A 72089-nucleotide genomic window follows, 5' to 3' on the forward strand; every position below is an offset into this window, starting at 1 on the left:
CTCCCTTCCTGGCCACTGTTGTAGTTAGAAAGTGGCAAGTGGCTGTGTTAGGAAATGAGCTAAAATTTGATATGAAGGGAGAGTGTGATTTGGGAGCCCATTTGTGGACAAGAAGTTGTATTAGCATGAGTTGCTAGAGGATTGACATCAGTCCCTGAGTACTTGACTTGCATGCATGACAGAAGAGGCAATGGCTAGAAAGAACGCATCACATTACTCTTTCTCCACTTGACCTTTGGAATCAGGTCTGCCTTCCTGAGTTCCTGGGCAGTTTGGAGGAACATGCCCTCAGGAGTGAATTATTAGACTTTCCAACTTATGCCAGGGAGAAATTAGTAATTAATTTGGAAAATAAGAGTTAGGATTATATTTATTAATTCACTTATTCAACAATCACTTATTGAACTCCCATTATGTTGAAGGCACTATTATGGACACTTGGGGTATATAAGTGAACACAATAGCCAAAGACCCCTGTCCTCCTGGACCATGTTTGCCATATTTCTATAAGTATGTGGAGCAAATCACACAGTATATTTCCCCTTGCTTGCATTGCTCCTTTTAGGAAAATTCTCCAGAAATTGATTTACAGCATTTAGTATACGCTTTAAATTTTTTTCTTTCACAATTGAACATACTCTGTTTACAAAGGCCATTCAATTATGGTTAAGCATTTACATTTCTGACATGTGTATTTATTTCTAGCTTTGCATAGTTATCACTAGTATCTATATTTAAGTTTTTCTGTTTTCTACTCAATTGATAAAATAGGTAATTACATTGATCTGAATTGACTTGACCATTTTCTTTTTGCTTATTGTTCTACTTCTTGAACATACTTAATAATTACTTAATTATTTGGATATTTGATTAATAATTGTTGATTATTTCCTCAAGCTGTTCTAGGGGAAATGTGGGAAAGGACAGTGTGATGGTCTTCTTGGGCTTGGACAGTCCATAAGTGAGAATTTTTAAAGATTTTAAGTTGATCCTATCAACTTTGATTTCTAAGAAGACAATCAGGTCTGGATTTAAATATCCCAAAATATTATAATTATATGTGTTGTGGTGGCTTGCAAAGAGGATTTAGAGGCTTGAATTTATCTCCTGGACTCCTTACTGACTAGGCAACCTTCTACAAATAATTTAAACTTGCTGAGACTCTATTTCTAATTAACAAAGCAGGGCAATCATATCTTCACTGATTAAGACAATGAAAGGGGTCACATCTATGAAATAATATTAATAACTAATACTGCTGAATGGTCCCTATGTGTTGGTACTTTTCTAAGTGGTCTCATTTCTCACTCTACCCTTTTAGGTAGGTATCATCATTATCCCCATCTGACAGATAGTTGAACCACAGAGGTTAAATAACTTGCCCAAAGGTACGCAGCTAGTAAGTAGAAAAGTTGGGTTATGGCTCAGGCATTCTGGCTACAGCATTTGCTTGTAATCATTGCTCTACCACGGAGTTTCTCAGCAGTAGCACTATTGGCATTTTGAGCTGAATAATTGTCATGAAGGGCTGTCCTTGTGCATTGTGCAAAATTTAGTGATATCTCTGCCCTCTACCCACTAGATACGTATAGGATCCCCACCCCCAAATATGACGACCAAAAATGTCTCAGACTTTATCAAATGTGTCCAGAGGGTGAAATCATCCCTTGTTAAGAACCATTGCTCTGCTGTATATTGTCTAATAGGAATAAATAATATATAACCCCCAAATGTGAAATTAGCATTATTAAGAGAGTGCTTTTGAGAATGTTTTTTGGTTTTCCCTGCTTTGAACATCAGAACCCCAATCAAAATTCATGTTTATATGTCTGTGTATTAAAATACTTCATAGATATACTAAGAGGAACGCTAAAATTTTAATGAAGGATTTTTTTAAGAATGATTGAAGCTATGATAGAAAAATAATTTTACTTTACATATCTCTGTACATTGAACAACAGTTAAAAAGATAAATTTTTGGTCATATAAGAATAAAAATATTCATGATGATGATGATGATGATGATGATGATGATGATAGGATTTGCCAGGCTTTGTAAAAAGTAATTTCTATAGGTTATTACATTTAATCAGAGAGAGGTCTAATTACTATCACTGTTACCTGAGTTTAAAATATTATGAAACTGAGTTTCAGAAGGGTAAATTATCTTTCCCACAGATAACCAGCTAGTAAGTATGGTGGAGCTCATGTTTGAAATCAGGTCTGTCTAACTATGCTTTTCTTCTTCTTCTGCATCTGATTCTGTGTAGCTATAACTATCTCAGTTGTAACTCTGGTTCTGGGACTTAGAGCTTTCAGAGGAGTGAATTTTAAACCTCTTCTAGTGATAATATTTACTTCCTGCTTGTGTCCTGAATATACTCTGGGACCATTTCCTGTTTTTCACCACTGAATATTGTTTGGCCACTGTATGTTGGTGCATTATTTAATCTCTTTATGTTCCATATCATTGACACTGCATTGAATTTAGGAAAAAAGGGAAAGTAGAATTACATGGTAATTCATATTGGCTTCTTCTGAATAGCTTTAGCACACATGTAACTCCCTAACAGTTTTAAATAAAAATGAGAAATAAGCAAAACCACATAATTTTTGTATCTGTCAGGGCTCTTAAGTGTGGATGACAGAGAAAATTAGATCTAATATTAAAGGACATTAAATAGCTTACGGAATATTAAAATGGGCCAGGGAAATAAGCAGCTAGGGCCAATTAAGTCAAGCACAACACAGGCAGGAAAGCATGCAAGTACACAGTGGCACTATTTTTCCAAAAACACCATTGCAGACACTTCCAGCCCCTGTACACCTATGATGAGAGAATTAGATTTTAGGGCTCAGAAAACATCAGACTCCCCAGATATACCAAATGTCTTTCACTATTTGCTTGTCTAAAGGGCCTTACCATGACTACCAGCAAATACCAATTTACTCCTTTTGGTCATTTAAAATAAAATTTTAATGTCTATTACTTATTTTTGAGAGAGAGAGAGAGAGAGACAGACAGAATGCAAGTGGGGGAGGGGTAGAGAGAGAGGGAGATGCAGAATTGGAAGCAGGTTCCAGGCACTGTGCTGACAGCTCAGACCCACAAACCATGAGATCCTGACCTGAGCCGAATTGGAGGATTAACCCACTGAGCCACCCAGGCGGACCTCCTCTTGGTCATTTTTCATCCAAATCTTGGCAGTGTGTGTCTGGTTGGTAGAAACCAAGTCATGTGCTGTCCTGTAGCTACAACAAAGTCTTGGAAATGGAACTTTCTCATCTCCATGATGCAAGAGTGCAAGCTAGAAGTCGGTTGAAATGAGTGCAGACATAGCCAACTTTCAGAACTCAACTGCAACTTTTTATATATAATTCTAGAAATAGAAACATGTCATCTTTGTGTCAGTACAAAAATCTTGAAGGCATAGCAGTTTAATCCTTATAACATGAAAAGCACTGAATACATTGCCTTGCATTTAATAATGGTGAAATAAATACTTGTTAAATTAGGTTATATGTGCAACAAACTTTAGGGGACTTTAGAGGAGATTAAACTTATTTATTGAGCAATTAGTATGTGCTAGCAACTTTACGTACTAATTATATTTATTCTTCCCTAAAACTATATGAAGAAGTTATCCCCATGTTGTAGATAGGAGGTCAGTAGGTAAGTAATTTGGATAAGAACTCACAACTACTAAGGGGGAAAACTAATTTAATTCTTTGCTCTAAAAACACATGCTTTTTCATTTCAACTAGTTGGGCTACAAGACAAATTTTCCCCTACATATTTACATATTTATCTCTGTATGTACTTATTTCCTTCATTTTGTCTCTTGTTTAACTTGCTTTGTCTTAGAACATTCTGATTAGTAGGTTGCAAGTGCATATATAATGGAAGTGAGCTGTGAGGAGTCTTATTTTACCTTTTTATTCCTGGATTTCTGAAAGAAAATCTGTTCCTAAAAATGACACTCTCAAGGGAGAAACAGAACAAAAATATACTTCACTGTCTGAAGCCTCCTGGAAGAATTGGTAAAACTATTCAAATAAAATCCTTCCTAAGAGTTTGGATTTGGAAATGTAAAGGGAAGTGATGTGAATTACTTGGTAATGCCTCACAAATAACCATTATTTACTTCACTATTTACAGAGATTCTACTCTGGTCATGATAACTTTATTCACAGTGCATTTGCTGAATATTTTGCAAAAAGTATGCGCTTTCAGAGCCCTTGAAATATTAACTGTTTTTTTTAAAAAGGAGGATCATTATAGAAGTGACCTTACCTAAAAGAGTTAAAGGTTGACTATGTCATCAGTAGAGAAATTCAAGAATGCAACACATCGCAGGCCTAAGTCCTTGTAACTCCTGCAAGAAATGAAGTTTTTTTGAAAAGTAATGTGAATAAATGAATGAAAAGAAAGAAACAAGAGTTTTATAGGAGATTTAAAAGATATGACTAAAGATGAAGCTTTAAATATAGATAAGATTTCAAGTCTTACATTTAGGTCTTTAATCAATTTTGAATTTATTTCTGTGTTTGGTATAAGAAAGTGGTACAGTTTAATTATTTTGCATGTTGCTGGCCCGTCTTCCCAATACCACTTATTGAAGAGACTGTCTTTTTCCCATTGGATATTCTTTTCTGCTTTGTTCAAGATTAGTTGCTGATATAGTTGTGGGTTCATTTCTGGGTTTTCTATTCTGTTCTATTGATCTATATGCCTATTTCTGTGGCTGCACCATACTGTTTTGATCACTACAGGCTTGTCATATAACTTGAAGTGCAGAATTGTGATGCCTCCTGCTTTTCTTTTCTTTTTCAAGGTTGCGTGGGCTATTCAAGGTCTTTTGTGGTTCTCTATGAATTTTTGGGTTGTTTGTTCTAACTCTGAAAAATGCCGGTGGTATTTTGATAAGTGTATAAATTGCTTTGGGTAGTATAGACATTTTCATGATATTTGTTGTTCCAAGCCATGAGCATGGAATATTTTTCCATTTCTTGGTGTCCTCTTCAATTTCTTTCATCACTGTTTTATAGTTTTCAGAGTACAGGTCTTTCATATCTTTGGTTAGGCTTATTCCTAGGTATCTTACTGTTTGGGGGGCAGTTGTAAATGGGATTGATTCCTTAATTTCTCTAGCTGCTACTCCATTACTGGTGTATAGAAATGTAACCAATTTCTGTACATTGATTTTTGTATCCTGTGACTTTACTGAATTCATTTATCAGTTCTAACAGTGTGTGTGTGTGTGTGTGTGTGTGTGCGCGCGCGTGTGTGTTTGTGTGTAGTCTTTTAGGTTTTCTATATAGAGTATGATGTCATCTGCAAATAATGGAAGTTTTACCTCTTCCTTGCTGATTTGGATGTCTTTTACTTTGTTGTTGTTGTCTGATTGATGTGTCTAGGACTTCCAGTATTATGTTAAATAACAGTGGTGAGAGCCATCAAAATCCTAGAGGAGAACACACCTCTTTGACATCCACCATGGCAACTTCTTTCTAGATATGTCCCCTGAGGTGAAGGAAACAAAAGCAAAAATGAACTATTGGGACTTCATCAAGATAAAAAGCTTCTGCGTGGCAAAGGAAGCAATCAACAAAACTAAAACACAAGCTATGGAACGGGAGAGAATATTTACAAATTACATATCTGATAAAAGGTTAGAATCCAAAATACATAAAGAACTTATAAAACTCAATGCCCCAAAAAGAATAATCCAAGTAATAAATGGACAGAAGACATGAATAGACATCTTTCCAAAGAAGACATATAGAAGGTGAGGAGAATATGAAATCAGAATATGAAATACAAATCAAAACTACAATGAGATATCTCACACCTGTCAGAATGGCAAAAATCGACAAAACAAGAAACAACAGGTGTTGGCGAGGATATGGAGAAAGGGAAACACTTTTGCACTGTTCATAGTAATGCAAACTGGTGCAGCCACTCTGGAAAATAGTCTGAAGTTACCTCAAAAAGTTGAAAGTAGACCTACTCTATCATCTAGCAGTTGCACTACTAAGTATTCACCCAAAAGATACAAAGTACTGCATGTACCCCAATATTTGTAGTAGCATTATCAACAGTAGCCAAATTATGGAAAGGGCCCAAATGTCCAATGACTGATGAATGGATAACTGATGAATTGAAAACAGAATATGTATGTATTCATTCTATATATACAATAAAATAGTACTCAAGCATTAAAAAGAATGAAATTTTGCCATTTGCAATGACACGGATGGAGCCAGAGTATATTATGCTAAGGGAAATAAGTCAGTCAAGGCAAATACTATGTGATTGCAGTCCTATGTGAAATTTAAGAAACAAAACATGAATGAAGGGAAGAAAAGAAAGAGGGAAGCAAATCAAGAAACAGACTCTTAACTCTAGACAACAAACGGATAGTTACCAGAGGGGACGTAGGTGGATGGGGATGGGCAAAATACATGATGGGGTTTAAGGAGTGCATTTGCTATGAGGAGCACTGGGTGATGTATGGAAGTGTTGAATCACTATATTATACACTTGAAAGAAATATAACACTGTATGTTAACTAAATTTAAATAAAATCTAATTTAAATAAAAACTTAAAAAATATGTAGATAAAATACAAGGAAAAGAAAATTAAGTAAAATTTTGTTACCTTAAAAAATTCCCATGCTGGTTATTTACGTTCCCATACAAATTCAATGACGTTGACGTCCCATGTTGGCTGATAAAGTTCTTTTCACATGTTTCCAGGTTATTCCCTTTCTTCACTGGGCAGGTCAAATCTCCCTTCTCTCTGAAGGCTACCCTAACTGTATGTCTTTTCCCTTCTCTGGACTTCTGTAGGAGGAGTGGATAGAAGATGTCTTCAAAGAGACCGTTTAGGGAGATATTAGGTTTTTCACAGAGACAATTGAAGTCCCAAATTATTCTCAGCAAAATCATGCCAACAAGGAGAAAGAGTTGGCAGAACGTATGGTCACCAGGAGTTTGAAAAGGGGGTTTAACTTGACTGAGAAGTTCCCATGGAAGAAGCAGGTTCAAATAAAACAGAGAGGCTTCACTTCAAGCCAGAAATTCAGTTGGTTAACACAGCAGTGCAATTTCTTGGAACATTTCTTATTACATATTGATATTATAAATACAAGACTTATATAAACTTTTTAAAATTAAATTTTTATTTTGAAATAACTGTAGATTCATATGCAGTTGTATATAATAAGAGAGATCTCATGTGCTGTTTACCCATTTTCCTGTAGGAAAACATCTTGAAAAACTATGGTGTAATATCAGACCAGGATATTGGTATTAATACAGTCAAGATACACAAAATTTCTATCACCACAAAGATTTCTTAAGTTGTACTTTTATAATCATCCCCACGTCCCTGCCATTTCCATTTCCTCCAACCTCTGACAATGTGTAATCTGTTCTCTATTTGCATAATTTTGTCATTTCAAGAATTATATAAATAGTCATACAGTGTTTATAACTCTTTGGATTAAGTTGTTTCACTCCACATAATTCTCTGGGGATTCATTCAGGTTTTTGAATGTATCAATAGTTCATTATTTTTTTATTACTAAGTAGTATATAACTGTATAGATATGCCACAGTTTAACTTTTTACCTATAGAAAGGCATCTGGTTTATTCATAGTTTTTGACTGTTACAAATAAGGCTACAATAAAGATCTGTGTGCAGATATTTGTGATAAGACTTCATGTTCTGGAATAAAAGTCTAAGGGTGGAATCACTGGACTATATAGCAGTTGCATGTTCAGTTTTTAAATTGCCAAACTATTTTCCAAAGTGTTTGTATCATTTTATATTCCCACCATTTCTCCATTTCTTGCTAGCCTTTGGCATTGTCACTATTTTATATTTTACTATTCTGATAGATGGGTAGTGGTATGTCATTGTGGTTTTAATTTGTATTTTCTAAATGGCTAGTGATGTTGAAAATCTTGCACTTACTTACTATATCTATATTCCTTGGTAAAATGTCTGCCCATTTCTCGTGCTTAGATTTTCATTGGATTAGATTGCTTTCTTTCTTTTTCCTGTTTTGTTTTGAGCTTTCGTTTTTGTTTGGTTTTGTTTTGAGAGTTTTTTATACATTCTGGTTGCTAGTCCTTTGTTAGATAAGTGGATTGTAAATATTTTCCCCCAGTACTAGTTTGTCTTCCTCCTCCAAACGTAGTCTTTCACAGGGCAAAATATTTTAATTTTGATGAATTCCAGAATTTGCCTTTTATGCTTTCTAGTTTTGATGTCAACTATAAGGATTCTTTGTCTTTATATCTCAAAGATTTTCTCCTGTGATTTTAAAAAAATTTATATAGTTATATATTTTATACTTAAGCCCATGATCCACTTAAAACTATTGTTATATAATATATCATAGTCATGTCCCCCACCCCCAACTTTTCCCATAGATGTCTAATTGCTCTGGCCTCATTTGTTGAAAAAGCTACCTTTTCTTTATTGAATTATAAAAAATCATTTGTGCATATTTCTTTGGGTCTATTTGTGTTTCTTTGTTCTAGTCCATTGATATGTTTCTGTGCTTCTGTTAATACACACACCCTTGATATTATAGCTCTACAGTAAGTCTTGAAATCGAGTAATTCATTCCTCTTATTTTATCCTTTTTCAGAATTGTTTTACATATTCTAGTTTATACATATTTTCATATAACTTTTAGAATAATCTTTTCTATACTTACAAAAAATTGCTAGATTTTTGATAGCAATTGCATTAAGCCTGTATATCAATTTGGGGAAAAATTGACATTATGATTTTGTTGAGTCTTTCAATTGATGAACATACCTTTTCTTTGCATTTATTTAGAACATTGATTTCTTTCATCCATGTTACGTCGTTTTGAGCACACAAGTCCTCTACATGTTTTGTTAGATTAACACCTTAGAATATCACTTTTTAAAATTTTTTTTAAGTTTATTTGTTTTTGACAGAGACAGAGTGCGAGCATGAGCTGGGGCAGGGGAAGAGAGAGAGGGAGACACAGAATCTGAAGCAGACTCCAGGCTCCAAGCTGTCAGCACAGAACCCAACACGGGACTGGAACTCAGGACCGTGAGATCATGACCTGGGCTGAAGTCGGATGCTCAACTGACTGAGCCACCCAGGCGCCCCTAGAATTTCACTTTTTGGGCGATTATAATGGTATTGCATTTTTTAATTTTAGCATCTATGTGCTCATTGCTACTACATGGAAATATAATTGGTTATTTTAGTTTATATATTACATCTTGTGAATTTTCTGAACTCATTTACAAGTTCTAGGATTTTTCTTGTAGATTCCTACGTATCTTCTATGTAGACAATTAGGTCATCTTCAAATAAGAGCAGTTTTATTTCTTTCTTTCCTTGCAAACGGTATGCCTTTAATTTCACCTTCTTGCCTTATTTCACTGGCTGGAATGGCATGGCTTGGTCATGGTATATAACTTTTTATATACTGCTGATTATTAACATTATTGATATTAATGAGGATGCTGATTCATCTGTAGTATTCTCCTTTTGTACTCTTTTGTCTAGTTTTGGCATCAGAGTAATATTAGCTTCATGAAATTAATTGGGAATTATTTACTCACTTTTTATTTCTGGAAGAGATTGGGAAGAACTGTTGCTAATTCTTTTTTAGATATTTGATACAATTCTCCAGTGAAACTATCTGAGTCTGGAGATTTTGTTTTGGGGAGTTTTAAAAGTATGAATTCAGTGTTCTCAATGAGTACAGAAGTTTATGTGTTTTTGAGGAATTGGTCCATTTCTTCTAACTTGTCAAATTTCCGTGTGAAGAATTGTTCATAGTATTCCTTTATTGTTCTTTTGATGTCTGTAGGATTTATAGAGATAGCCCATTTTATTTTGGTATGATAATTGGAATCTTTTCTGGTCTTTACTTTGTCATTCTTATTGGAGATTTGTCATTTTTTTAAATTTCTTATTTGTTTACTTATTTGTTTGTTTACTTATTTAAATTTACATCCAACTTAGTTAGCATATAGTGCAACAATGATTTCAGGAGTAGATTCCTTAAAGCCCCTTGCCTATTTAGCCTGTTCCCCCTCCCACAACTCCCCCCTCAGTAAACTTCTGTTTGCTCTCTGTATTTAAGAGCCTCTTATATTTTGTCCCCCTCCCTGTTTTTATATTATTTTTGCTTCCCTTCCATTATGTTCAGCTATTTTGTATCTTGAAGTCCCTATATGAGCGAAGTCATAGGATATTTGTCTTTCTCTGACTAATTTTGCTAAACATAATACCCTCTAGTTCTAGCCACATAGTTCCAAATTGCAAGATTTCATTCTTTTGAATGGCCGAGTAATACTCCATTGTGTATATATACCACATCTTCTTTATCCATTCATTCATCAGTGGACATTTGGGCTCTTTCCATACTTTGGTTGTTGTTGATAGTTCTGCAATATAAACATTGGGTGCATGTGTCCCTTCAAAACAGCATACCTGCATCCCTTGGATAAATACCTAGTAGTGCAATTGCTGGGTTGTAGGTTAGCTCTATTTTTAATATTTTAAGGGACCTCAATATGGTCCCAGAGTGGCTGCACCAGTTTGCACTCCCACCAGCAGTGCAAAAGAGATCCTCTTTCTCCATATCTTCGCCAACATCTGTTGTTGCTGAATTGTTAATGTTGTCCATTCTGACAGGTGTAAGGTGATATCGCATTGTGGTTATGATTTGTATTTCCCTTATGATGAGTGATATTGAGCATTTTTTCACGTGTCGGCTGGCCATCTGGATGTCTTCTTTGGAGAAATGTCTATTCATGTCTTTTGCCCATTTCTTCACTAGATGATTTGTTTTTTGGATGTTAGTTTGTTAAGTTCTCTATAGATTTTGGATACTGACCCTTTTTTCTGATATGTTGTTTGCAAATATCTTCTCTCATTCTGTCAGTTACTTTTTAGTTTTGCTGATTCTTTCTTTTGCTATTCAGAAGTTTTTATTTTGATGAGGTCCCAATAGTTCATTTTTAGTTTTGTTTCCCTTGCCTCTGGAGACATGTGGAATAAGAAGTTGCTGGGGCCAAGATCAAAGAGGTTTTTGCCTGCTTTCTCCTTGAGGATTTTGACGGCTTCCTGTCTTACATTTAGGTCTTTCATCCATTTTGAGTTTATTTTTGTGTATGGTGTAAGAAAGTGGTCCAAGTTCATTCTTCTCCATGTCGCTGTCCAATTTTCTCAGCACCACTTGCTGAAGAGACTGTCTTTATTCCATTGGATATTCTTTCCTGTTTTGTCAAAGATTAGTTGGCCATATGTTTCTGGATCCATTTCTGGGTTCTCTATTCTGTTCCATTGATCTGAGTGTTTTCCTTTGTGTTAGTACTATACAGTCTTGATGATTACAGCTTTGTTATACATCTTGAAGTCTGGGATTGTGATGCCTCCTGCTTTTGTTTTCTTTTTCAAGATTGCTTTGGCTATTCAGGGTCTTTTCTGGTTCCACAAAAATTTTAGGATTATTTGTTCTAGCTCTGTGAAGAATACTGTTATTATTTTGATAGGGATTGCATTGACTATGTAGATTGCTTTGGGTAATATTGACATTTTAACAATGTTTGTTGTTTTTATCCAGGAGCAAGAAAGACTTCTAGTTCTAGCAGTTTTTTGGTGGAATCTTTTGGGTTTTCCATATAGAGTATCATGTCATCTGCGAAGAGTGAAAGTTTGACCTCCTCCTGGCCAATTTGGATGCCTTTTATTTCTTTGTTTTGTCTCACTGCTGAGGCTAAGACTTCCAATACTATATTGAATAACAGTGGTAAGAGTGGACATCCCTGTCGTGTTCCTGACCTTAGGGGGAAAGCTCTCAGTTTTTCCCCATTGAGGATGATATTAGCATTGGGTCGTTCATATATGGCTTTTATGATCTTGGTTTTGATCCTTTGTCCCTACTTTCTTGAGGGTTTTTATCCAGGAAGGATGCTGTATTTTGTCAAATGCTTTCTCTGCATCTATGGACAGTATCGTGGTTCTTGTCCTTTCTTTTATTGATGTGATGAATTACACTGATTTTTTTGCTGATATTGAACCAGCCCTGCATCCCAGGTGTAAGTCCCACTTGGTCACCATGAATAATTTTTTAAATGTATTGTTGGAGCTGGTTGGCTAATATCTTGTTGAGGATTTTTGCATCCATGTTCATCAGGGAAATCGGTCTATAGTTGTCTTTTTTAGTGAGGTCTTTGTCTGGTTTTGGAAACAAGGTAATTCTGGCTTCATAGAAAGAGTTTGGAAGTTTTCCTTCTAGTTCTATTTTTTGGAACAGCTTCAAGAGAATAGGTGTTAACTCTTCTTCAAATGTTTCATAGAATTCCCCTGGAAAGCCATCTGGCCCTGGACTCGTGTTTTTTGGGAGATTTTTGATTACTAATTTGATTTCCTTACTGGTTATGAGCCTGTTCAAATTTTCTATTTCTTCCTATTTCATTTGTGGTAGTTTATATGTTTCTAGGAATTTGTCCATTTCTTCCAGATTGCCCATTTTATTGGTGTATAATTGCTCATAGTATTGTCTTATTATTGTTTGTATTTCTGCAGTGTTGGTTGTAATCTCTCCTCTTTCATTCTTGATTTTATTTATTTGGATCCTTTCCTTTTTCTTTTTGATCAAACTGGCTAGGGGTTTATCAATTTTGTTAATTCTTTCAAAATCCCAGATTTCGGCTCTAATCTTTCTTATTTACTGTCTTCTGCTGGTTTGGAGGATTTTTTTTTCCTCCAGATCTTTAATGTGTAATGTTAGGTTGTGTATCTGAGACCTTTCTTCCTTCTTTTGGAAGTCCTGCATTGCTATATACTTATCTCTTATGACTGCTTTTGCTGTGTCCCAGAGGTTTTGGGCTGTAGTGTTATCATTTTAATTGGCTTCCATGTACTTTTTAATTTAGTCTTTTACTTCTTGGTTAGCCCATTCATTCTTTAGTAGCATGGTCTTTAGTCTCCCAGTGTTTGGTACCTTTCCAAATTTTTTCTTGTGGTTGATTTCAATTTTCATAGCATTGTGGTCTGAAAATATGCATGGTATGGTCTCGATCATTTTGTATTTGTTGAGGGCTGATTTGTGTCCCCGTGTATGATGTATTCTAGAGAATGTTCCGTGTGCACTGGAGAAGAATGTGTATTCCACAGCTGTAGGATCAAATGTTCTGAATATAGCTGTTAAGTCTATCTGGTCCAGTGTGTCATTCAAAGCCATTGTTTCCTTGTTGGTTTTCTGTTTAGATGATCTGCCCATTGTTGTAAGTGGGGTGTTGAAGTCCCCTACTATTATGGTATTATCATCAATGAGTTTATATTTGTTTGTGATTAATTGATTTATATATATATTTGGGTGTTTCCATATTTGGAGCATAAATGTTTACATTTGTTAGGTCTTTCTTGATAGATAGACCCCTTAATTATGATATAATGACCTTAAACATCTCTTGTTACAGTCTTTATTTTAAAGTCTAGATTGTCTGATATAAGTATGGCTACTCTGGCTTTCTTTTGGCAATGATTAGCATGATAGATGTTCTCCATCCCCTTACTTTCAATCTGAAGGTGCCTTTAGGTCTAAAGTGTGTCTCTTGTAAGTAGCTTATAGGTAGATCTTGTTTTATCCATTCTGTTACCCTATGTCATTTGATTGGAGCATTTTGTCCATTAATGCTTAGAATGAGTACTGAAGGATACTAATTTATTGCCACTGTGTTGCCTGTAGAGTTCAAGTTTGGGGTGGTATTCTCTGGTTCTTACTTGTCTTTGTTGCTTTTGGTCTTTTTTTAATTTTTATTTCTTTTTAGTCTTTTCTCCTCTCAGAGAGTCACCCTTAAAATTTCTTGCAGGGCTCTTTTGGTAGTCACAAACTCCATTAATTTTTGTTTGTCTGGGAGACTTTTTATCTTACCTTCTACTTTGAATGACAGCCTTGCTGGATAAAGAATTCTTGGCTGCATATTTTCCCGATTCAGCACATTGAATATATTCTGCTCCTCCTAGAATTCTGGCCTGCCAAGTTTCTTTGGACAGGTCTGCTGCAAACCTGATCTGTCTTCCCTTGTAGGTTAAGGACTGTTTTTCTCTTGCTACTTTCCTGATTCTTTACTTTCCTGAGTATTTTGTGAATTTGACTATGATATGCCTTGTTAATGGTCAGTTTTTGTTGAATCTAATGGGAGTTCTCTGTGCTTCCTGGATTTTGTTGTCTGTCTCTTTCCCCAGGTTATGAAAGTTTTGTGCTATGATTTGATCAGATTACCCTTCTACCTCTTTTTTCCTCTCTTTATCTTATGGGACCCCTGTGATTCTGATGTTGTTCCTTTTTAATGAGTCACTGATTTCTCTAATTCTTAAATCGTGCCCTTTTGCCTTAGTCTCCCTCTTGTTTTCTGCTTCATTTTTCTCCATAAGTTTGTCCTCTATATCACTGCTTTGCTGCTCTGCGTTATCTATCCTTGCCATCTTGGCATCCACTGGAGATTGCCTCTCAGTTATTGCATTTTTTATTTTTCCTAAATAGTTTTACTTCTTTGATCTCCGCAGAAAGGCATTCTAATCTATTTTCAACAGCAGCTAGTATTCTTATTATTGTGATTCTAAATTCTGGTTCAGACTTCTTGCTTGTATCTGCATTGATGAAGTCCCTGGCTGTCGTTTCTTCCTGCTCCTTCTTTTGGAGTGAATTCCTTCATTTTGTCATTTTGAAGGAAGAAAAGGAGTTAATAATGCCAAAAAGAAATTAAAACTAAAAAATTAAAAACTACACACACACAAAATAAAATAAATGATGCTAGATCCTAGTTTTGTTTTGGTCTGATTGTTGAAAGAAGCTTGATAGATTGGAGAAAAAAGGGAAAGATGAGGGAAAAAAAGGAAAACTTATGAAAATTTGAAAAAATGAATACCATGAAATAGAGTAAAATGAATTGATGGAAGTAAAATAGAATCTGAAAAATTTACATAAAGTAAAAAATATAGTAGAAAAAAATAAAGAAAATTATTTTTAATAAGAACTGAAAATAAAAATAGAGTTTTTCTCTTTCTATCTTCAAGAGAAAGAAAATTGAAGAAAAAGAAAAAATCGAATAGATGGACCAATGAGCAGACTGACATATGATTGAAATTACATGGTTCTCTCCTAGAAGTCAAACAATGAAGCACCTTATAGTCCATAAACTAAGTAGGCAGGGAGTTCCTGAAGAGTGAGGTGGCCCACTTGGGCAGGGCTTAGTGTAATGGCTCCGTTCTCCACTAGATAGCACTGCTTAGCTTACTGGGGTGGATTGTTGTGGCCCTTGTAGGTGTGTATGTGCATCCGTGGAAGGGGTGAAAATGTCATCACCCAGCTACCCAGTCTCTAGTATCGGGAACTCTCTTCTCCCCATTCAGCAATCACGCACCTGTCCTTGTCTCCAGCTTCCATCTACTCCCCACTTTTACACTGTCTGTGACTGAGCTGTCATCTTGCCAGGGGGTATCTCCCTCCTGAGTTTTATCTCAGATGTAGCTGTGTTTCCCAACCCCTCACCTCTGATGGACTGCAGCTTTGATCTGCTCAGACCTTCTGGGAGAGGGTTGCCCCAGCAATGACCAGGTGCAGGCTGCACTCAGGACCATTTGCCAGACTGTGCTGCTGCACTGCCCAGAGACTGCGTCTGGGTGCCAGCCCATCCCAGAAAAAGTTCACATGATCCTGTAACAGTGTTTCAGGGATTATGGTAAATCACAACACATACCTGTCACCAGGCTTCACCCTTAACATCCCTGTTCTACCATCAGTGAATGTGGTTGTTCTCCTGGGTTTGCTGGGACCTTTGCCTGGTGGGTGGCCACACAGTCTCTACCAAATGTCCTTCCAGCAGTGGAACTGCTTTTTCCTGTGTGGCCTGAGGGCCCACCAGACTTCGCTTTGTTCATGGCAATTCAACCTTGCCACCAGAGCACTGCCAGGTATCAAACTATGTGGTTTCAGACTCTGTGTTCCCCCTGTTTATAGAGTCTTAATGGCATTTAAACCCTCTCCTTTCTCCTTTCTCCCTTTTTTGTTCAGTCCCTGCAGCTGTTTCCCCTTTTCTACTTTATCTACAGCTACTTTTGAGGGGGGTGCTTTTCCTGTACTCTCCCCCCATTTCTGTCCTCTGTCTGCAAGCAAACACAGCTCCCTGGCCTCTGTGGCTTCTCTCTCCCTCAGTTCACCTCTCTGTGCCACATACCTGCTGAGTTCTGTGGTTCACGTTGTGCAGATTGTTGTGTTAATCCTCAAATCAATTTTCTAGGTGTGTAGGATGGTTTAATGTTGGTCTGACTGTATTTCATGGACGAGAGATGCAAAAAAATCTTCCATGCTGTTCTGCCATCTTGGCCCCTCAGAGGTTTGTCAATTTTACTGATCTTTTCAAAGAGCCCAGCTGTTTTTTTAAGTTTATTTATTTATTTATTTATTTATTCATTTATTCATTCATTCATTCTGAGAGAGTGTGCACATTCATGCTGGGGAGGCACTGAAAGAGAGGGGAGAGAGAATCCCAAGCATGGCACTTGAACCTCTTAATCATTAGATCATGACCTGAGCAGAAATCAAGTCAGATTCTTAACCAACTGAACTACACAGCCACCCCACCAAGAGCCCAGCCCTTTGTTTCATTGATCTCTATTATTTCTCAATTTTCGGTTTTATTGATTTCTGTTTTTACCTTTATTTTCTTCCTTCTGCTTGTTTTGGGTTTATTTTACTCTCTGTTTCTAAGATTTTTGATATGAAAACTTAGATTATTGATTTTTTCTCTTTTTTAATGTATAGATTTAATGCTAGAAAATTTCTTCTTACTGCTACTTTTAATTGTGTCTCAAATATTCAGATATATTCTATTTTCATTTTTATTTAGTTGAGTGTAATTTTTTTATTTCCTTGGAGATCTTCTCCTTGACCCATGAGTAATTAGAAATATGTTACTCTGTTTCTAACTGTTTGGAGATTTTCCTGTTTTCTGTCTGTTTGATTTATAGCTTGATTCTGTTTTGGTAACACAGCATAATCTTCATGATTAAAATTCTTTTACATTTTTCAGTAACTGTTTTATTCTCTAGGAAATGGTGGTATATTTTGGTATATGATCTGTCAGCACTTATAAAGAAGGTATTACAGTGTTTTCAGATGGAATGTTCTATAAATATTGTTTAGATTTTGTTGATTGGTGATGTTCTGAATTCTATATTCTTGCTGACTTTCTGTCTAGTTTTTTCAGTTGTTGAGAGAGAGGTTTTAAAGTCTCCAACTATCATAGTAGATTTGTCTATTTCTCATTTCAATTCTACCAGATTTTGCTTCACACATTTTTTCAGATGAAAGTAAATGGACGGAAAATAATATATCATGTAAATATTAATGAAAGGAGAGCAGTAGTGGTTATGTCAATATCAGTCAAAGTGGATTTCAGAATAAAGAAAATTACTAAATGTAGGGAGAGACATTATGTAATAATAAAACGGTCAATCCATCAAGAAGGCATAGCAATTCTAAATGCATATATACCAATAAACAAAGGTGTGAACTATGTGAAGTCTACATCATTATTTGAAGTGATTTTCTTATGGACAGCAAAAAGTTGAGTCATCATTTTTAATCTGTTTTGCCAACTTCTCTTTCTTAAGTGATATAGGTCACTTACATTTAACATAATTATTTCTGTGTTAGGGCTTATGCTTACAATTTATTTTAAATTTTTGTTGATTGTCTCCATTTTGATTTCTCTGTTAATTTTTCTGCCTTCCTGTGTATTATTTGAACATTGCTGTACCACAAATTAGTATCTTAAAACAGCAATGATTTATTTAGCTCAAGGTTGCATTATTTGGCAGTTTGAGCTATATTTTGCTGATTGGTCTCTTCTCGTTTCAGCTAGGCTGCCAGACTGCTGGTGGGCTTGTTGATCTGAGATTGCTTTATTCACATGTGTGATGGTTGGCTTGCTGTCACCTGAGGCTATGGGGGTAACTGAACTACCAAATATCATCATATAAGAGGCTAACTGCTATATGGACAGTAGGTTTTTAAGAGTGGAAGCATACACACTCTCATGATTTCTAAGCTTCGAACTGGTACAATATTTTTTCTTGAAACTTCTAATGGCCAGAACAAATTACAAGCCTAACCAAATTGAAGGATTGGAGAAATGGATACCATCTTTTCATGGAAGGAGCTTTAAAATCATGTTGCAAAAGAATGTACATGCAGGAAGGATTGGCAAAACATGACAATTTATGCAATCTGCCACAGACTCCCCATATTTTTATATTTTATATTTTATAAGCTGAATTATTTTACAAAATATTTGAGTAGCTTAAAGAACAACAGCATGGCCTTACTGATTAAGAAAATCCAAATGGATGAATGAGGAGGATGTATTGAAAAGCAACCCTTTAGATAGTGTCAGAAAGTAAATAATTTCTTCCAGAGAAGAGAAAACTTTTTAATGTAAGATCTAAATGGAAATTGTTATCCTGTTAAAACTCAGAGTGAGATATCCCTTCCAGAAAATAAATGTTTGTGTTCCTTCAAAATCTGTATGTTAAAATCCTAACCCCCAATGTGATGGTATTTGGAGGTAAGACTTTTGGCAGGTAATTATGTCTTTAAGGTGGAGTTCTCATGAATGGGATTGGTGTCCCTATAGGGGAGATTCCAAACAGCTTCCTGCCCCTTCTGCCATGTAAAAGACAAAATGAGAAGCAGGATACAGGTGCTCACCAGTCACTGAATTTGCTGGTGCCTTGATCTTACGATCCCAGCCTCCAGATTTGTGAGAAATAAATATGTTTCTTATAAGCTACCCAGTCTATGTTATTTTTGTTAGAGCATCTTCAGTAAACTAAGATAGTGCCTCAATTTCAGATAGTTTTTAAAAATGTAGCGCTAAGAAGATCTGTAGCAAGGATTTGGTAAAAAGAAACAGAATCATACAAGAAAGAATACACCACTCTCAGTTCAGGGAAAGAAGTTAAGTCAGATATATTGGCAGCACTTTTTAAAAAAAAAATGTTTATTTATTTATTTTGAGAGATGGAGAAAAAGAGGCAGAGAGAGGGAGGGAGAGAATCCCAAGCAGGTTCTACATTGTCAGCACAGAGCCCTACACGAGGTTTCATCCCACGACTCTGAGCTGAAATCAAGAGTCAAATGCTTAACCAACTGAGCCACTCACGCACCCCAACATTTTTTCCTTTTTAAAAAATTGAACCTGGACTATGTTAGGATGTTCTAGAGGAAACAATGTAATTTAAACTACATTTTATATGGAGACAACTTGAATCCAGAGTAATTGGAAACCAAGACATGAGAATTTTTTTCATAACTATTATCACTCTCTGATTACTACACAGAAATGTTTATGATGAAACATAATGCATTGTTTGGCATTTTAGAGTAGAGAATAGCTGCTGCTAAGTAAGATAAAGACATGGATCGAGGTGTTTTCCTTAGCTATATTTGGATATATTTGTACTAGTTCTTAGTGTAAAAGAATTGAAAGTTAATACCAGGAGTGCACTACATATTTTTTGAAATTTTACTTAGTTTTATCATAAAGTACACATTTCTCATTCCATATTGTGGGTTTCCAACCTTTTACCTAATACTTTATGGTTTTATTCCTGAAACAAAATGTAAACTGTAGAATACAATTTTTTTTGAGATTTCAAAATTTTAGATGAAGTTCCAAATTTAAAACACAAGTTAATATTAGTATAAGATAATACAATTTTCAGATACCCCCTTCATAATTTACCAGTATATAGCTTAAGAGTTTTATAACTTTTGCCTACCACTTCCCAAATTGTCTTTGAGAGAGGGAATTAGAAATTTGAGAAAATTCATGGAATAGAGAATTTCCTGTATATTTATTCTCCTCCAAAGCTAAGTAAGGAGGCCTTCAAGAGTACCAAAGAAATTGTGAATGGCTAGCCTCCTACTACGTAACTTTATGCTAATGTGTAGGACCCTGCAGTCTTCTCTGGGGAACTGGAAAAATATCTTGGGATAGTTGATATGTGCTCTCTGGATTAGGGGACACATATAAATATTTAGAAAATTCAATATAGAGAATTATGTAGGTAGACACTATTGAAAGTAGCCTGTAATTATATAGCAGTAGTTAGTCAATCTTTGCCACTACTGTTTGGAATGGACATTTTTTGGAGAACAGGTAAACACCATGGAAAGAAGCCAGGCTAGAGACATCTTGAAAGTATTCTTTCAGAGAATCCAGATGAGAGGCAAAGTAGTCTGTTGGAAAATGGGCACCTATGTCAGAGGTTCTCAAAGAGCCTGTGAAGAACCTGTGTAATGACTATGAGACAATCAGAACTTCAATACCTATCATGCACAGGCATTGATTTTTAAGTAGTATTGACTAGTGGGGTGAACTAAGCAAGAAGGAAAACAAACACACAAAATACACAAAAACAAAAACTCTTTCCCCCTTTTTAGTCATGACACAATGAGCTATGAAAAGGAAGGAAAGAAGAATCATAGACCGCACCCTTTTCCCTGAACCTTGGGTCAGGGAAAAAACCTTTGTTTTTTATAATTTTTTGATATTTATTTATTTTGGGGAGAAAGAGAGAGAGAGAACAGGGGAGGGTGCAGAGAGAGACAGAATCACAGAATCGGAAGCAGACTCCAGGCTCTAAGCTGTCAGCACAGAGCTGGACGTGGGGCTTGAACCCTCAAGTAGTGAGATCATGACCTGACCTGATGTCAGCTGCTTAACCGACTGAGCCACTCAGGTGCCCTGATTTAATAAGGTTTTAAGGTAGTGTTAGAAGAAAAATTTCCTTTTTCATAACCCATTGAGGTCACACTGTTCAGCAAATTGGTTATACAGAAAAAATGACATATTTCTTGACTGGATACACAAAAATGATGACAGCAGTCAGATTTCTGGTAGTAAAAGCAGATAGGCCAGCTGAGACCCCTACCTCACAACCAATATGTCACAATAGGGCCTATACTACACTATTTTTTAAAATTAAGAGTAGAGAAATTTAAGGTTCACAGCAAAATTGAAGGTAAGATAAAGAGACTTCCTATATATACTCCAACCCCACACATACATAGCCTCTCCCTTTGTTAACATCCTCCACCAGAGTGTATGTTTGTTATAATTGATGAACCTACATTGATACATCATAATCACTCAAAGCCCATAGTTGACATTACAGTTTACTCCTAGCATTGTACATTCAATTTGAGTATGTATGATGTATCCATCATTCTGGTATTACACAAAGCATTTTCAGTTCCCTAAAAACCACCCCAGTTCCACTATTTATCCCCTTTACCCCACCAATCCTGGGCAACTACTGATATTTTTATTGTCTCCACAGTTTTGCCTTTTCCAAAATGTCACAGTTCAAAACACAGTATGTAGCTTCTTGCACTTAGTAATATGTATTTAAGTTTCCTCCATGTCTTCTTATGGCTTGATTGCTTATTTCTTTTTTAATGCTGAATAATATTCCAGTCTCAAGGCGTGCCATAGTTTTGTTTTTTGTTTTATCCATTCAACTACTGAAGGACATTTGATTGCTTCCATGTTTTGATAATTATGTATAAAGCTATTGTAAACATCCATGTGCAAACATTTATTTGTGGGTGTGTGTGTGTGTGTACATAAGTTTAAAACTTCTTTGAGTAAATACCAAGTAACACACTTGCTAGATTGTAAGGAAAGAGTATGCTTAGTTTTGTAAACAAACAAATTCTAAACTGTCTTCCAAAGTGGCTGTACTATTTTGCATCCACACCAGCAGTGAATGAGTTCCTGTTGTTCCACATCCTCACCAACTTTGGTGTTTTGAATATTCTGGATTTTGACAATTGTAACACATATGTAGCATTATCACATCATTGTTTTAATTTGCATTTCCCAGATGACATATAACATGGAGCATCTTTCATATGTTATTTAGCATCTGCATATCTTCTTGGTGAGGTGTTTGTTAAGGGCGTTGGCTCAACACTGAATTGAATTGTTTGTTTTGGTTAAATTTTAAGAGTTCTTTGTGTATTTTGGATAACAATTCTTTTTTTTTTTTAATGCAGAATGACTCATGGTGTCAACATTTTTTCTAAACGTTTATTTTTAAGACAGAGACAGAGCATGAGTGGCAGAGGTACAGAGAAAGAAGGACAGAGGATCTGAAGTGGGCTGTGCTCTGACAGCAGCAGCAAGCCAGATGTGGGGCTCAAACTCATGAACTGTGAGGTCATGACCTGAGCCTAAGTTGGACGCTCAACTGACTGAGCCACCCAGGTGCCCCTGGATAACAATTCTTTATCAGACAGGACTTTTGCAAATATTTTGTCCCAGTGTGTGGCCTATTTTCTCATTCTCTTGACAATGTTTTTCACAGAGCAAATGTTTTAAATTTTAATTAAATACAGCTTATTACTAACTTTTTTCATCATAGATTATGCCTTTGGTGTTGTATCTTAAAAGACATCACCATTCGCAACATAATCTAGATTTTCTCTTATGTTCTCTTTGAGTTGTACAGATTTGTGTTTTATGTTTAGGTCTGTGATCCATTTTGAGTTCATGTTTGTAGAGAGTGTAAGGTCTGTACTTTGGTTCTTTCTTTCTTTTTTTTTTTTCTTTTTTTTTTTTTTTTGCATGTGGATGTCTAGGTGTTCCAGCCCCATTTGTTAGACTATTTTTATTCTATTGCCTTTGCTCCCTTCTCAAATATCAGTGGGATATGTTTATAGAAATCTATTTCTGGTCTCTTTGTTCCATTCCACTGATCTATTTGTCTACTCTGGCTGAAATCATACTGTCTTGATTACTATAGCTTTATAGTAAGCCTTAATGCTGAATAGTCTTTCAACACTTTTCTCCTTCAATATTGTGCTGGCTACTCTGGGCCTCTTGCCTTTCCATATAAACTTTAGAATCATTTGTCACTATCCACAAAATAACTTGCTAGGACTTGATTGACATTCCATTGATCTATAGCTCATGTTGGAAAACCAACTTTTTTTCATGAGTGTGACTCATTTTCTATTTCATATATACCTCTATTGCTCATAACTCCTTGCTCAGCCAAAGAAGACAGTATGCTTTTAATGAAAAAGTTGTTTACTTGGTTAGAAAAATAGCTCTTTAAGCAGTGTGTGATTTTGACATTTTGGTTGGGTAGTACTTAAGAGGAGATGAGAACTCTGAACATGGAGGAATAAACTTAAGAATACGTGTGTACTTATGATCCTTTAGGCTACTTTCATGCATGCTCATTATTATGTGTCTAGTGCATTAATGCAAATATTTTTTGTTTTGTATTCTATTAATGGCAGTGAAAATGAGTACCTTGACAGATTATGTTCTTCGACTTTGATTAGTTCAGTATGCTCTGATCTCCTATATTTAAAGAGTCCATTAATTTTTTTGATTAAGTTCTGTTTTATTTTTTGATGACCTGGAATATTTTGTATAATTAGATTTTATTTAATTCAGATTCAACAACCTTTGTAAACTCAATTTTGTAGTAAATTTTGGACTTGGCACTTTTAGACCTGTTATATTTTTTCATTACAGAAACATTCTATTTTTATTTTATTTGGTAAGAAAATAGAAATAAAAAGGTATTATGTGACTTTGAAAAGGATCCCAACTGGAAAGCATTAGAACAGCATAGGGAGTACATAGTATTTTATGGCATGGCTACCAAGCAACAAGGGATGATAAGATGACTAAGCAATGTATACCAGGCTTACTGGAGCACTTTTCTTCCTTCCTTCCTTCCTTCCTTCCTTCCTTCCTTCTTTCTTTCTTTCTTTCTTTCTTTCTTTCTTTCTTTCTTTCTTTCTTTCAGAAACACTCATGCAGACAAAGCAGTAGAAAATGTTCCAGTCCCATGTTTCCCATTATATTGTAGGCAGTGCAGAGCCATCTGTCAGGACCAGACATTAGATTGCAGTACAGGGACCCTGACCCTTCACTACAGTGCTCTGAAGCTACATTATTAGGAAAGTCCTTGTCCTTTCCTTGTGTGATTAGAAGCTGAGATATAATAGGGATATGGTGCTGTGGAACCTTGGCTTGAGCCTGTCCTCTCATCTAAGTGTTCATGTTTAGGAAAGCACTAGCACCTTGTCACATGACAATGATACACTTGCAATTAAGTCTTCTTGTTGACCAAAATTGGTTGTTTTAAGCACTTAGTCATGTCACTTTCCATGGGACTTTTCAGGAGACAAACTCGTTTGCAGGGAAGCAAGCCTTCAAGTGATCAGTCTTGGAGAAGTTAACCCTTACCTCTCAATTGTTTTTATTGAAACCTTGTACTTACTTTACAGACATTTTATTCTATCTATATGTTAATATAAAAAGATTATTTAAAAGAATGTGTTGGGGTTGGATTTGAAACTGGGTCTTCTGACTCCACAGTTTATAATCACTTCATTTCACTATAGCAGCGGAAGAAAATTCATTGCAAAATAAATACAATTGTTTGAAGTTTAAAAATTTTGTTTGTAGGAAATGAGAGGCTAAAAAACATTTTTAAAGAGTAGAAATGTATGATGTTGGTTCTCCTTAAGGATGTATATTAGTGCATCAGAAGTGCCATTGGCAGAAATAGATGAGTCAAAAAGGAAACAGATTTGATATGATATTAAGGACAAGAAATTGAAGTGAGCTAAATAAGGCTCATTGGGATCATGAGATGGAAACAAAGTTCTGACCTGGGCCATGGAATATGTGTGGCAAAACATAACAGACTTTTGAGAAAGCAATTTCTTAACTGTGGGGAGAGCTGCAGTTGTATTGCAAGAGGTTATGTGGGAAAAGTTTATTTAAATGTAGATAAAACAGTAAATTAAAAAATGTATTTAATAGAAATTTGGCAAGGAAAGAGAGGATAGAAGTATGGATGGATAGTTCTCTTGAGAAAAGCTTTTTTTATGTTTTTGTTTTCAGCATAGGGAATACAAGTTTCTGTGTATCCTCCAATCAAGGAAGGATCATGTAGAGTTATGTTTAAATTTTAAAAGGGTAATATGTAGAAAGTAGTTCTAGAAGTCCTGGCAAGAAATGGGAATTTATATTATGCATGTAGAACTTAAGCTTAGAAAGAAAAATGGATTCATGCCTTTTCTTTGATAAATAGAGAAAGCAATGAAAAGTAAGGAGAAAACATTTTGAGGTGAAAGTGAAGAGGGTGGATATAATTTACATGATCCATTGAAAGGTTTAACACATATTGGGAGTCAGCTGCCTGGGAACGAATCCAACACAGACGAAAGAAGAACAGAGAGAATATCTGAGTTTAATGACATTGTTGAACAATTCCTGAATATTAACTGCACTCATGGGATTCTCAGCTATGAGGCAATGCAGCCTTTATTTTGCTTGAGATAGTTTGGGTTAAGATGTTTAGATGTCTGTCACTTGCAAAATGACTTCATTAACATCAATCATAGTGTCCTCCTTCCCTTTTAATTTAACTTCACACATGGTCATATCATGCACGGTCGTAATACTTCTCAGACCAAATATTTAAGGATCCCATTCTCTACCATATCCTGTATTTCAATCCCAATTCTTCCAATACCCTCTCTCTAATATGCTTTTCTTGCCCAGAGATTTCCCCCTTGTTGAATATATCCCATTTCCTTTATGTACTACCCTTTCACTTTCTAACTTCCATTTTGAGCAATTTGGTTTTCATGATCCAACATGATAAATGGTCCCTTACAAATTTTCTTGATTCCATCCTATTTCCAAACTACCTGGTAAAATACCAACCATAGCCAACATTAGTTATCTTTCTTCTCCATGGTGTTTACTCATTTAAGATTTGAACATCAAAAGAAGTGATTAAAAATCTCCATTTGAGAGGGAGAGACTTAGTAACTCTGAGCTGATGGTAAAGAAACCTGGGTACTCTGCGGGAAACTCTGATATTAATTTCTCCAGGTGATGTTCCATGGACTGGTCAGACTCATTCTCATCTATAGAACATAATCTTGGGTGCTAGGATTCTGGGAGCTGAATGAGGGAGAAAGCTATGGGTTTCAAAACCTAGTGTGAAAATTTTCACTTGGTATCTCTGTTTACTGAAATCAAGCCTCAATTGTTCTTGGTTTTCTCAGTTTTGAGACCTTCTGAATTACATTTTTAGAAAACCCTCAGTTCTGTTGGGATGGAAATAATTATCCATCTGTGGTCAACAAAGATGGATGTATAGTTGAACTTAGTAAACATATTTTCAGACAATTCTGCTGATTTTAGCCCCATTTTATCTTTGTTTCTAGAGAAATAGGGCCACCATTTTTTGAGTCTTCTGGTAGTCCTAAAAAGGAAAATTAGGGTCCTTCTAAATTGATCCTACTTTTAACACAGAATCTAGATTTTTCAGGTATGCTGTCAATACTACCTTGTTCATTTGTTTCTCAGATTCCAAAGTTTTATTGCTTTTATGTCCTCTCACATCTTCTTTATTCTTATGAATTGGTGCCTCCAAAAATGTTCTTTACCTCCATTTTAGTAGAGTTTTAGGAGGGAGCAGAAGTTAACACGAGTTTTAAATTTGAAGTCTTTATCTAGAAATGACTCCATTCCTGAAGTACCAGAAATCTTCATCTTCCCTGTACTTTTGCTCTTTAATTAGTTAACAAATTAGCCTGCCTAAGGCAAGAGAAGACCTCCTGCATGACTGATAGGAAGTTTTCTATGTCCTACGAAAGGATAGTTTCTGCTCATCCCTATAGAGGAAATATTTCAGAGTATCCCTATGCAATTCATTCAATTAAAATGTTGCCTATCAGCTTTATGACAGGTAATGTGCTTGGCAGGTTTACATATTTTATTTCATTTGTTTCTCAAAAATAACCCTGTACATCATTTTGTAGTCTAAACACTGAAGCTCTGAGAGGTTAAGTTACTTTTCCCAAAACACGAAAGTGGTAAGTGGTTGAGCTAAGATGCAAACTTGGTTTTCTTGAATCCTATTCTTTCCATTCAGTTTCTTTATGCATTTTACCTAGAAGCTATTGACAAGAGAGGTGCTTCTGCTCTTCTGTAAAGGAAGATGTTTTCTGCTTCTCTAGAAGAGTGTTTTGTTTTGTTTTGATTTGTTTTGCTTTAGCCAAGTGAAGAGCAGTGCAAGAAAAGAAAATCTAGTTGTTTTCTTTTGGGCTGTTGTTTTGCAAGTATCTGGCACACGGTCACTATGAATAATAGTGTTTTTTTCTTGCTCTTTTTCATAATTATCCCAATTATGATAATGTTAGACATAACTTGGTTAAAGTGATATTTATCAGAGTTCTTCACTGTAAAGTTAGCATTATTTTCTTTGTAATTAAAAAGTATTTTGTAAGAAGATACTTTGAGATTATTTAAAGAGCCTTTGCTTATTCAACTATCTCCTAGTAGTTTGGGTACTCTGTTGATTTTTGAAAACTATCATTCCTTCTACATATAGTATTTTGTCTTCTCCAGTGAAGAAGAGCATGATCTCCCTCCCTCCCACTCTCTCTCTCTCTCTCTTTCTTTCTTTTATCAGTATAAACAGATGGATTTCTTCCTTATTCAACTTCTTGGGAAGTCATTATTTCTTTATAAACACTTTCAGCACCAGTCTTTCTCTTCTTTTCTGGAACTTCAGTGACACTAATATTAGATCTTTTGTTATTTTTTTCACATTCTTGAGGCTCTGTTCATGTTTTTAAAATATTTTTTCCAGTTGATTAGTAATTTATATTAATTTATTTATAAGTTCACTCCTTGTACTATCATTTTAATTCTGCTGTTGAGTCCGTCCAGTGAGATATTTTTCTATAGTTTCAGTTATTTGACTTTTTCAGTTTTCACATTTCCATTTTGGCTTTCTTTACATATTTTCTTTAATTTTTAATTTTAACATTTGTTTTACAAATGCTTAAAATTGTTCATTTGATTATTTTTGTAATAGACACTTTAAAATACTGTAATGATTTTTGCTATATTTGTGATATCTTGACACTGGGACAAGTTTATTGGCATTTCCCATGAGAGTTCAACCCTTTAAAGTTCTTCCAATGCTGGGTAATTTTGAATTGAATTTTGGACATTTTAAATATTGTTAAGACTCTGGATCTTGTTTAAATCCTAAGGAAAATGTTGGTGTTTTTGTTTTAGCAGGCAGTCTATTCATTTAGGTTCTTGCTGCAAGTTCTAAACCTCCTTCTGTGGGCTGGGATTCTGGTCAGTTTAGATTTCAAAGCCTTTGCAGAGTGCTTCACATATCTTTCCAAGTGCACCACCCAGTGGACAGTCTGGAATCTGGGCAGTGTTCTGTCCATTAGCTCAGTTCTCAGTCTTGTGTATGCTAACTAGTATTAAGTCCTTGCATTCATGGCATGGATTGGAGCCTACAGTTTATAAATGACTTTATGGGGTCACTTTCCCAGGATCCTCTTTCTCTGTAACCTCCACAGTACTTTTTGGTTCCCTGGAGTCTTCTTTACAGGTGAGTCCTATCCTGTTGGAACTGTAACCTTTAGACTTTTGGCTTCTGTGGGTTTCCATTACAGGTTGCTTGGCCTTGTACACCCACTCCCCACCCCTGGGATTGCTTGAGATGTGGGGTACGAGAAAGTGGAGGATAAAAGAGAGTAAAATGGGGGATTTCTGCCCTCTTTCTGTCTGTGTTAGGATTTTCCCTTTTAGTTCCTCCTCCTAGACCTAGGAGGATTTTCCTGCAGTGCTCACTTCAGGATTTGGAGCTTGTTGCACTCAAGGCCAGGGAATTCTGGAGGGAAAAAAAGAAAAACTGGTACATGTGATTATTTCATCTTACATAGATCCAGCCAGCCTCCTGTGCCCTTTTGACATGTGCTATTGGCAGGAGTTTAAGATCATTGGGTTTTATAATATAAAGGATAGGGAGAGCAAGAGTGCAGAGTCCAGAGGTGAGACTGGAAGGCAACAAAGTAGTCTAAGCAGAGGAGACATAAGCCATGGAACATAGGACAGCTTAGATGTGGCTTTTGGGTTTTCACGCTCCAAATATACATTTTTAAAAATGCAAGAAAACTTTATAAAATTTATATTCTATATAAAATTTTACACTGGCAAAGTAATGATCCTATGATAAAAATACAATTAGGTATAATCTCATGTGCTGAGTAATGAGACTTTATATGAATGTTCAAAACAGGCCAAATGGCTCTTACCTGGGTTCCCTCTTGCTGCGCATGGCTTACCTAGCACAACTGGGTACTTTATCTGGAGATTAGTGAGAAACTTGTGAAAGATTTCAAGCAAGGAATTTGTACCATGGCAGAGTATTTTGGTGACACATCGGGGTGCAATGGAGAGGAAAAAGGGTAGGTGTGGAACCATTAGTTAGATGGATCTTTGAGTAATCTAGGCAGTGGTAGGCAGAAAAATGGCGACCAATTTATCCAGGTCCTGACACCTAGAGGCCGTACATATGTTACCTTACGTGGCAAAAGAGGTAACGTAAGCAGGATTACTGTGGGAGTGCTGACAACGCTAACTCCATATTTTGCCCTCCATCTTGTCTATGTTTGTTCAATGACCTACCTGAAGACTACATGTTCCAGGCCTCATGGAGGTTAATGTATGTCCTGAATGGAATGTGGGAAGGCTTGTTCTGATCTTTCCTAAAGTGGTACATAGAAGGTTCTACTTTAGCTAACTAGTAGAGTTCCTGTGGCATACATATGGCTCCATTTTAGATAACTGCACTTTGACATCACCATAATGCCTCTTTCTCTAAAAGCTGTGGATTAAGGTCCAAATGGGGTGGAGAATGACAGTGTCGTGCCTGCATCTTGTCTGCTGATCCCTCCATGTCAGTAAGTTACCCTGAATAAAATGCTGTGTAAATGGTATAGAATGGCTTGCTTCATTTTTTGGTTTCAAAGTGTCTTCTCAGTCTGGTGGTATTTTGCTGTCCTTACTCTAACTTCTAATAATTACTCAGATAGCTCCATCTAATCACATGAGTCCTTAAAAGTAGAGAGCCTTTTTTGTCTTCTTGTCAGAGAAAGATATTGGAGCTTAGAAGCTGGGTCAGAATGATGCTAGATTGTTGTCTTTGAAGATGGAAGAAGGAGACCACAAGCTTTGGAATGTGGATGACCTTTAGAAGGTTGAAAAGGAAAAAAAAATAGATTATTTCCTAGATCATATAGAAAGGAACACAGGTCTGCTGATCCTTTGATTTTAGCCCAATGAGACCTAGATTAGACTTCTGACCTAGACAGAGTTGTAACAAAATGTGTCTAATTTTAAGCTACTGAGTTTGTGGTAATTTGTTACAGCACCAATAAGATACCAATATGCAGGCATAAATTGATGGTGACCTAAACAAGGCTACTAGCACACAAATGGGAGAAAGTAAACTGATTTGAAACATATTTAGGAAGTAGAATCAGGACTTGATGATTGTTGGAAACTGTGTGAGAGGCAGAGAGAAGGCAGTAAGGAGGATTCAATAATTTCTCTCATAATTTTGTCTTGAGTAACATTTTGGTACTGAAAACTGGGGTTCTGCTGGAGTTACCAAACAATGTGGAAATGACTTTGAAACTGGGAAATGGGTAAAGGCTAGGAGAGTTTTGAGGTGTATGTAAGAAAAAGCCTTGATTGTCTTAATGGTAGTGTCATTCCCTGTGATCGATCATACTTCCTCCCTTAAGAGGGAGAAATGAGTGTTACATAGGTTGAGTTTGAGGTACTTGAGGTTTTTTTAGTGCAGTACGCAGTTGACTGGTTAGATCTATAGATTTAGATATCATGATTTACATTTAGAGCTCATGAAAGAGATTCTAGGCATAGACTTATAGTTTGAGAAGTGATTAATATATAAACACAACTAAGGTGGATTTCAGTTCATTGTGGCATCAATGGGCAATTGGTAAGGATAAACAGCCTGCATAAACAGAACCACTTTAAATAATTGCTTACAAAGGAGAAAATAGATATACAGTATTTAGAAAAGGGTTTGGAAAAGCCTGTGGGTTGAAGGAGGGTTTTAGGAATATACTGAATATGTTTGAATGTTGATTTAAAGGATTAGTATGAGAGAGGATATAAAGGCAAGAAAGGGAGAAGAGTATAAGTAGAATGACACTCTTACAGAGGAAGAATTGGTTGGAATTGGGTACAGGAGGAGATGCTAGTCTTGTTCATGAAGAGGCTCTCTTCCTTAATTGTAGAAGGAAGAAAGAAGAAAATGATGGCATGGACTAATTACCAATAAGCAGTAGACCTTGTTAGTGTAAGAATGACTGGGATCAAAATTCTTGCAATCAATGTAATAAATGTGGGCTCTCTAGCCAGTTACTAGCCATTTGATTTTAAGCAATTTATTTAACCTCTGGTTGATTTAGTTTTTACATCTATAACATACTGATATTAATGTTACTCATTTCATTGAGTTTTAATGTGAAGATTAACTGAGCAATTACCTTATAGAAGACTTGGCTCAGTGTCTGCATAGAGGAAGCACAATAAATGTTTGCCATTGTTATTAGGTTATTATAATTTTAAGTGCATATTTTTTGCTTTTGGGGGGGATATATTTCCCAATCTAGCCTTTACAGTTTTGGAAGTCATAGCAGTTACAGTCTTGATTTGTAAAAAATTATGAAGATGTAAACTCAATCATGTCCTGGTAGTATTCTCAAACACTGTATTTGGAGGCAGTCTGACTTTTGTTAACTCTTGGATGATTTGGTATTCATTTGAAGATGAAAAATATACTGCTCCAAAACTCATCTCAAAAACTGATGGAACTGGTTTATCTGATGTCTCATCTTGTTTCTAAATCTAACATCCTATGATTTTATTCCATGTAAAAATACATGGTTAGTAAAATAGAATACAACATTATATGAACAAATTTCTGCCTTTCTTTCCCAACACAGCTATCTCATATTCTTTATCTCTGATGCATATGATTATGCAAAATCTTGAACAGTCTCTTCTTTAGGCTTTGATGCATACTCTACTTTGATATGATTATGTAGCTATATATTATTTATTATGCTTCTGTATGCTATTTCATGCTGAATGAAAAGTAGAGGCAAATAAAATGTCTGCTCAATTACACTGAAATAAGGGGCAAACAAAATAAGAAGATACGAATAGACAGCTCAAAAAGTTATTTCTGTGGTCAATTTTTGTATTCTTTTTATTGTGTTACTAGTTCATTTAGTAAATATTTTCAGGAAATTTTGTGTTATGGCACCTTGATAGAAGTGGGGGAGCATGTAATGATTTACATATTCCAGTTACTATTATAATGATTTAAGTTGTTAAGTGTCAAACACTTTATACTACTTTTCACACTTACTATATGTTTAATATCTATCACAATGCAATGAGGTAGGTAGGGACAGCCTTAAGGGAGTATCTTGAACCTAATACATATCAACAAATTCAATAAATCTATGAGCTAGTCTTATTTTTATTGTTCTTTAAAACCTGAGATTCAAAGATACAATGATTTTAGTCTGGGATTTTTCATTTATGTAACATTGAGCAAGTTGGTTAAATTTTTTAGTCTTAACTCTCTCCTCTAGGTTAGATGAATGACCAATAAACTACTAGGTCTTCTCTGTCTATAACATTCTATGTTGTGGACCACACTTACTTCAAACAACATCCATTCATTTTTTTTTTTTTTTGAACATTTTGGTTTGTCCTGAATTTGCAAGTTGACCATATTACATGGATAGATTCTGAAATTTAACTATCCTCAATTTTCTTACTATCAGTAGGTATTTTTGAAGACTAAATTAGTTGAAGATTGGAGCAGCCCCACTTATCTGAAGCAGCTCTTGCCATCTATATGGGATAACTTGGCTTGAAATCTGATAGATGTACCAGCACAGTACTTGGCACTTGGAAGGAAAAATTATTGGTGGTGACTTTAGTTCTCTAAAAAGTTCTGAACTGCTGAAGGTTTTATATTTTTCTTTTATGCCTTGGATTGAGAAAGTGGCTAGAGAAGTAGTTTTGGACTTTGAACATAAAAATCCAATGTAGAAAGTGGACTGGACTGTAGGGATGTTCTCAATGTCCCTGAGATCTAGATCCTCAGAACCCGATGAGTGATTGGCCCTCTTTTTTTTTTTTTTTTTTTTTTTTTGATAGGATAACAGTGGTTTTCTTGGATTTCAATAAAGATGGGAATTTGGTTTAGTTTATAAATTTCTCTGGTCTCTAAATATCTGTCCTGGGTTGACAGTTCTTATATATCAGTATAGTTCTTATATGTTAGCTGTGGACAAGCTTTTGTTTAACTGTAACTTTTATTTCAATTTCCCATTTACTTGTTTTTATCCACCACTGAAATTTAAGACCCATGATGGCAGTGATCATATCTCTCTGATGTGCCGCTTTATTCCTGTCATCTTCTTCAGTACCTGGTGATAGGAGCCTTTTAGTAGGCAATTATTGGGTCAGTATAAACCAAGACTATACAATAGCCTTAGCTAAGTTATCAAAGAGATTTCAGCATTGAAGGGAATGTTGATTTTTTTATGGATGGGGAGGTGGAGACTCAGAGTGATGACGATGCTCACCATGAAGAAAGATGTGTCCCTGTCTGTGTTGCCAAAGAAAAGAACACATTTTCTTTACAAATACCCAGAGCATATAAAATTGGATTACTGGATTTCAATTCCACATTTTTAAGGATTCATAAAAGGAAAACCAACCAGACACAGGGCTGAACCAGCAAAATATCAGGCGATTTTAAATGGTAGTTGAGAAAGTGTTTGGGGAGCATTACAGCAGAAGGAAAGGAGGTGGTGCTGGTTGAGGATTAGCTGAAGCAGCCAAGGGCATTTACAACGTGGTTTTGGCTGATGCAGCAAACACAGCTTGAACCAAAGTCAAGGACAGGGGAGGGAGGCAGGGGCTTAGAGAAATTACTGTACAAACCTCCAGGCAGCTACCGACAGTGAGATCAAGACATGTTTTTACTGATAAGCAGGGCCAATGCAAAGGTCAGAACTTTGATCATGAGAAATTTTAATTACTCAGATATTGATCAGAACACCTAGGAACCAACTACAGAAGCGAAAGTTTGAGAACAGGGCTGGATTTCTTAGATTCACACTGGGGGTCTTGACTGCTCCTCCTAGCTGTGGCCAGTTGCTATTCTAAACACATCCTAGGAAAAAAGCCAACTATGATAATGGGTTAGACTTTGGGGAATGGCAGTGACCGCAATATTATTAGACTTTAAATGCTAAGTGGAAGAAACATTAAAGGAAGTTGATTTTGAAGGAACGTGTGGAAAGCCCTAAGGACCTTTGATGGAAATTTTATAATGTAAAGGGGAAGAAGAGAAGAATATTTAAAGGTGAATTGAAGTGCTTCTTCAAAATCAATAAAGAAAATTAAACCTCCTTAATGATCTCAGACCAATAATACAGTTTCAGAGCCAGGATCTGGCCCCATATATCAGGTGTCTCGCTGGCCTTTGGAAATTGCTTTTGTGACTTTACACATGTCTGGTTGAGTGAATGGGCTTTTATGTGGACCTTGGTTTTAGTGGGTATTGTGATATCAACAAAGATGCCCTAATTTATGTTCTCAAAATCTTTTACCTGGACTTTGAAATGTCCCCACAACTGTGCTCTCTTTCCCATGCCTTGCCTCCCTTCACATATATCTTCTGTAAAGACACTAGCTGTTTCTAAAAGACAGATTTGATAGTTTAATCCTTTGTTGAACTCTCATTGTCTTGTATGGGGAAAACAATTGTCTTAAATTTGGTGTTCACTTACTTTGATCTCACTGTTTGCTGCCTTGCCCTTATATGAATCCTGCTCTCTAGCCATTCTCAAATCCATTTTATTTTGGAATAATCTTTTATAAAAAAAAACTTTTTACTTTAGAATGATCTTAGATTTATAGAAAATCTGCAAAGATAGAATAGGGTTTACGTATACCTCCACCTGTTTTTTCCTATTCTTAGCATCTTGCATTACCATGGTAGATGTCAAAATTAAGAAACAAATATTGGTACATTACTAATAATTAAACCCTATGCCTAATGCGGATTTCACTATTTTCTACCCTAATGTTCTTTTTTATTCTGTTCCGGGTTCCTGTCTAGGATACCACATTGCATGTAATCATCATGTCTCCTTATTCTCCTCTGGTATGTAACAGTCGCTCAGATTTTCCTTGTTTTTTTTTTTATGATCTTGAGAATTTTGAGGAGTTAAGAGTCAGGCATTTGTAGAATGTCCGTCATTTGGGTTTTTTGATGTTTCTATTGTATAATTATACTGGAGTTATGGATTTTTAAGAAGAATGCCATGGAGGTGAAATGCTCTTCTCATCACATTATATCAAGGGGAACATGCTATCAATATGACTATCACGGTGATATTAATCTTGATCTCTTTGTTTGCCAGGTTTCTGCACTATAATGTTACAAGTTTTTCCTTTCTATATTCTTTGGAATTGAGTCGCTAAGTCAGCCTACATTTAGGGGTGACAGGAAGATTGAGCTCTGCCTCCTGGAGGTAACAGTATCAACATATATTATTAGGTATTCCTCTGTAAGGGTAATTCATCTCTTTTAACACATTTATCTTTCTTATCTACTTGTGTAGTTATTTATTCATGTGTTTATATCAGTATGGTCTAAGGGATATTTATTTTATATTTTGAGTTACAATCCAGTACTACATTATTTATTTTGTTGCTCCCTGTGTTCCAGCTTTGGCCACTGTGAGCTTCAAATGGTTGGCTCAAATTTTTAATACCTGGATTAGTAAGGACTCTTTAGCTACAGCATTGAACTCAGCTTAGGCCTTATTAAGCCAAAAAGGGGAAGTTTATTAGAAGGACATAGGTGCATCTCCCAGAACCTTTGAGCTTGATTACAACTGGGCTTCACAAGGACTGAAATGCATATCTGGAAGGTGGTCAGGATGTGTACTTCCATCTTCTGCTTTCCTGTCTGTGTCTAGTTCATTTTTTTCTCCTTCTATAACCTCAGGCCACATAGTGGGACACAGATGCTATTTCAGAGTTACTTATTTCTTGTGTTAAACTTACAGCCATATAGGGAGAGTGTTAGGACTTTCTTAAGATTCCCCATCAAATTTATTTGGAAAAGAACTTATATTTGCCTAATTTAGTTTAACCGGTTTAGGAATTATGGCCAAGAGTATGATCTGGGTCATGGAGTACAAAGTTGGCTCTAGGAGTTCATACTTGTGTCAATATCATAGGTGGGGAAGATATTTGCCAGAGGAGAATGGGTTGTTTTGAGATTGCCAGACACTACTAAAGCATCCACTGTAACCACACGTGGCCTTTAGAATGCTGTTTCTTCTACCTTAAATACACCTTTCCCTTTGGTCTGTGCAGAAAGCTCCACATGAAACAGGATTTTGAGGGATATCATCTCTGCCCAAGTGCTTCTCTTAGTTATACTCTCATCTGATCACCTATATTATTTTATTAATAATAAATACACCTATTATTCATCCTACAGTTATCTGTTCACCACATATTTTTTCTCAACATTCTAAGCCTCATGAAAAAGTTTTCTTGTGTAGTTTATCTTAACATCTCTAAGATATAATACAGTTTGTAACACATTATAGTTTCAGTAAGTGGATTTTGAATGAATAAATAAAAGTGTATTAGTAGGATATGTATTAAATTATGGCAGGGCTGAGGGCACTGAAATTAAAGTGCAAAACTAATGAATTTTTGTTAAAAACATTAATACTGGATGATAAAACCATTAAGAAGATAACTTTCTCTCTGCCACTCCCCACAAAGAAGCCCTAGAAAACAGAATGCCTTAAAAGAAAACCACCACTCTTCAGTAATGAGAATAATTGGGGAGATTCAAAAGCAAGTAAGCTGAAAAAAATTTTAAGAGATAAGTGGAAGTGAAAGAAAAAAAAAAGCAGTATTAATTTTCAGGGCCTAATTCAATCAGCAAGAAAGGATTTCTCAAATGTATTTGTGGGAGACAGACGGTAAAGAGAAAATTGGTTTGCTGAAAAATGAGAATGGGGAATTAGAGACATAGGCTAAGCAAAGGGAAATGTGTTCAACAGCTGCATTTTGCTTTAGTCTTTGCAAATCTAAGGGGAGATAAGGAATTGCTTGGAAGAGAAACCATAGCTCTGTTTTAAAGTAGGCAAGCCAAAGCTGAGGATGGGTACATGAGTAAGAAGAGGAAGGCGGTTCAAACTCTACCAACTCTGTCTAGGCTCATGAATTCATGTTGGAGGCCCTCATCTCATACTTGGTCTTGTTTGGTTTCTAAGTTTGCAGTCACATACCAATAATCCAGTGCAGTTGTAGGAACCCCACTTGGAATTCTCAACCTACTATTATTTTACCTGGACAAAAATGTGGCACTGGAAAGAGTACAGATTGATGAGTCAGAGGGAGGGACTGGAATTCTGGCCTTGTATTGGAGATAAGAATTTTGATTACAGTAGCATGTCTTTTTAAATTAAAATTTTGACAGAAGTACTTAGTTAACAAAATCATATGTGGTAAAATGAGCAATAGGTTAAGAAAGAATTAAGGAGAATTATACTTAAGAGAAAAAGGCAGAGGAGATCCATAAAAAGACAATAACAAAGAATAGTCTAGAAGGTAAGAAGAGAAAAAGGAATGTCACAAAGAAAGGAGAGTCTTCCAAGTAAAAGAAAGTGGTTAGTGAATCAAATACTGCAAAGATTAAGCAAGTTGGGGTTTTTAAAAAGTCCCTTGCAGAAGAACAGACTGGGTATTGCTAGAGGAGAGGTGGGTGGGGGAATGGTCTGAGTGGTTGATGGGCATTAAGGGGAACACTCGTTGGGATGAGCACTGGGTGTTATAGTTAAGTGATGAACCCCTGGGTTCTACTTCTGAAAACAATGGTACACTGTATGTTAACTAACTTGAATTAAAACACAGAACTTGCCACCAAAAAAAAAAAGTTCTTTGAATTAAATATTAGCATATCCATTCCATTTATAGAATATTATTTTGTTTTTTTTTTAATTTTGTTTTTAATTTTTTTAAGGTTTATTCATTTTTGAGAGACCAAGTGCGAGCAGGGGAGGGGCAGAGAAAGGGAGAAACAGAATCCAGAATCCGAACCAGGCTCCAGGCTCTGAGCTTTCAGCACAGACCCTGACACGAGCCTCTAACTCACAAGCTGTGAGATCATGACCTGAGCCAAAGTTGGATGCTTAACTGACTGAGCCACCAGGCACCCCTATGGAATATTATTTTAGATTGTCTTTCCAAGAGATACATGACTTTCCTTTGATTTTCATTATTTTAATTTTTATTGAAATAGCCTACATTTTCTGAGGTCCAAACAACAATATTTTTGGGATGCAGTTGCCCAGATAACATTACTTTTTTTTAATGTTTATTTTTTATTTTTGAAAGAGAGAGAGAGAGAGCATGTGTGCACGAGTGGGTGAGGGGCAGAGAAAGGGGGACAGAGGATCCAAAGTGGGCTCTGTGCTGACAGCAGAGAGCCCAAGATGGAGCTCAAACTCACCTGAGCTGAAGTCAGATGCTTAACCAACTGAGCCACCTAGGCACCACAGATAGCATTTTCTTTTTAAGTAACATTATATTTTTAAATCTTTAACATAGTTTTGCTAATTTAATTTTTCTCAATTTACCACCAACCACTTCTTAAGGAGACAAGCTGGTGATTTATGATTCTCCTCCCAATCCCTGTTCCATAAAAACGTTATCAGTGGTGATTTTGTTCTTTGGGAGGATGACTTTTGAACTAGATGAGCAATTTGGATTTTGGATGGAGAAAGTTTTTTATTTAAACCTTGGTTCTGTCATTTCATATCTGTAGGTTCTTGGACAAGTCATTGTATCTATCAGAGGCTTATTTTTCTTATTTGTACATCTAGAAAATGGGCCTAATAATATCTGTGTCATTGAATGGCTTTAAAGATGTATGTTAAAATGAGTGTACAACCAAAGATATTGGTTTCTTTGTTGCAACATAAGCTTATATTTAATTATTTGTAGTTCAAATGAAATGACTTTTGGACAGATTAATTTTCTCTAGGTTAAAAGGTGATGTTCAGTCCATGGTTCAAGAAGAAGTCAGTGTCTTATCATATTCTTACATTAGCCCAAAGCAGTCCCTGAACTGAACTATTTGTCTTGGGTAAATAGCAACTTAAGGTCATTTTCTCATTTTGTGCAGGGTCTCTACAGATTTCCAATTACACTTACACAGATATCTTAGACTCCCCCCAATTAAGCAATATCTTGTTCTATAGTTAGTCCTCGGAAAACATTGAACACCAGAAATTGAAATGTCTTTGAATTGTCATTTCTGCAGGGTTCCAGAGAAACAGTGGGATTATTCAGGCAAATAAATATGAGTTGACTTTCATTGCCTCAGGCTTTGCTTTCACCATCTGTCATTGACTGTCAGAGTTAACTTGTCCATCACCTTCAAGAAAAGGAAGGTCAAAAGATACCTGCTTCAGGCAGAGCCTTGATTATATTATTACATACCTGGACCTTTATCACTGACTTCCTGACTCCATATTCACACCAGATACCAGAATGTTGACTACAGTAAATGATGGATTTCTTCATTTATTTTACAATTCTTAATTTGGTGACCTGCTACCTGCAGGACTGTAGGTTCTTTTGTAACACTGTCTCCTATAGAAAACTCTCTCTGACCTAGTTGCCCAACTCTGCTCCTCTGCCTCCCAGAAAGTTTGACTGAGTTCCTCTCAGTCTTCTGTGCATACCCTCTCACAGCACTTATTCATCTGATTGTACTTCATATATTTTCATGACTGTCCCCTCTGCTAGCTATGTCAGCCTTGAGGGAAGGTGTTATCTTTATAACCTATGTGTCTATTTCCCTGTGTTCAAAATACCTGTATTGGAGTTGTCATGCATTAAATATCAACCAAATGACTCAGGGAATGCATAGGGTCATTATTTGACTTCTGATCCTATGATATTTGATATTTCTATGATTGCACAATTTTCATTTTTAATGCAAACATCAACAGGAATCCTTCACTTCGTTCAATACTCTTGGTTCAACAGTAAACTTTGCTTTTTTTCCCCCCTTTTCAACAGATGTACTTTGGAAACACATATTCATTTTCACATTACTCTAAAATGATTTTAAGATACTTGTGTACTAGAATCATTAAGGTCTCTGCCTAGCTTCTAAAAGAATCTGTTTGGGAACAAGGCATTTGAAGGTTGAAGATTCAAATCAAATATTACCTTCTTCTGTAAATCTTTTCTTGACTTTCCAGGAAGTGTTAGCCCATTAATGAACTTTATTCATTCCCTCTTATAGAACTCAGCTTGTCATGGTGTAATTCATCTGTTTTTAAGGAAGACACAGATTGAGAGCTCCCGGAACAATATCTTTCTTATCTATATTTTATTCCTTATGCCTAGTTGAGTGTCATCTGCTAAGACTTTGCACGTATTAGTCCCTCTGGAAAGAACACTCTATTCAAAGCACTGTAGCATTGCCACCTCCTGTCCTATCCCAGTACTGATACAAACATACACTTCACCGAGTAACCCCGAAGTATCCTTTCAATTTTACCTTTTTCATATTTTCAGAAATGTCTTATGACTGCCTCCACCCCTCATCCCACATTGTTGTATTTATCATATTGTATTTAAATTTTCACTTCATTTTTCACACTAGCCTATGAGCTCTTTAAGGTCAAGAACTGTGTCTTGTTCTCCTCTGTGACCCCAATGCCTAGTTTAAGCCTATGCATAATGTATAGTGAATAAAAATATTTTAAAAATAAACATACCACTGTGCCATTTCTGGACATGTATCTAGTCATTATTGCCAGAGAGTGAATCCTTCCAACCAATTTTGCCTACTGGTGTTCATCTCCTATCTATACCTAAACTTAATTATGTGAGTTAATTGCTATGGAGATTTTTAGAGAGACTTTATAGCTATTGTCTTGGGTTAGGGCTCAGTGAGTAATAATTTGAACATAATAGTTACGTGTTACATTACTACTATAGATTGGGTTTCGGGAGAAAGTTTATTAATCCTAGAATTTTCTATGGCATAAGAATGGCTTTGTAGAGTTGTCTTTCCCTGAGGGGATAAATAAGCTTACAGAAATTTAGTTCCAGAAAGTTTAGGTAAAAAAGGTACAGTTGTAAAATGCCACACAGACTGTGTCCACTGTTTCAATGATTTTGTGTGTGTGTGTGTGTGTGTGTGTGTGTGTGTGTGTGTGACAGGCTGAATGAGGGCCTCCTGAGAAGTACAAAATGTTACCTGTGTTATGAGTAGAGGCTTTTAAATAACAGTGATAAGGGTTTCTTATTTTCTATTGATCACTTGTTTCCTTATAATCAAGCTCTCCATCAACCCAAACAAGGTGTCATTATACTCAGTTCCCTATTGATTATTGTTGTTTTGATGAGATCCTTAGGGAAAATATTAGGTAGTGGTTCTTCAAAATTGAGAACCTAATTAGCAATGTTGATTTAATACAGTTGTGAGTGAATACAATTTTTAGAGCTACCTCCTCCATGGCACATTTTTTATGCCAGTCTACCTGAGCTCTCCCTTTTTATCTCTCTCACTTTATTACTCCCTTATACCTGTCTTTTTTGAGTTTTTGCCAAATGTAAGCCTTTTTTCAAAAACTCAAACACTATCTGCAAAAAACTTAATGAATTATGAAAGTAAACAAATAATTTCACCACAGTTCAGGAAATTTTGCTGGAGATCTGTACAAAATATTGAGAAAGAAAAAATAATTCAGTCCATCTGAGAAGGAGAAAAATGGACAACATCCTCCCACCAAAAAACTCATATACAAATAAACAATAACAAAAACAAAGATTCTTAGTAGAAATTATCAAATAGTAGTTCACTAAGGTTGAAGAAATAGGGTATCTTAAGAAAGAATCACAGTTCTCTACAGGTGATCATATAGTCTTTAAAGGGAAATAAGATCTGTGTTGTCTAATATGGTGGCTAGTAACCACATGTGGCTATTTGAATTTAAGTGAGTTAATATTAAATAAAATTAAAAATTTGCTTTCTCAGTTACACAAAGTACATTACAAATGCTCAATAGCCACACAATGCTATCATTTTGGACAATATAGATACAGAATTGTTCTAACCCCACAAGAAATTCTGTCATTACCAGTGGTCTAAATTTTAATAATTGTGCCAAGGGTAGAGGGCATATTTTGGAGAAATGGCTTATAATTCATATTTCTTTCTGAGAGGAGAATCTAAGATACATTATAGTAATTAAATTAACAGCTGTCATTGATTAAATACCTAGTGTGTTTCATATTGATACATATTTCATATTTGATACAAATGTTAGTACATCCACTTATGAAAGTAGACATTGAAGTTCCGAGAAGGTAAGTACCTTTAAGAGGTCACTTAGCTAGTGAATGGGTGGAAGGAGAAGACTGGGCCAAAAGAGAAGGGTATTTAAGAAGTTTGGATTGTGTATGTTAGACAGTGGGGAACAAATGAATGGTCTAAGCAAGGAGGTGATATCATGGGAGTTGCACTTGAAGAAAAGTATCCTTGTGGTGGTGGATTGGTGGATGGTATGTCTTTGGTCAGGGGCTTAGTTTTCATCAGCTGTCTGAGATTATACCTCAGAATATTTAGGGTTCATTGAGTTCTCTGTAAAACCCAGCTTGGGAGTATCTTCCTTTTTTTAAGTTATATCAAGAGAAAAGCTAAAGTGTGGGCATATCAGGAAAATATCAAAGGTTATTACACAAGCATGAGTAGTTTTTAGGGTACAGGAAACTCATGCCTTAGAAAATGTAGTCATCCAAGAAATTTATGGCTTGTAAAATTATTCATATACATGTATATGTTTATAATTATGCTCATACTCCCAAACACATACCCACTCACCTCTTCATGTATATATTGTATCATAACAACTACTACTGTTAAAAGCAGAGGCTTTATTTTGACATGTAAATTCAGTGACATTTTAGTATTCTTAGCTTTATCTTTTCATTAATTCATTGAACAAATATTAATAAAGGCCTACTGTGCTAGGTAACAGAGATGAAATGACAGTTTAGTTTATGTTCTAGTAGAAGATACAGAAAAGAAATCATGCAATTGCAATACTTGATAAGTGCTACAATGGCAATTTGTTCCCTTGCTGAAGCATAAACCTGAATGCTGGGCTGTGAATTACTAAGATAGTGAATGATGTTAGTCTATCACATCTCAATGCAGCTGAGTTGTTCTCTCCTTTTCCTTATATACTTATAAATTCTCCTAAGGTTGTAAAAATGTTTTATTTATGAAATATTGCTGACAAGGGAGAGATAAAACCTTAGTAAATGTTGAAAACTGTGGTTGAAATTTGAAGTTATGCCAAGGAACTCATTACACTCAACATAAATATAATTTGAGGTAAAGGAGAGAGCCTGAAAAATAATCTACAGGTATCCCTCGCTTTTTGAAATTTCATGTTACATCACTTTGCTTTTATGAAAGACTTACATTAGTATCAGTTTTTGCTACCAAAGGAATCTAAATAGGATTTTCACTTTTATGAAAAAAGACGAAAAGCAAAACGAGCGTTTCGTGTTAGTTTTGCAGCTGGTTGTTACACAGTCAGCACACACTCTGAACACTGAGAATGGCACCACCAAGCTCCTTCTCTGGGAACTACAGTCAGCATCTCAGCCTCAATCTGTCCTAGCTTTGAGCTGTCTGTGAACCCCCGTGCTTTATCTCTGTTTACTATGTGCATCCTTTAGCAAGGTGTGTCCTAAGGTATCAGAAAAACCTAAGAGAGGTTATTCTGGGGGTCTAGGAATTTTTTAAAAAAAATTTCCATATGAATTACTAGTAATTGCTTCTTCACTTTATGCCATTTTGGCTTACAAAATGTTTCACTTGGAACACTCTACTTTGAGATAGCAGGGAAAAGCCATATTTATAAGTTTACTAATTTACAAAGATTCTAGGTTGTAGGTATGTAGAACTCTCAAGATAATGTCAAGGATCTACTGCAATAAAGGCAAATGAAAAGTCACTCTTTTTAGTCTTCTAAATACAGGTCATATAAGAGATTACAGTGGAAATACCATGATAATGATGATGGATTTTACTCTTGAGGATGTCTAGATACCATGGCTTAAATATACTATATGAGAATTTCTTCTCTGGGTCTTGCTAACTATTTGGACATTTTACCCAAATAAATGGGTATAGGTCCCTTCTGATATTAGTCATTGAGTTTTGGAGGATTTTGATACAAAGCAATAATACATTGAAATACTTTTTTTTTAGTACAAATACAGAATCCTGCTTCAATTCTGCTATTCACATATTATGCAGGATTCTGGTAAAACCAGTACATACTTTTACATTGACCCTCCATAGATAATAAGTATTAACTCTGGAAAAAAAAATTTTATAAAAGGAAAAAAAAAACCTTGTGAAAGAATTGTAGAGCAACCAAAAGCAGAGGCATACTAGAAGAGTGCCCACCCTTGGCAGAAGGGGACAGTACTAGGTGAATTTCACATTTTTGTGGCTTTTAGCTTGAAAGCTTGCCTCATTCTGTTCCATGTGGGGCAGCGAAAACCTATAGTCTTATTGGTGTCAAAACCAGAGGGCAGACCTTTGTAGCAACGTGGATGGAACCGGAGAGTGTTATGCTAAGTGAATTAAGCCATATAGAGAAAGACAGATATCATGTGGTTTCACTCTTATGTGGATCCTGAGAAACTTAACAGAAACCCATGGGGGAGGGGAAGGAAAAAAAAAGAGGTTAGAGTGGAAGAGAGCCAAAGCATAAGAGACTCTTAAAAACTGAGAACAAACTGAGGGTTGATGGGGGGTGGGAGGGAGAGGAAGGTGGGGGATGGGTATTGAGGAGGGCACCTTTTGGGATGAGCACTGGGTGTTGTATGGAAACCAATTTGACAATAAATTTCATATATTGAAAAAAATAAAATTAAATAAATAAATAAATAAATGTAAAAAAAAAAAAACCTAAAGAGTAATAATTGGATTGGAGGCTGATTATAAGATTATGCTGTTAGTTTTAACATTTTATATTCACTTCAGGCCTCTTATATTATGTTTTATTATCTGTGTTACAGAATATAAATAAATGTGTTTCATTATTTGCTTGGAAAAAACAAAAACAAAAACAAAAACAAAACCCAGAGTGCAGAGTTCAGGGCAACCATAGCTAATAGAAAGTGAGGGGGATCCTGGAAAGGAGATAACCAGAGAGAGGTGACCACAATTTGGTCTTTAAACTACACAAATCTCTGGCTGACCCTTGAATCATATCTGTGTACAGCAGACTCTGAGAATCCTCGTTAAGGCTAATATAAGAACAATTGCCTACAAAAAAGTAGGCAGAGTTTGCAGTTGAGTTCAGCCAAGTTAATTGGTTCTAAAACATACACAAACATAGACACACACCCAATAACACCCTTCAGAAAATAGAACTGGAGCATACTATTATTATTCATAATTAATATTATTCATAATTATGAAATCACCTGACATATTAAAACATAGAAAATATTATTTATTCCACAGAGCAAAAAAAAAAAAACAATCAATGCTCCAAGATGACCCAGATATCGTAATTAGTAGACAAGCATTTCAAACCAGCTGTTAAAGATTGAATTGCATTCCCTTGAGAAAGATATATTGAAGTCGTCATACACAGAACCTCAAAATGTGACTTATTTGGAAATAGGGTCTTTTTAGAAATAATCAAGTTAAAATGATATCATTAGTGTGGGCCCTAATCTAATATAACTGATGTCTTACAAAAAGGGGAAATTTGAACAGACAGGCATACAAAGGGAAAACACCATGTGAACCTGAAGGCAGAGACTGGGGTGATTCATCTATAAGCCAAAAAAAAAAAATGCCTAAGATGACAGCAAAGCACCAGAAACCAGGAGACAGACACAGAGCAGATTCTTCCCTGTAGCCCTTAGAAGGAACTAATCCTCTTGACACCTTGAACTGTGAGACAATACATTTTTGTTGTTTAAGCCACCCAGTTTGTGGCACTTTATTACAGCAGCCCTTGCAATCAAATATACCTCCTATTATAACTATGCTCAGAGATGTAAAAGAAAATATTGAATGACAAGATAGGAAATTTTAGCAGAGAAACAAAAACTATCATAAAAGAATCAAAGAAAACTGAAACATATAGTATCTGAAACAAAATGCAATCCCTGGATGGGATTAATAAGAATGGAGATGGCAAAAATTCAGTGAATTTAAAACTGTAATAATAAAAAGTATGTAATATGAAGAACAGACCAAACAGTTGAAAACAAATGAATAAAGCATTAGGCCCAGGTAGGACATGTCTCAGCTCTAACTTAGATGTAAAGAGGAATTCTAGAAAGAGAGGATAGAATGAGATAAACAATACCTGAAGAAAGAACAGCTAATAATTCAGTATTTTTGATGAAGGGCACACAAGAAACACAGTGAATCTGTCATAGTAAATACAAAAATAAAATAACTGTAAAAACTAATAAAAATAAAATATAATGAACTTTTTGAAAACAAATTACAGAGGAAAAAAATTACATATTGTATACAGAGGAACAATGAATCAAATGGTGACTGACTTCTCATCAGAATCAATGGGTCCCCTAAGATAGTGGGAAACTATCTTTAAATGACTGAGAGAAAGAAAATAATAAAAGTGATTCTAGAAAATATCATTGATAATATTCTTAAGAATGAAGCAAATAAATTCAATTTCAGATAAAAGAAAACTAAGAGAACTTATTGCCATTAGTCTAGCACCAAAAGTGATGTCAGAAGAGTTTCTTCAGACTGAAGGAAAATTATGGTAGTTGGAAACACGTCTTTTTAAGAAGAGTTTGAGGATACTGGAAATGGTAAATATACAAATAAATATGAAAGACTTTAATTTCTTGATATATAATTGCATAAAATTGACAACATTGTATTGTTGACTTATAAAATATGTAACACATACAAACTTTATAACAGAAAAGACAAAGAGGTTGTAAATTTAACTTTATGTTAGTTTTCTACATTTGATGTAAAATGATACAAAATTAACTCTATGTGGAGTGTAAAAAGTTAAGTATGTATAATATAATCTCCACAACAACCATTATAAGATAATACAAAGAAGTATAGCCAAAGGCAATAGATACATTAAAATAAAAAAAATCATTAAATGCAAAGTAAAGTAGCACTTGTGAAAGTATCATAATATATAGAGAAGTTGAATCACTATGTTATATGAAACCAAGTTACTTGAAACCAAGTAACATTGTATGTCAAGTATACTCAAAAAAAAAAAAACAAAACTAAAAAATAAGGTAGGAAGGTAGTAGCAATGGAACAACAGCAACACAACAAAGAAAACAGATTAAAAAATAGAAAACCATGCATAAATCAAACCATATCAAAATACACTGGGCAGTAATGAACTAAGAACTCCAATAGAGATTGTCAGTGGATAAAAAAGCAAGACCTAATTATATGCTACCCACAAGAAATACATTTTAAACACAAAGATGCAATAGGTTAATTAAAAGAAAAAAGATATACTTTGAAAATAATAAGCTTAAGAAGGCTGAAGTGGCTATGTTATCTCATATAATAGGCTCTTGAAATAACATATTGTACCAGAGGCCAAGGGAGATATAATGATAAAAGAGAAAATTCTTATCAGGAAGATATAACAATTGTAAAAGTGTATGTACCTTACAAAACAATTTTGGCATTCATGAGGCAAAAATTTACAGAACTAAAAGGAAAAATAAACAGTTTCACAATCCTTGCTGGAGATTTTGACATCCTATCTTCAGCAGTTGATAGAATAATTGTATCAAAATAATCAGTTGTCTACAGCAAAATGAACCCATGACAGGCCACAAAAATGTCTCGATACATTTAAGAATATTGAAAACATATATGTTACCATCAGTAAAAAAAGATGGTTTTTTGAGTGTTGAGTTTGATAAGTTCCTTATAGATTTTGGATACTACCCCTTTATCTATTATGTAATTTACAAATATCTTCTCCCACTCCGTCAGTGACCTTTTAATTTTGTTGATTGTTTCCTTCACTGTGCAGCTTTTTATCTTGATGAAGTCCCAATAGTTCATTTTTGCTTTTATTTCCCTTGCCTCCAGAGACATGTCTAATAAGAAGTTCCTGCAGCTGAGGTCAGAGGTTGTTGCCTGTTTTCACTTGTAGGATTTTGATGGTTTCCTGTCTCAGATTTAGGGCTTTAATCCGTTTTGCATTTAATTTTGTGTGTGGTGTAAGATAGTGGAATTGTGATGACTCCAGCTTTGGTTTATTTCCTTAACATTACTTTGGCCATTCAGGTTTTTTCTGGTTCCACACAAATTTTAGGATTGTTTGTTTTAGTTCTATGAAGAATGCTGGTGTTATTTTGATATGGATTGCATTGAATGTGTAGATTGCTTAGTAAAGACATTGTAATAATATTTTTCCAATCCATAAGCATGGAATATTTTTCCATTTCCTTGTGTCTTCTTCCATTTCTTTCATAAGCTTTCTATAGTTTTTAAAGAAGATGTATGTATGACATACATACACACATATATATACACATACAATGGAATACTACTTGGAAGAATGAAAGAATGAAATATTGCCATTTGCAACAATGTGGTTGGAACTAGGGTGTGTTACGCTAAGCGAAAAAAGGCAGAGAAGGACAAATATTGTATGATTTCACTTATATGTGGAATTTAAGAAACAAAACAGATAAACAGGGGAAGGGAAGGAAAAATAAGATAAAAACAGAGAAGGAGGTGAACTATAAGAAACTCTTAAATACAGAGAACAAACAATTGCTGGAAGGGAGGTGGGTGGAGGGATTGGCTAAATGGGTGATGAGCATTAAGGAGGGCACTTGTTGGGATGAACACTGGGTGTTATATGTAAGTGATGAATCATTGAGTTCTTACTCCTGAAACCAATACTGCACTGTATGTTAACTAACTTGAATTTGAATAAATTAATTAAAAAATAGAATTTCTAAATCACTGTATTGTACACCTGAAACTAATATAACACTGTATGTTAATTATACTTCAATTAAAAATTAAAATTAAAAATTAAAAAAATAAGAACAAGATGGTTAGAAAACACCCAAATATTGGCAGATTAATGCTTTTGTAAATCATGAATTAAAGAAGAAATCACAAGAGAAATTATCAAATAGTTTGAACTGAATAGTAATGAAAATACAATGTATCAAGTTCTATGGTATGTAGCTAATTGGGCTTTAGAAGGCATTTTAGGTCTTAAATGCTTATATTAGAAATTTGGAGAGAAATCCATTGTTTTAGATGCTTCTTTGACGTAAAAAATATCTGTAATAAATGATTTAAAGTTTAACTTTAAGAAGCTAGAAAAAAAGGGCAAAGTAAACTCAAAATAGGTAGCAAGAAGGAAATAATAAAGAACAGAAACACATGAAACCTAAAACAAACAATAGATGAAATTAACAAAGTTGAATCTTCTGCATTAGCCTTCCCTTGTTAGAATTTAATAATACAATCTTGCTGGCACCTGAGTCTGGGAAGAGAAGTTTTCCAGGCTCCTGAAATCTGTGAACAAGGGAGAGTATAGAGGGCATAACTGGTCTTGAGGACAAGCAGATACATGTATCAAGAGAGCAGCCATTTCAGTCACAAACTCTAGTCTGGTACAAACTCCAGCAGCACATGGACTCTGTTTTGAAATTATAATTTCTTCAACCTTTAGTGCAGTATTAGGCAATACAGACCACTGACTACTTAATGAATGGATGGGTAGATGATAATAAGTAGGATTGTTGCCCTCAAGGTCTCCCGTTGCATACACTATCCTGGGTGAGAGGAACAAGACAAATGTCATGGTCCTGGGAAACGTGTGTGTGTGTGTGTGTGTGTGTGTGTGTGTGTGTGTGTGTGTATTGTTAACTGATTGTGAGTTTCAAACTTGGATCTTCTTTCTTCATGTTCTTTGCCTTAATAGTGGTTTATATAATTTAACAGAAGATGTGACATTTCTATTATTACCAAGAAATGTTAAGTGGAAAGATATTCTGGGAAATAGGCTCTTCATAGGTAATCAAAATTACATGAACCCAAGATGTCCAAGTCACTAATTATAAAAAAGAATATAATTTGATTCAAATATATTACTTTGTAATTGGAAAATACAGACTGTGGTAAGTTTGAGACAGTAAAATCTTCCTACCTTTTTTAGGTGCTGTATCCATGGAACAGTCATTTGTAACAAATTTCATTTGACTTTTTCATTTTCCAGAAAGCCACTTACCACAAAGTAATAGGTTTTCATTTTTGTCAAGGAAATGTTTCATTTGTGATAGAATATATGTTATGTTGTATAAGTTGGGGACATTCAGGGAAAGCAAAGTGACATGTGATTTCAGACTTGAAAAAATATTGGTAAGAATACAACATAAGATTTATATTCTTAACAAATCTTTACATGCACAATATAGCTAATTATAAGTACAGTGTTATACAGTGGATCTCTAGAACTTACTCATCTTACATAACTGAGGCCTCCTCCTGTCCTTTGCTTAGCAACTCCCCATTACTCCTATATCCCCATGACATTGGTCTTGGCAATAATTTCATTGGATATGGCAAAAAAAACAAAAAATTAGACAAGTTGATTACTTCAAACTAAGAAGCTTCTGCACAACAAAGAACAGAGTGAAAAGGTAGCCTATGGAATGGGAGAAAATACTTGGAATCCACATACCAGATCAGGGGTTAATTTCCAAAAGATCTAAATAAAAAACTAGTACATCTTATGAGCAAAGAAAACAAAATAAACAAGAAAACAAAAACACTAATAACCTCATTTAAAAATGTGTTAAGACTTGAATATACATTATCCAAAGGAGACATACAAATAGTGAACAGATATATGCAAAGATGCTCAATGTCACTGTTCATCAGGGAAATGCAAATCAAAACCTCATACATGTCAGGATGGCTATTATCAAAAAAACAAAAACAAAAAATCCCAAAGTATACAACAGTGTTGGTGAGGATTTTGGGAAATTGGGACTCTCTTATAATGTTAGGAAAGCAAAATGGTCTAGTCATGATGAAAAATAGTGAAGAGGTTCCTCAAAAAATTAAAAATAGAACTACCATATTATTTGGGCTTTGTTAAACTAAAATTTTTACTTTGAGATACTTATAGATTTATACACAGTTGATGAAATAGTATAGACAGTTCTTACATACCTTTACTCAGTTTGTCCCAATGGTAACAACTTGGCAAAACTATATCACAACCAGTACATTGTCATTGATACAGTCAAGAAACAGTATTTTTTTTTTACCACCACAAGGATTCCTCATGCTGTTGCTTTATTTTTAATGTTTATTTATTTTTGAGAGAGAAAGAGTGAGTGTGAACAGGGGAGGGGCAGAGAGAGAGGAAGAGAGAGAATCCCAAGCAGGTGCTGTCAGCACACAGCCCAACATGGGGCTCTATCTCATGAATCCTGAGATCATGACCTGAGCCAAAAACAAGAGTGAGACACTTAACTGACTGAACCAGCCAGGTGCCCCTCATGCTGTTGTTTTATAGCCACACTTATTTCTCTCCAGTTCCTCATACTTTTATGTGCTGACAACTGCTGTTCATCATTTCTATAATTTTGTCTTATCAAGAATTATAGAATAATGCAATATGTAACCTTTTGGGATTGACGTTTTCACTCAGCATAATTCACTGGAAATTCTCCCAGGTTGTGCATATCAATAGTTCATTATATTTAATTGCTGAATAGTATTCCATTGTATGAATATACTACTGTTTGTTTAACATTCACCCAGTGGAAGGATATCTGAGTTGTTTCCAGTTTTTAGCAACTGTGAATAAAGATATAACAAACATTTATATACAGGTTCTTGTGTGAAGTTTTTTTTTTTGTATTGAAGAGTAGTTGATGAACAGTGTTACATTAGTGTCAGGTGTATAACAATAGTGATTTGACAACTCCATACCTTATGCTATGCTCACCACAAGTATAGCTAGTGAACATAATTCTTGATTCCATTGGGATGAATACCCAAGAATGTAATTTCTGAGTTACATGGTAGTTGCATAATTGGTTTCTAAGAAAATGGTAAGCTGGGACAGCTGGGCGAATCTGTCAGTTACACATCTGACTCTTAGTTTTGTCTCGGGTCATGATTTCATGGTTTGTGAGTTTGAGCCTTGCATTGGGCTCTGCACTGAGCATGCGGAGCCTGCTTGGGACCTTCTCTCTCTCCATCTCTCTCTGCCCCTTCTCTCTCTCTCTCTCTCTCATTCTCTCTCATAATAAATAAATAAAAAAGGAAAAAAAAGGAAAATAGTAAACTTTTCAAGAGTGGCTTTGCCATTTCAAATTCTCAAAAGCAGTGTTTCAGTAATCCGGTTTCTCTGCTTCCTCACCAGTGTTTGCTGCAATTATTTTTTTCTTTTAGCTCTTCTGATAGAGGTATCTCATTGTGGTTTTAATTTGCATTTCCCTACTGGCTAATCATGTTGCATATTTTTCATAAGCTTATTTACCATGTGTGTTCTCTTTTTTGCAGTGTCTACATAGGTCTTTTGCCCAATTTCTAATATTTTTTTTAACTGTTGAGTTTTGAGTGTTCTTGACATACTTTAGATCCTACTCCTTTTTGAATATGTGGTTTGCAAATATTTTTCTCCCAGTCTGTAACTTGTTTGATAAGCTTTTAAGAGAATCTTTCACAGAGCAGAAGTTTTTAATTTTCATGATGTACAATTTATTGTTTCCTTTTATAGATTGTGCTTTTGGTATGAAGTCTAAGAATTCTTTGCCTAGAACTTAGCAATAGATTCTGAAAATATTTTGTTACTATTTTTTATAAAAGTCTTTTGTTTTTACATTTTTCATTTATGTTCATGCTCCATTTTGAGTCAATTTTTGGATAAAGCTTGAGATTTATACAAGTGCCTATTTTATCTTCCCATAAGCAGAACTTCATTTTCAGGCTTTTGAGAACATATAAAAAGAGGGAAGGAAGATGAGAGGGCTTACTTAGGAAACATACCATCATGTGGAAAACATGGGACCTGGATTTTGAAGGGAACAATCTATGATGACTTTAAGTTCAATGGTTAAAGTAAAATTCATATAAAATTCCTTGCTTTGCTTTCTTTACAGGGTAGTTTTGAGGATAAAATAATATAAGTGATGAAAGAGGCTTATAAGTTGCAAAGTCAATGTAAATTCAAATTATTTTTTGATTGGGAGCAACATATCACAAGAAAGAAAGCTGGAATAGGGTTAAGAGTATAGACTGTATTGAGATTATAGTTTGCATTGCATACTTGCTCAACTCTCCATATTGCAGAACTCTGTGTTCCTCATTCTACCTAATATCTGGCTCTGAATACCTGAAAACAAGTTAGTAAAGTAGTTTTTGGAAATTTTTTATGTCTTGATCTGGCAATTTCCTCAATAATTTCCTTCTTGTGCATCATCAAAGGAAAGCTAAATGTTAGCTTCATTGTCCAATACCTGGAAAAAAGAGACAAAGTGTAATTCCTATACCTTAGGTTCCTGTGGTAGGCAAAATAATGCCTCTCCCCCAAAGATACCTACGTCCTGTTCTTTGAAACCCAGAATGTATTATATTACACGGCAAGAGGGTTGAAGTTTGCTGATCAGATGAATTTAAGATAAAGTGATTGTTCAGGGGTGATCATTGTCATTGTGAGCATCTTTTAAAGTTGAAGAAGGAACCAGAAGAGGAGGTTGGATTCAGAGAGGGATTTGAAGATGTTAAATTGCTTGATGAGTGAAGGACTCACAAGCTAAGGAATGCACGCAGCCTCTAAAAGCTAAAAAGGGCAATGAAATGGATTCTCCCCTTCAGCCTTAAGAAAGAATTCAGCTTTCCCAACACCTTGATTTTAGCCCAATTTTGAACTTCTTACCTTGGAATTATAAGATAATAAATGTGTATTGTTTTATGTAACTGTTGTACATAGGAAACCAACTAAGTGCTGTATTATTTCAGTAAATCAAATCGATATAATATTTTTTATTTCCATGAACTCTTAGAGCACTTTACCTATGTTTCTCTCTACCTTTCATCTCTTGTTTAATGCTGGATCTCCAGCACCTGGTAGAATGCATAGCACATAGTAGGTGCTCAAAAATATGCTGATTGAATGCACAGATACATGAACATCTTCTCGTCTTAATTAAATTCAAAATATCTTTTCTGGATATCTATTATGTGGCAACCACTGTAGTTTTGGAGGTGCTGGGGGGCCAGAGCACTGAATAAGGCACAGCACAGTGTAGTAAGGGAAGTGGGTACCAATAACTCTATAATGCAGAGTGGTGAGAAATATGACTGGAGCTTTGAAAAAATGTGTTGGGTAAATAGAATAGCTGATGATACTTTTTGCTGTCCAGAAGAAGAGAGTTGTGCAAAGCTTCTAAGTAGAAGGGACATTTGAAATGAGTCCTGAAGGGTAATTATGTGGCTTTCAGGAAGCAGCAGGGGCTTGTTAGGTAGAAGCAATATGATTTGCAAAGGCACAAAGATGTGAAACTGCAAGGCATCTTCAAGAAAGGGTTCATTGTTCAATGTGGGTGTATGGAGGAGAGGGACACCATTATGAAAGAGTTTTGTCAATAAGCTGGAATGCCATTCTGCATAATTTGTATTTTATTCTGAAGGCCGTATAGAGGGAGCAATTGCAACATGAAAAGTGATGTGGCCAGATCATCATTTTGGAAATTTCACACTGACCACCATGTGGAGGATGAATTGGATGGGGGACAAGAAGCAGTTAGGAGGCTGTCACAGCAGTCAGGAATGAGTGTGATGAAGGCTGAACTAGAGCAGTTGCAAGAGTGAGATAGTTTTTGCAAGTCCTTTTAGCAGTAAATGTGAGAGCTAAATTGACAGCTGATTGGTTTGGGAATAGGGTGGTGAGGGAAATGGAGATATCAAATATGTTATGAGTTGGGGTAGCTGGGCAGATAATAGAATTGTGATCTGTGATACACATAGGAGAAAGAGCAGTTTGAAAGATCAGCAAAAATTAATGTTGGAGATATTGAGGTGGGCAGCAAGACATGCAGGAAAATAAAGAATAGGCAGCTGGATTTTTGGAAAGATATTAAATCTAGGAAGATCGATATGAAGATCTCAGATGTTACTATATTATTGTCTTCTGAGCCAATGGTCGTATGTAGAGAGTGAATAGCCTTTGTAATTAGATAGACTTGAACTTAGATCCCACACCTACCAGTTGATGAACATAGGCAAATCACACCCTCTTTCTTATCTATGGAATAATTACAACAATTCTTCAAAGAATTTCTGAAATTAAAGTATGTAATGTGCATAAAACACCTAAAGCATATTACATACTCAGAAATACTGTTTACTTCCTTTTTTAACCCCCTAACTCTTTTATTTAATGTTCAATTGGATAATTGATTATTTAAAATATTTCAAGTTAAAAAAATTCATATTCACAAGAAATACTTTAAAAAGCCAATTGTAAAAGTTAAAAGTTAAAGTTGTATTTTCCGCAGTCTTACTTCCTATAGGTTAAAATTGTCAATGTTTTAGGGTAAAAGTTTGCAGATATTTACTATGTATCTATCTATAAAATAGATACTTGGATTAGTAAAATGATATCATATTAACAGGTTGTTCATCAGTTTGCTTTTGTCAGTTAACAATGTATGTATGATTAAGTTCATGTGTACATATGCCCCATTCTTTTTTCATTGTTGGATGTGTTTTACTGTATAAACTTACTGTCATTATTTTTAACACTTCCTCTACTGATGGACATTTACATTGTTTCTGATTACAATGTTGCGATGTGTAGTATTAAACATATATTTCTTTATACATCTATTAAAGTATTTTTGTAGAATATTTTGGTACTTGTAGCTATATAAAAGTAGAGCTACTTGTTCATGGGGTATGCATATAATTTATTTTGATAGAGACTGGTCGGTCACATTTCAGGATGGTGATATGAATGCTCATTCCTCAATTGTGTAAAATAATTCCCAGTTTTCCTTTTTCTTGCCAACAGTTTTATTTAAAACTTGGCCAAAATGCAAAGCAAAAATATTGTTCAAATGAAATTTTAATTCACATATTTAAGGTATCAATGAGATTGGGCCTATTTTTCTGTTTACTGGCAATTTGAATTTTTTTTAAATCTTTGAGTTGTTCGTTCTGATTCTTGGTCTGTAATTCAATGGTTTCTTGTCTATTACTTTCTAAATATAAGGGGAAGAGACAGAATGTATAAGTGTTTCTTTACAAGAGTAGCTTAGAATCGTGCTGTGTGTAAACAAGTGGCCTACTTCATGACATACTATATCAGGACCCTGAAGAACACAATAGTGATATGTGTGACAGTCATTTGCTGTTGCACAGAAAATAAAAAAACTTAAGTAAATAATATGCACTTGATTATGCTCCTTCTTCACAAAATATTAAGAGGAAGAGAAATATTATTGAGCAATTACTTAGTGCCATACTTATTATACCCTTTATCGCATTAATCTTTTCAGTAGTCTCATTATTCATAGCACTTTCTAGATAAATCATCAAAGGTATAAGAGGTTAATTAAGTTTCTTAAATAGACACATTTTGAACGGTAGCTTTGAGCTTAAGTTCTAGGCACTGCCAAAGTTCATATTCTTTCCACCATGACATAGTGCCTCCTACTTCTTAAGTAGATAAATTCTAACAATTCTAAGCAGCAATCTCCCTCTACACATATAATATCATGGAACCTGCTTAAAGGGCAGTTTGATATTTGGCAAAATAAAGGCAGCAGGTGGCAGTGAGTCTGCATGTAAGCAGTGCTGTTGGAGCTCAAAAGAAGAGAAGGATTTCAGCAATAATGGGTCTCTAGCTGGGCCTCAGAAAAAGGGCAAGAACTGGATATATGAAAAGGGGAGGCAAGGACCTCTTGAGGGGAGTATTGGTTTAGGAAAATACGAGGTGGATCTTATATGACCATGGTTCCAGATAGGGACAATGATGCTTTGCAGCTGGTCTAACCAAAGAAAGTCATGGATGGAAAGGTCATTGTTTTGTGGTTTTTCCTCAGGCTTAGGAAATCTGTGTGTTTGATATGTTGTGGTAGCCTTTACCTAGTTCTCAGTAGGTTTCCAGATGGTAATATTAAATATTACAAGTAGAGGTGCCATTACAAATACAACAAATAACTTTTCATGTATTATCCAAAAGGATGAAGAAATAAAAAGATTTTCCTGACTGCTTGTAAAAGTCGTGTACTTACCTGGAGGACAAAATTAAATATTTGGCAGAAAATCTGACAGAAAAAAAAAGAAATTACTCAAAAGTAAATTGAGGACAATAAAACCAAGGTTGCTTCCTGTAGTCATTAGAAGTGTGTATAGAGAAAAGACTATTTCACAGAGATAAGGAAATGGCATTAGTGTTTTCTGATACAGAGTCATCAAAATCTATTTAGTTTTTATGGCCAGATAAGTTTCTGACCTTACAGGAGACTCCAAAGACAGATAAGTGGATAGATAAAACACCCCAATGGAATTTAATTAAGATTATAATGAACATTGGTTTTGGGTTATCTGGATGAATTTTCAGTCTCCTGCAGTTTGTGTAACATTGAGAGATTTCACTTTAGTCAGGTTTGTGCATTTGGCTGTGAGGTATTTGCTGATGGTGTGTCCAAGGAACAAAGTAAACATCTGGATCTGTTTAGAAGTGAAGGCCTTTTTTATGTTCTTTGAGACCATAGTGGTAGAAAATGAACTAGAGACAAGGTTGACAGAATTACAAAGGCTAAAAATCATAGGATAGAAGTATCTTCAATAAAGCTATAATTTATTGTTTAATATGTGTTAGAGTTACTGTATTCATTAACTCATTTTCCTTCACAATAGCCCTATGAGGTAGGTAGAGACTATTATTAACTGTTTTATAAATGGAGAAACTGAGGTTTAGAATACTAGTAAGCTTATCTGTGTTCACACAAGTAAGTGACAGTGCTGGGATTCTATTCCAACCTTGGGTAACTGGTAATATGAGCTCTTAACTACTTTGCTATACTAGTCTCAAACTCTATGCCAGACACCATCTAGTTCCATTTGGTAGGAAGCAGTGGAGGATAGGGCACTGGGCAGAGAGTCACAAGACCTGTATTTAAATTCTAGTTTTGCTGCTTACTAGTTGTGTAACCATCAGCTGAACAGGACCGCATGTCCTAGATGACTCAAGCATATGTCTGGTGGTTGAGACGGACTCTTAGATGGGAGCTCAGCTAGGGCTTATTCATGTCTTTGACTTCAAAAAGTTTGTTCTGAAATGTCAATTACTTCTGTTCTGCTTGACAAGCTTCTTTTTATTCCTTAGTACCTATGTCCTAAGCCTTCATTCCAGAACCATCAGATTGGCTTGATCTGACCATTCTTGTATTCTTTGAATAAGTTGCTCACCTCTCTGTTAGAATTCTCATTCTCTGATATAGTAGGTATTGAATTAGAGGTTAACTTACCCTAATAGACTGTAATCTCAAGTGTTGAAACCAAAATTTTTTTTTTCTTCATAGACTAGACATTGTCTCCATAACAGATGTCTGATAAATGCTGATGAATTCATGCTATTAGGTCAACCTTCCTCTGTAGTATTGTGAATTGTGAAGAGCTTTTTGTATAGCAGTTACCCTGTTTATCCAAGTGAAATCACTGTGTGAAGTCAGAGGGTGAGTCACAACACCACAAAATTCCCTCATTTAAGGAGGAGGGAACTTTATAAGTCTCTTTATATTTTTCTTTTTCCATTAAGGGATATATTGACAGTAATACCATTTATTTGGTTGCATAAACCTACAAAGGCTTAAGAATTATTCCAATTGCACATTATTTTCTTTATCACACAGATGTAGCTGTATGAATAAGACAAGGCAGCTCAGTAGAATTTGCTATTTCTATTATTAAATGGAAGTCTTCCAGGGAAAGTGTCAGAGTAGGAGGGCCTTACACTCACCTTGCCCCACAGATATGCCTAGATAATGTCCACATCAGTGTAATATCAAATAGCAGTTGTAAGAATTATTATATCCAGCTAAATATTTTAGAGGCTATAATAATGTTTTTCTTTATCTCCCAAATATTTAGTTAAATAGACACCTAATGATTAATTCACCATTCATTCATCACAAAAACATTTACTGGACACCTTTTTAAGTACTAAATTTTAAGATTAGAGATTATAATTGAATAACACCAACTATTTTAGAAAACTCACTTTGAAAGTGATAAGTAAACAAATACATAAAAGTGTGAAAATAGGAGATAAATGAAATAATGGAGGTATCTAGTATAAATGAAATAAATGACACACATGTAACATGATTCTGTTTGAATGTTTAGGCAATATGTCAGAAGGGATGAGATAATTGAGCTGTGTCTTGAAAAATGAGGAGCAAACTACTAGAAAGAATGAGGTTGGCAAGGGAAAAATGCATCCCAAGCAGAGTGGACAGCAAGGACGGACGTGGGGTCACAGACCGCCTGCTCATGACACCACTTCTTTAACTTGGGAGAAGGAGATTGCCGTGATCAAAAGGTGATTTACAAAAGTAAACATAGCTATATCATGGGAAAATGATGACAGGGAGGAGAAAGCAGAGAAAGAGGTTAGGAGGTTATTGAAACATTTGGGGCTAATGGGTATGGAGGGTAAGAATCAAGGCAGGGACTGTGGGAATGGTGACATAAGCTTGGGTAACAGACACAACAAAGCATAGGTTCTGCTATCAGATTAGAGGAGATTAAACTCGCTATCAGTGAGATTAGAGGAGAGAGTGGGAGAAAAAGCATTCTGTGTTAAACTATGGATCTTGGTCACTGAGGAGATAGTAATAACACTGGCATAGATTTGACAGGAAGAACAGAGAGAAAGTAAAGATAAGTTGCCATTTAGAAAATACATTGGAAATACACATTCGGAGCCATGATTCTACTGCTGCCAGAGATGTTCCTCAGCTTTGCTGAGAGGCCAAGGCTTCATACCTCCTGCATCCAAACAGGCCACATCTTTGGAAACTGTTCCACGAATTTTAGGTAAGCCCAGATGTTGTGCCAGTAGGAGCATATTGAAATAGGAATTCACATTTTATCTTTAATTGACACACAATGGCAGCAAATAACATAATTTGCATTCTGGTAGTGAAGCCAAGCCAGTACTGATTTGGAGACAATAGTTTGGGATCTCTATCTGTACACGCAGAGTCTTTGCCCATACAAATGAGCACAAATGTAGCAAGCAATCTTTAGTGACTAATAATGCCGCCTTGCAGATTCTGAGCAGAGTTTGTTTGTTTCTTTTCTGATTTTGGCATGCTATGTGGCATCACAACGCCCATTCCAGCGTCAAGAGAATCAAAGCATAGTTAATCAAGTAGAAAATTTACATACAGATTCACAAAAATAAATCCAAATAGACAGACAAACAAATATGAACAGTACAGTATGTATACTGAGATTTGAAGAAAATACTTTTCTCCTAGGCTGGAATGAACTAGCATTGTCCTCTCTTCTGTTACTCTATTGAAAAACAATCATAGCAACAATAACAACCAAAATAATAATAATAAAAAAACTCAAACCAAACCAAACAACAAAACTCTACAACGATATTTCTTAGTATTATAATTTAATCAATATGTCTTACTTATACTGATAATAGCCATTATAATTATAAAATTATAAAATACATATAAATCTGTCCTTACGCCACATCAGGAAAAAGCTGCTACCTTTCCCAGTAGTCTCCATCTGGAATCATTGGTAACTCTCCTTGAAGATCCAGCTTATATTGGTCTTGAAATGGTCTTCATCAGTGTGAAGTTTACAGTTTAAGTTGCTCAACAGCTTCAGGCCATTCTTATGGCAGGGTATGCAATTATAATATTGCCCCCAAATTTTGATAACCTGAGTGTCAAGGTACAAGGTCAGAGTGACAAGGAAAGTTGGTTTTCCTAAACCACTCGTGAATCCCCCTCCTGTCACTTCCTGCCCCATGCAGATTACCTCTGCTTTAGCTTCTCTGCCTAGCAGTCCTCCACTGCTTTCCCCACATATGCTTATCTATGGCTATGGAAACTGGAGCTAATCTTCAGAAGCTGACTCTTCTTCACCTCCAGGGTCATGCCTGGCTTTCTCCACACCGTTTACTTTCAACTTCCTCTCATGTGGCTTTGAGTCCTTGTTGCTACTGTTTGCCTGCCCTATTTGAAATAATGACTCAATTGTAGTCACCCTTAGAAGTGATAACTGTCATCTCCAGCATTGCTGTTAAGGACAGTACCCTGACCTGGACACTGCCTGCCCGGGCCTGTTAACCCTCACTCCCCGATTTTCAAAAAGGAGGAGCATCCATACAGCATTCCTCCTCACAAGCCCCATAGTATATGAAGCCTACCTTCCTGTTGAGATTTCCCTCTTGCAGGACTTTGACTCTGCTTTCGAATCAGTTCCTCTCTCTTCCCCATCTGAGTTATTAATGTCCTATATCCATATTACCCATTTGGCTTCCATCATCAGTTATGATTTATTTCTTTTTTTAAAAGACCCTTTTCCTCTCTCTTCTTCCAGGACTCCTCCTATACAAATGTTACTACATTTGATGAAGTCACTTGAGTTCTGTAAATATATTCTCATTTTGTGTAATTCTTCTTTCTCTCTTTTGTTACGCGTGATTACTTTTCATTACTCTATCTTCTAGATCATTTTTTTGTTCCTTTGCTCTTTCCATCAAGCATGTTTCTCATTTTGTTTATTATGCCCTTTATCTCTGCTATGGTATTTATCTCTGTGTTAAGGGTCTTACCCATGTATTCCATTCTTTTCTCAAATCCAGTGAATATCTTTATGGTTACTACATTAAATTCTTTATTAGGCATGTTACTTCTGTCTGTTTTGCTTAGGTCTGTGGCCATGGCATTGTCCTTCTATTTCATTTGGGATAACTTTCTCTGTCTTCTCACTTTGTCTAAGTCTCTGTGCCTGTTTCTCTGTGTTAGGAAAGTCAGCTATGTCTCCTCTTCTTGAGTGTAATGGCCTTTGAAGAAGAGGTCCTGTAGTGTCTTGAAGTGCAGTGCCCTCTGATCCCCAGGGCCTGGCACTTCTGGGAGTGTCGCCAGTGTATAGTGTGTGTGCTCCGCTGTTTTGTCCTGGAAGCTTTATCCTTTAGCCCAGTCATCTGCAGAAGCTCTCTGCCTGTTCTGGGCAGTGTTTGGTCTCTGGCCTGAATGTGGTGTCTTTTTAACTAGGTGTGCTCTGATTGTTTGTGTAATGAGACTTGTTGCCACCACTGCTGAAACTGAAGCTCTGCAAAACTCCTGCATTTGGAGATGTGGTGTGAGCAGGGTTTTGGGACAGTCACCTGGGGGAGGGGGTCCCACCATGCTGGGACTGAGTCAAGTGTGAGTGGGAAGCGTAGTTCCACTTGACCATGGGAGGTGGGGCTTGGTATAAGAAAGTTAGATAATGAGTGTTGGTGCTGTGCTGGTTCTTGCAGGTAGCCTTGTGCTTAGGCTGAGGGGCAGGGGAGGGCAATGATGCCTGCTAGTTTTTTTGTTCCTGTAGGAGCAACTCACTGATGTCTCTCTGGGATGCACTCTGAGATGAGAAAATAACTTCCCCACTATATGCTCCAGGAGTTCTTCAGATTATTGTTTTCATGCTGTATGTTCCTGGGCTATTGGCCCTGCTTTTTCTTTAAGAGCAATGAAATGCCTTTTGCACTTTCCCATAGCCAAGCATGTTGACCTTTAAAACTCCAGGCTTAAAGCTCTGCTGTTTGTAAGAACTCACAAAATTTGACCCTCTAGCTTTCCAAGCCAATTGCTATGGGGATTCTTTTTCCTCTTACCCTTCTCTGTATGCTGGTCTCTCTCTCTCGCCCTTCTGCACAACCATGGTTCCCTACCCACCACAGTGGCCACAATCCATTTCTCTCCCAAAATCCACCTCTCCACTTCCTGTCCTCTTCAGTATGGTCTCTTCTCTACCTTTACTTGTAGAATGTGTTCTGCCTGACTTCAGGTTAATTTCTGGGGTATTTAGGATGATTTGGTAATTATCTAATTGTATTTGTGGGACAAGGCAAGCCTAGGATTCTCCTACTCTGCCCCCATTTTCCTACTCTCTCCCTTATTTTCTTTTTCTATAATCATTTAATGAGATGTTATATAAAGTGCATCAATTTTGGAATCAGAAATACAGGGATTAAAGTCCTAGAATTCTATTACATATTTTATTACATAACTACTTGGAATTTTTTTGTCTTGTCTGAGTAGCAACTTTCTTATCTGTTCAGTGGAAAAATAGAATTTCTAGAATAGATCAGCAAGCACATCACTTTCCCTGAATGCCTATGTCCTCTGCTGAATAGAATGAGTTTATAGATTTTTTGGTACCATATTGGTCCAGTCTTAATTCCCAGTTGTTTATGTATCTCTTCTTCAAACTAAAACAATCCTGGAAAACTTCAGAATTGAAAGAACTTTAAATGACATTGTAACTCAAAATCATTTCAATGGGGGTGCCTGAGTGGCTTAGTCACTTAAGTGTCAGACTCTTGATTTTGGCTCAGGTCATGATCTCATTGTTTGTGGGATCGAGCCCTGTATTGAGCTCTGAGCTGATGGAGTGGAGCCTACTTAGGATTTTCTCTCTCTCCCCTTCTCTCTCTACCCCTCCCCGACTTGTGTGCATGCTCTGTCTCTCTCTGTCTCTCTCATAAATATAAAAATATTTAAAAATGATTTCATCGTATCCATTAACCACCATGTAAACACTTTCATCATCAGGAAGCTCATTACTTAAAATTTGGAACGTTTTTTCATATCGAGTTGAAATCTGCCCCATGCTTATAAATTTTCCTTATTTTCATTTATATTGTATTGATTAGTTTATCTTAAAAAATGTCTTTCCACCTGGTTTTCCACTTCTTTTTGTTCATTATGTGTGTATTATGCAAACTAGATTGGAAACAGAGTTCCCCCCAGAAATCAGTGTTCATTGTCTGTTGAATTTGCTATTGGTATTTATTACTTTAATAACAATGTGAACCATTCTCAGGGGTGTGGGAAAAGTCACCAAAAACTATGTTTTAAACATTCAATATACAAAGCCATCTGCTATACACAGAAGACCAAGGATTGACCGGACATTGGGAATTACTGTTTCATAAATGAATCCCGAAAGAGTAGACTTCCAATGAACAAATCACCTTTTCTACTGATTCCTGATAGGATCTGGCAAGTTTGTTTTGCCACAACTATGAGAGCTGAGCGATTTGTTAGAGGGTCATTGAAGTTGTAGATCAAAATCGAATACAAATGGATGCCCTTATGGAGAAGCACAAGGAAAGAGGATAACATTAATAGAATCTTAAAACTCTAGAATATTATATTAAGTGGCAATTATTTGGGTCTAAGTGTAATTAATACATACATAAACTTTAAAAACATATCTTAGTCTCTGGTCTTGAATATTTCCTCTGGTAGAGAGCTTTTTCTCACATATGTAGCTAGATTTGCTGATGAATAACTCTGATTAAATTTCAGTTTTTCTTTTGTTGAAATGTCATATGACTGTCTCTACTTTCTTTTTTTTAGATCTCTTTGTAAGTCATTCATTCATTCATTCATTCATATGTATGTATGTGGGCTTTTTCTTTGAAAAAAGTATTTGGTGAGTACCTGTGTTATGCAAAGCCCCATCCTAAGCCCTAAGGATATAATAGTAAACAAAATAGTACTGGTTTATATGGTGATAGGACTTTGAATAGACAGTGTGAAATCAGCAGTAATTGGAAAATAACATAACAGGTGAAAATTTTCAACCTGTAGTAAGTGCTGTGAAGAGGGTTTTATGAAATCATATAAGAGGGGCACACTGACCAGTTCTGATGCTAAGTAGCCATAGAGGTGATGGTTTAGACAAGGTATTTTCTGAGGAAGTGATATTTAACATGAAATCTGAAGAATGAATCATTGTTAACTAAGCAAGAGTTGGAAGCAGGAGTAATGAAGAGACCTTCTAGACAGGGACTGATCTGTGAAAAGAGCTTGAACTGCATAAGACAAGGACTAGGACTCAGATAATCACCCTTCCCCATGACAGTACGCTGCTACTCTCTCCTCATCTTCTTAGTCTGTACATCTTTATAACCATCAGCCATTTCTGACATGACATGAGCTCCAGAACTCTCACCTCTCTTTCTGCTCCTCTTTGGCTACGCTCCCACTTGTCTTTGTCTCCTTTACATGTGTTCCTAACAACACAGTAGCATTAGTCATGTGGGGGTATCAAGAAGAAAACCTATGCCTCTGAGTCTCAGACTGTGGAGGGAGGAAGTTATAATTGAAGTCCTACTGAAAACATGTTAGCCAATTTTTATTGGAGGGACCCCAAGAACTTTGCTGGGCTGGCAAGGCAGATATTATCCTCTAAACTTCTATACCTCCCCTTCTAATATCAATAATATTTTGAAATGTGAAAAAGAAGCAAAGCTGATGGATTTGGAATCAGTCTTCAAAAGACTTTGGCCAACATAACTAGCATTTTGATGTAGGACAAAAGAGACAGCGCGAAAGAGCTCTTTTATCTATTTCTACAAGCTCCACATTATAACAATATCTTTTTTGTATTTCATCTCTTTTCTCTCAACCTGAAGTTACTTGGGACCTGTTTCTCTTCATAAATAGTTCTCACTCTGGACTGGAAAATGTCACTATTGGCAGTGGATTACCCTAGGTGGACAAAGTACCAAGTGACTGCCAAAGAGCTCCAGAGGCTTCAGCCTAAAGGATAAGAGGCAATATCTGAAAGGGAAAGAGTTGATCCTGTAAATAAATTTGACTGGCATTAAGTATTTAATGTGGTGGTTGGCTCCATGAGGGCAGTACATTAAATGCATAATGGCATAGTATCCATTTGGGCTTTACTGTAAATCTGACAAGCCCCAACCAGACTGCATGGCATTAAATTGTAAGTGACAAGTTCTGATAGAGCTGTCAGCTTGAGAAGGTTTACTTTAACGCAAACAGAAAAGGCTGCATATTCTTTTATTAATAAGGTAATGCTCAGTTGGAGAAAAGAGGGAAGGCAGTGTGATACTGTCATAGGCATATGGCTTTGGAATCAAACAGACTTGAGTTTGAATTAGTGGCCCTGTTACTTATTGCTGTGTAATCCTTGAACAAATTACTTTACATCTCTGAGTCTCTGTTCACTAATGAGTAAAATGGCAATATTGTATATTTCAGATTTGCCTTAGGTAAGGCTTCCCAGGAAACAAACTTGGGTGGAGATTTATATTTAGGTAATTTATTAAGGAGTAATCTTGGGTAAAGTAGCTTCAGTGGAGTAAGGGAAGTATGATTGGCTGAGAGAGAAGTTAGATATTCTTCTTCCCTTCCTTTAACCACTTGCAGTGATAGCCTTTTCACATTTATAGTTAAATACTTTTCTTCATCTGAAAAAAGGTTATTAAGCATATTCATAGCCTTGATTTCCTGGAAATAGAATCCAAGAAGCAATTTTGAGTGCAAGTGGGTTATTGGGGAGTGGTCTCAGGTACGCCACCTATAAAAGAGTAAGGGAAGCAGCACTGGTCAGAGCAAGAGGTTGATCTGCAGTGTAGTTACAAGAGAGACTCAGCTGATCTCATGGAATGATGGGGTGTCTCACATTGAAGCAGGGAATCTGGGTCTTTGGTCACTTTCACCAACAGGTCACTGGATGTAGACTACCCTTGAGGATGCAGTTTTGGGCAAGGCAGCTGTGTGGGGACAAGTGCAAGTTCCAGGGAGGGACTCAGTTCCAGGGAGCTATAAACAGACAACATGCCTGGCAGCTGGGGGTGAATGTCTTAGATCTGAATAGTCTACCACTTGGACTTGCTTGTTTCCAATAATGATAATAGTATTAATAATAATGATAATAATTATTATTATGTTGTTCACACCATCTATAAACAGCTTCTTAATGATTCTGTTTGGTAACTTCCTGTGGGTGTTTAGAGTCCTTCCTAGAGGAAAATTGGAGGGATGAAATCTAGCCCCTGTTGCTGTAGATACACTCCAGGCTACAACTGATATTCATAATCTTCCTTCATTACTATCATTCTAGATTTCCCTATCCCTCAGTTAGCATTTCTGATAGCAATATCTCTCAGATCTTCATGTCTGAGGGATTTCGAGTTCCTGTGTATCATGTCTTATTCAGATCATGGCTGCTTCATTTGTTGATTTACTATCAAAATTGGGCAGAAGAGTACCAAGATAAACTCTACTTGATCACATGGGCATCAAATGTATTATTTTCTCCCACATTGTTTAACAGCAGTCTTACCTCCTTATGACTTCATTGTTAACTGAGCTGGGTGGGATGGTAACTTCTCTTCTTGACCTTTCGTCTTTTAGTACAAAAAGTCCAAAGTGAGTGGGGCATAGCTGTACACAAAATTTATTGAGATGTATTCCCCTTTGAAACCAAGACGTATAGATGCAAAGAAACTAGAATTGCAGGGACAGTCAGAATATATTCATCAGTAACTTATTGGGAATGATAGTAAGTGGGACCAATTCTGATCCCACCTGTTAGTTCCAAGACCTGTGTATTCTACCTACTGGGAATGTAGTACTGTATCATAAGTACTGATCTGGGGAATAACCTGCATCCTGAAGGACGGAGTCCCATTATTTCAAAGCTGTAACCTCAGATGTGCCTTCCAAAGGCTATTATCTTTCTTTGTCCAGCTGGAAGCTTCATGGTATATGGCATATGACAGAATCAGTGGATCCATTGGCACTCAATAGAGACTACTGCCATACCTCTTTAGATTTATCCCTTACTATGATGTGATGTTACACAGAGTTTTATTGTTGCTGAGTCCTTGGATAGAAAAGCTGGCAAATCAAATTAAAGAGGAGAGATTAACAAACTGGATTAAAAGGAAAACTCAACAATGTGCTGTCTGCAAAAGGCACACATTTAATAATAATAATAATAATAATAATAATAATAATAAAGGTTGAAATTAAAAGGATAGAAAAAGAAATATACAAAAAGTAACCTAACCATGAGTAAGCTGGAATAGCTGAAATCAAACACAATAAACTTAAAGATAAGGAGTACTTAAGTAGCGATAATAATAATTATTATTTTTAATGAAGATACCAAAAAGATAAGGAGTACTTTTAAGAAGTGATATTCCAGGGGTGCCTGGGTGGCTCAGTCAGTTAAGCATCTGACTTTGGCTTAGGTCATGGTCTCACGGTTTGTGGGTTTGAGCCCTGCATCCTGCTTTGTGCTGACAGCTCAGAGCCTGGAGCCTGCTTTAGATTCTGTGTCTTCTTCTCTCTCTGCCCCTCCCCCACTCATTCTCTCCCCCTCTCTCTCTCAAAAATAAATAAACATTAAAAAAATTTTAATAAAAATATTAAAAAAATAAAAGTGATATTCTATAATAAATGGGATATTCAATCAGAAAGGCCTATCATAATAAATATATAAGTACCTAATAATTTAAAAATACCTGAAGCAAAATTTACAGAAGTAGAAGGGAGAAACAGACAAATCTACAGTAACAGTTATTCTATAAGTAACTGATAGAGCATACATAATTAACAGAGCAACTATCAAATATACATTAATGATACAGAAAATCTAAATAACCCTATCAAAAACTTCACCTGATTGCCATTTATAGATGACTACATTTAAAGAAAACAGAACATATGTTCTTTTCAAGTTCACCCAAAACCTTCACAAAAATAGACCATATAAAGGGCCACAAAATAAGTGTTAGTAAATGTAAAAGTATTGACAGTATATAGAATGTTTTCTGAAGACAAATTAAGTTAGAAACCAATAACAATAGGATACATTAAAACAGTGATGCATATAAAACATCTAAATGCTTAAGATTAACAATACACATTAATAGCATGGGTTAAATTTTAAAAAAAATCACAGGAAAATAAAAGATAATTTGATTCATTGATAGGGAAAATGTAAAAAAATTATGGAGCATAGCCTAATTTGTGCTAAGAGGAAAATTTATAGCTTTAAATGCTTTATTAGAAATAAGAAGCACTTAAACAAGCAATGATATAATTTTCACCTAATAGGAAAACATTAGCCTGAATTAAATAAGGAGAAGGAAATACAATAAAAATAAGAGCAGAAATCAATAACATAAGAAGGCAAACATAAAGAAAAGTAATAAATTTAGTTCCTTGAAAAAATTAAAAATCAATAAAACTCCTCACAAAGTGACTAGTAATGAAAGAGAAACATCATAAATTGCCAGTATCAGTGATGGAAAAAAGGAGTTACATGAGAGATTCTACCAACCTTAAGAGACAGAAACTTGGTCAACCTCAATGAAATATTTCCGTTTCTTGGAAAATACAGTTTATTAGAGCCTATATAAGATAAAAAATATGAACTGAAGAAATTATTTGTCAAAAACCTATGACATATGTCTTCGCTGGACAATTCTATCCAACACATGAAGAAAAAACAGCAGTATTACACATATTTTTAAAGAAATATATTAGAAAAGAAAACTTCTTAACTTGTTTTACAAAGCTAAAATAACACTGATACCGAAACTGGAAAATGCATGGAAAAAAAGATATTTTATAGAAAAATATCTCTTTTGAGTGTAGATGGAAAAGCCCGTAGTAGAATATTAGCAACTTAGATTAAATAACCTGTAATGGCCAATGGAAACTTATCTTGGAAATGCAAGTCTTTATAATTTGGAAACCAATCAGTATAACATACTATATTAATTAAAAAAGGGAGGAAAAAGTATGATTATCTCAATAGATACAGTAAGGACATTTAATACAATTCAGTGCCCATTATGATGACAACTCTACATAATCGAGGAATGTCAGAAAACTTTCTCAATCTGGTAAGGAGTAAAGCAAAACAAAACAAAAACTGGTTATTTTACTTAGTGAAATATCGAATACTTTCATTCAGAGATCTTCTCAAGGCAAGGAGGCCTGCTTTCACCATTCCTATTCAGTATTGTATTGGACTAGAGGTCCTAACTAATACAATAAAGCAAGATAAAAAGTCATAGAAAAGGAAAAAGGAAAACTCTCTGTTTCCAAACGACATAATTTTCATGTAGAAAATCTCAAGGGAATCCAAATATCCAAAAACCTACCAGTACTAAAATTTAAGTAAGTTTTCAAAATGCAAGATTAATATAAAAAACCTATTTCTTTCTATGTACTTGTAACAACAATTTGGAAAATAAAATTTTAAAAACCCATTTAACATAGCGTTAAAAATAAAAAAATACAGACTGACATTTATGTTGTTAATTGATTTTAAATGAAGGGTTCAAATCAATTCATTTAGGAAAAAATATCAACAATTGATGTAGAAACAACTCAATAGCCATATGGGAACCCTACCTCATGTAAAATTAAAATTTATTCAAGACCAAAACATAGAAGCTAAAACTATAAAATTTTCAGAAAACATATATGCATATCTTTGAGACCTAGAATTAAAGAAATAATCATTAAAATGATGAATTAGATTTTATCAAATATAAATGCTTCTGCTTATTTAATATACTATTAAGAAAATGAATAGAAAAGCCACAGATGGATAGGACAATTGCAAAATATATATCTCACAAATACTTGATTGGGAGTATATAACAAACTCCCATAATTCAATTCTAAAAATACAATAAAATCACTTTTAAAAAATGGGGCTAAGGACTTCACATTTCACAAAGGATTATCTACAGATACCAATAATCTCTTTTCATAAGTGCTCTGGGGTGCCTGGGTGGCTCATTCGTTTAAGCGCTGGACTTCAGTTCAGGTCATGATCTCATGGTTCATGGGTTCAAGCCCTGCATGGAACTCTGCTGACTACTCAAAGCCCAGAGCCTGCTTCAGATTCTGTGTCTTCCTCTTTCTCTGACCCTCCCCCACTCGCACTCTCTCTCTCTCTTTCTCTCTCTCTCTCAAAAATAAACATTAAAAAAATTAAAAAAAAATAAATGCGCAATAGTCATCCAGGAAACACAAAATAAAACCACAAATAATATCTTGATATACTCATTAAAATGGTTAAAGTTAAGGGGTGCCTGGGTGGCTCAGTTGGGTGAGCATCCGACTTCAGCTCAGGTCATGATCTCGCGGTCCATGAGTTCGAGCCCCGTGTCCGGCTCTGGGCTGATGGCTCAGAGCCTGGAGCCTGCTTCCGATTCTGTGTCTCCCTCTCTCTCTGCCCCTCCCCCGTTCATGCTCTGTCTCTCTCTGTCCCAAAAATAAATAAACGTTGAAAAAAAAAATTAAAAAAAAAATTTTTTTTAAAAAAATGGTTAAAGTTAAAAAGACTTGAAACACAAATGTTGTTGGAAGAACAATGAAATCCCGTTCCCTATTCTAGGCATATAAAATGTATAATCACTTGCGATAAATGTTTGGCAGTTTTTAAAAAATAAAGTTAAACAGATATCTTTTTTTTGACCTAGCAATTCAATTTTTTGGGTGTTAACCAAGAGAAAAAGAGAAAACAAAAAACCAACAAACTTAGGTCCAAAAGAGTTTTACAAGAATATTCATGGCAATTTTATCAATAATAACCCCAAACTGGAAACATGGCTATCAACAGGAAAATTGAAAAAAGAAAAACAAAAACATTGTAGTATATTCCCATCATAGAATAGTACTTAGAAAGTAAAAAACAAACAAACCCCCATACGCAACAAAATATCATAGGTGTTATGCTGAAGAAATCATATCACACACAAGAGAACATACTCTATGATTTACATAAAGCAAAAAGAAGTAAGATATGGT

Source organism: Lynx rufus, unplaced genomic scaffold (genome assembly GCF_022079265.1).
Source record: "Lynx rufus isolate CCGP_SWC_20201006 ecotype Redwood Valley unplaced genomic scaffold, mLynRuf1.p SCAF_9, whole genome shotgun sequence".
In the NCBI taxonomy this organism is placed as follows: Eukaryota; Metazoa; Chordata; class Mammalia; order Carnivora; family Felidae; genus Lynx; species Lynx rufus.